The sequence below is a fragment of the Pinus tabuliformis genome, chromosome 8, assembly GCF_031772625.1.
Source record: "Pinus tabuliformis cultivar Carrire ecotype Pingquan chromosome 8, CPIR1, whole genome shotgun sequence".
NCBI lineage: Eukaryota > Viridiplantae > Streptophyta > Pinopsida > Pinales > Pinaceae > Pinus > Pinus tabuliformis.
In genome coordinates this window covers 390,929,286-391,001,374 of record NC_142294.1, presented here as the reverse complement: position 1 = coordinate 391,001,374, position 72,089 = coordinate 390,929,286, and the positions used below count along the sequence as shown (strand labels likewise).

General features: G+C 37.8%; 1 non-coding gene and 1 pseudogene across 1 annotated transcript; both read right to left on the bottom strand.

Moving 5' to 3' along the window:
* Positions 1 to 14,463: 14,463 nt before the first annotated feature.
* Positions 14,464 to 60,459, bottom strand: LOC149235734 (leucine--tRNA ligase, cytoplasmic-like; annotated as a pseudogene).
* On the bottom strand, positions 23,947 to 24,048 carry LOC149235735 (U6 spliceosomal RNA). The gene has a single exon (XR_016246823.1). It is a non-coding gene; the product is annotated as a U6 spliceosomal RNA (small nuclear RNA).
* Positions 60,460 to 72,089: the final 11,630 nt, after the last annotated feature.

Genomic DNA, 72,089 nt, shown 5'->3' with positions numbered 1-72,089 from the left:
TTCACAATTATGTCAAACTTGGAGGAATCTATTTTCAACTCACCACCTCCAACAATATGACCCAAGTATACTAAAGAAGTCTTTCCAAACTCGCACTTTGACATTTTTAGATACAACTGTTCTTTTTTCAAGACATCAAGTACTTTTATTACATGCATGACATGTTCAACACAAGATTTACTAAAAATTAAGATGTCATCTAAGTAGTCTATGACAAATTCATCAAGAAATGGCCTCAACACATCATTCATCACACACATGAATGTAGCAGGAGCATTACATAAATCAAACAACATAACCAAACATTCAAACAAACCTTGTTTTGTTTTGAACGTTGTTTTCCAAATGTCTCCTTCAGCTATTCTAATATGATGGTAGCCAATTCTTACGTCCAGCTTAGTAAAATACATTGCATCTTTCAATCGATCCAGTAAATCATCTATTCTGGGTAGTGGGTAACGTTTCTTTGTCGTAATTTTGTTCAATGCATGGAAGTCCACACAAATGTGCCATGTTCCATCCTTCTTTGGCACCAAGACAATAGGTGAAACACAAGGCGAGGAAGATGGTCTAATGATCCCTTTATTAAACAACTCTTGGATTTGAGTCTTAATTTCCATGCATTCCATCATTGACATCCTATACATGCCAACGTTAGGAAGAGGACAATATTGATATAACTGTATCTCGTGTTGGATTCCTCTCTTGGGAGGTAATCCCTTTGGTTCCTGAAACATTTCATTATATTTGTTAACTACGTCAACCAATTTAGATTTCAAATTCAAATAAAAACCTTTAAAAGCTTCATTATCAACATCATTTTTGGCTTTGATCATGAGAAGCACGAAATTATTGCTCGAATTCACCAGTCTTTTCATCTGCCCTGTATTAACAAGCGAAAGATTTATTTTCTTGCTATGAGCTCTCACAATATATTCTACTCCATTTTTGAATAAATGATATTTATTTTCATGTTGATGGAAGATAGCTTTTTTGTCATAAAGGTACGAGTTGCCAAAAACCATGCCACAGATATCTAACGGCACAACGTCAAGCTCCACTTCATCTATGAAATTTGCAGTAATAGTGAATCTCAATTTACACTTTCTAGTAACCTCCTATTGCACATTATCACATACCCATCCAAGTGTATACGATTTATGATGTGGAACATTTTCCAAATTTAAACTCTTGACAATGCTTTCGGAGATAAGATTGGCTTGAGAGCCACTATCGAACAACATATCAATCTTGTTATGTTTTGAGATCACCCTTATGTGAAACAATTCTATTCTCCTCTTTTCATTTGGAGTTTCATTTTGCGAGTCTGAAGAACTAGTGCTGGCAATGGATTCTTTTCCTTTTAACCCCATGGCTGTGATTTTAGTTTCATCACCCCAATCAGATCCCAAATCCTGTTGAGTGGTTGCAGTTGTCTTTTGTTTTCCTTTGTTGTTGTTTCTTTTTGGTTTCATTTCGAGATGAAGCTTCCAAAAGTGAGATTCATCGTGACCCTGTCTGGAATAGTGTTTGCATGTAATTTTCTCTCCCTTTTTAATATATGCATTTTTCTTTTCCTTCCATTTGAAAGCCTTTTCTTTTACCTTACTCTTAAATGGATTTTTACTACCTTCTTTTGGGCTGTTTTTCCCTCTTGCCTCAAGATGAGTGGCTTTCACACACACATCATCTAGAAGATTATTGGGATTAAACATTAAGATAGTATGCCTAAGGTAACTGTGTAAACCCCATATGTACTTCAACAAAGTGTCCTATGACTGCAAATCTACAGCTCACATCAGAGACATTTTTCTAAATTCTTGGGTGTAATCTTGCACATTTTGACCTTTAAGCTGTCTAAAGTTCTTCCAATTCATGATGGATTTCTGCATATAAGCTAGAGGGTAGAATTGTCTTTTAATTGTGGCAATGAAAGCATTCCAAGAAATTAAGATCTTACTGTGTTTTCTAATCTCCTCTTGGGTCTTTGATTCCCACCATACTAGTGCTGCACCCTCCATTCTCAAGGAATCTAACTGAATATTTATGTCATCCTCTTGAAGGTTTTGAATCTTGCAATAGACCTCCAATTGATGAATGCAATTATCAAGCTTCTCTACATGCACTTCACCATTATACATGGGCAACTCAGATTTAACATCAAGTTTTAAAAAAGGTGATTTACCAGTTCCTTTTGAAGAATGATGATGAGTATGAGTAAGGGTTGTATTAGTGGAAGAGTGTGAAGATGCTTGTGAAGAAGAAGATGAAGAAGATGGTGGAGAGGGTGGAGGTTTGTCTCCATTCCCATTACCTCCTTTTTCGTTACCTCCTCCTGAAGAGCCTTCTCCATTAGGAGGTTTGGAACTTTCTCCTTGCAACCTGCTATTCTTCTCTTCATGGATGACCTTCACCATCTTTGTCATATCAAAGAAAGCCTTTCTGAATTTCTTCTCATATTTTGTCAAGTTTGTAGGTTCTCCTTCATGAGACATGATCTTTGGAGTCTCAATTGCAACTTTAGGTTGAACTAGTGTTGGAGAATGTGGCAACCTTGCTCTTCTCCCTCTTGAACCAACTTCAGGGCTTCCAACCAACTTTCCTTCACCTCTTTTGAGTTTTAACCTTGTAAGCATGACATAAACTTGCAAAGAATTAAATCCTTCTTTCACAAAGAAAACCTAGTGCTCTGATACCAAATTGATCTAATTTAGAATATTAGTTTGCAGTGATAAGATATTCCTCAGATTATAAACAAAATTCTTTCATTGTGCTTAAGGATTCATCAATTTTTGCAAGTGAAATGAAGAGTTTTTATGTTAATTTTATGAGCAATTTAACATAAATCAGAAACTGAACAACATCATAAACATGTAAAGAACATCATCAAAAACACATTACAACAAGCACATGATAAAGGAGTTCACCCTCCTGGGCTACATCTCCTTGGTCCAACTTCCAATGGCTTAGGCCTCTCTATTATGCTCAAAAGTGTAAAAATCTATGTTTACAATGCTCAAATTCTTCTGAAACCTGCTCCAATCAGTCCAGAATACTAAAAAATGGCTATCTAGCCTCTTTTTGCATCCAATTTGGTGGAAAACTAAAGAATTTATGACTTTTCCTAGTTCTCCCATTATTCGTTCCACAAATTGCTCCATATCTGACAGGAACCCACAATTTCGATCCAAAAATATGCTAACCGAGTGAGAATTTTGCTGTGCAGCAGGCCATAATCTGTCAGTACCAACTGTCCATCACAAATTGTAATTGGCGAAGTCCTTTGGGCTTATGGTCTGTGAATAAGGCGAGCGATTGTACGATTGTGATGTGGCAGACTTGATGGGAGTATTAACCGGAACCTAAAGTCACTTCGCATCCGGGATCCTTTCGCATTTCACAATCGGCAGATAACCTAGGGTCTTAGATATGCAGGATTTTGCAGCGTGTTGCGATTTGCGATTGTGAGATCACATCACAACTTGGTACCTGCTGATGGCCGATTCTGTAATGCCAACCCTTCGTCGATCTGCGATTGCAATCCATTACATCGCGCCTCCAAACATTTCTTGAAAACCTTCTCGCCTATTTTATCGCGTCACACCCTTCCCTTCTCGGGGGTCGATTTCTAAAGCTGACCTACCTGTGATTGCGATTTGTGACATGCAGGGGCCAATGGCGGATTTCCACTTGGCGCCTCCTCATTCGCTCAAGGACCTTGCCACATCATCCAATCCTTCAATGTGAGCAAGTCAAACCTGAACTTTGACTTGCTCTAACTTCTGTATACGAGCTCAGATTTGAATGTCATTTGCACCATTGGAATCAGAATTATGAGCTCTTCAATCTGAAGCTAATTTTAACAAGGTTCTAACACTTTGATTTTTGAGCCTAATTTTGAGCACCTAATCACCCGTCGTAGATGTTGATGTGCGAAACACAGTGACCCAATCCTAACCATTTTTGGGTCTTTAGTGACGAATATCTTCCATCGCAACACCTTCAAAGTTTTATCCAACGTTGGCTCTTCAGCTTCAGAGATGAATGTGGGCCTAAAATTTTGTGCCATTTCATCCCAATCTCGTGTTCCTCTGTGCAAATCCAAATCAATATATTAGTTAGCTAGAATGATTTCCAAGGTGTGTAGAAATCAGTGCATCCATTCTTGCTATTGCACTCGTCCCTTGGTCCATGGTGCAACACACTACTTTAGGTGAGTCCTAGGGAATTCCATGTCTAAATATTTCTCTCCAGAGACTCTAGAATTAGTCCCAAACCTAACCTTCATCATGTGCTTACATCACTGCCATCCTGTGACTTTCTCTTTGTGTTCATCCCACCACCTGGCTGGAGTGGCATGCAATGCTTCATCGTAAGAATCCTATGATGGTCCAGTATCTGGAACCATTGTTGAGGCAAATCATGAGTCAAAAACAATATATAATTATGGTCGGAGGTAGGCTCATTACTTCCGTCGCAATACTGATTCCACTGCGTTGGGCTTGACCCCGACCTCATATGCATGTGAACTCCTAGGTCAGAGGCTGGACCTGACTCCGACATAACTTTTATTCTACCTTTCTGGTCCCAACACTGACTATTGCTTACTAGTAAGTTGCAAGGTCATCCCTGATCCAAAATCACTTAACAGAGCCATAAGATTTTCCCTGGCCCCAACCTTGTCAACGAGGACTCGGTCATGCCTCTGGTCATGAGGGCTAAAGGAAAAAGGGGCTAATTAATGACCACCTCGTATAAAGTTACATCCCATGCTTCATTTCCCATTGTGATATTATGCATCGTGCCTACCAATGAGATAAGGAAACCCTATTGTGTACATAGCGACTTCTGCTTGTCGCGATAACAACAATTTCAACCTAATATGGGCCTCATAAGCCACAAAGGGCCATACATGAAAGTCTAGACCATGACTCAACCTTGGTGATTCTATAACCATTTTGACTTGTGGCTGATTTCGACCCTTAACCTTGGGGTTCTGTGAAGCATATATGTGCTATCCCTCCTGATCTTAAAATCAAGTTTCCCCTTCTTGGTCTGTAGACAACATATGGTGCGAAAAGGCCACAAAGTGTTTGACACACACCAAATCACTAGGAATCCCTCATTTGCAATTCAATCATAGGCATAAACCATGGATTTGATTACATATATGTCTATACTGAGATCCCGTGAGTATTTTGCAACCACGCTAATAAGTCTAAGCCAAAGGTCGCAACCACACTGCTCATAACAGAAATTCAGCATGGCCTAAACTCAGGAGGCTTTTTCCACAGCTTGATCAACATGCTCGGTCTTGAATTCAGTGGTTTTCCATAAGGTTTTCCTCCCTTTCAGCACTATATGCCATTCACGTAGGAGTCCCATATTGGCCTATCTGTAATGTTTCTACCAACATCTAGGCTTTCACCAGCATTTTGCCATGGGAATTAGAGCTTGCTAAGGCACCCACCGGTGTTATCCCTCCAAATATTACCATAGGTTTCTTCTTTTGAGATCCATGGGTTTCATAAGGAACTAAAAAGGCTACTAGGAGATTAGTTCTCCTTAAAAATCGCAAACCAAGCGACTTAGCTAGTAGTGTTTCTTTGCTCGTTAAGAATCTCCACAATATTTAGCTATTAGTAGGGACCAAAGGTTTATTTCCCCACATGAAGTAATATTCCCTGGAACACCTTGGCTTTCACCAACTAGTCAAGAAAGAAGATGACACAACACGAGGAAATTCAACAATAAAGCAAATAGAATGAGGATGCATTTTTTTGAGAAAGAAAGGATGGAAAAATTAGGGAAAATCATCCTATAAGGTCGCACCCTACTCACGAGAGCTCATAGATCCCGTGAACCAATTCGTGGTTCTAATAAATGTGCATACCCATCACCAAGGCACACATTACAATAGGCTATAGATTCCCCTCATGTAAACCATAGGTTAATATGAATAAGGGAGGTGGAAATCCTCAACATTATCACTTTGTAACATTGACCATGCCAATGCATACTATCATCAAGGTAACATCATATTGTAATAATAAGAATTCATCTTCTAAATATTTTTATAATGAAATCAAGCATCTTATGGCTCATTCCAATGCCTTTATATTTTGCACTGTCCAGTAGTTACTTTGTAATAGTAGCATTACAATCATGTATTTTTCTTGTGCATAAAAATACCATTTCAACTAGAAATGAAACATACAATCATGTATTTTCCTTGTGCATAAGACCATTTCAACCATAAATGCAACATACAATCATTATCATGTAAAGGATACATAAGAGGTCTTATCTTGTGTGCTTTCAATAAACTGAGTCAGAGACTATAGCTCTCCACCCAACCTTAGATAGTTGTAGCTAGTCATCACTTGCAACTATTACCCTCGAGATGGATTCCAAAGAGTGAGATGGCTTGCCCAAGGGATTGTGTACCAACTGCTGGTTGAAACAGGGACTCGAGAGGGTCTTCTGTCTCCACCCACCAACCATAATGTAGTCCACAATTTAAAAGGGAATCCATAGGTCTACTGTCTCCACCCTTTAGTTGTTCAACAACTAGAAAACTCTTGGGAATCCAAAGGCTTCACCTCCACCCTGAAACATAGTGGTTTCACCCATTGAGGGAATCAAGAACCCACTGTCAACCAGTCAACAAGAAAAGGAGACCCCAAAACTTCCTACCGAGAATCCAAGAGCTAAACCTCCACCTAGGGTGTCAAGGGATTCTAGAGAAAATCCATCTCCTCCCTCGAACCCCTTGGGTGTCCTGATGTTTACCCTAACTTGGAGATGCTCATCCTGCCCCCTATTTCTCAACCAAAAAGTAAGATAGCTCCTGTGGAAGCCCTAAAACAACCAAAAGTGCCTCCCTATGTGCACTTCTCCACAATGAACTCTGCGCATTCTCATCTACGAAGGTTCTCTCTATTCTCCTTTGCTGAACCTCGATCTCTCCTCCCCTGTTCTCTATTATGTGCCCTATGGGTTCTATCTTCCCTTTTTCTATGTCTTCTTGTCCGCGGTGGTTTTTTCTTGTTAGTTCTTTTCCCAATTTGTGATTGCATAACCTCTGACAGATGATGCTTCCCAACATGAAATCCATTGTAATCAAAATTTAATTTATAAATAGTATAGGTAGACATTGTCAACTTGGGTAGTTGCGGGTGAAACATAGTTTTTTTCCTTCCCAACATTATACCATCTTTCCCACGACGGGAAACCATTTTTGCTCATTAGGTTCCCCAAACCTCATGATGGGAAGGAGTGTTGGAAAGATTGACTTGTAATATCCCTTTTTTACTTTAATTATAACATTTACAAACAAAAGTGCAGATCAAGAAAGAATGGAGGCATGGTTTTTTGTGAATGTTAAGGCAATAATTACTGTTAGTGCTAGTGTGTCCACTCTTCAAATTGCAGGTGAGGAAACAAAGAAGATGATCCTTCCACTTCAGTAAAGACGATCAACCGTGTAATCAACAATATCATTATTAGAGGAGCCTTCAAATTCTCTAAAGTCTGTTCAATCAACAAGATCAATCAGTAGACGTACCTTCCACTTCAATAAAGTTGATTCAATCAACAAACACCGCGGGTGGTGGTAACATCAAAAATATCTCGAGCTTCGAGCTTTTAAAATATTTATTGTAATTAAATAACTAGGATACTAAATATTGTAGTAGGTTCACAATGTCGCAACCACACCTTAGGAGCGTAAATGGAATTTCCAAATGGGTATCAACGAATATGAAAGGTCCCTTCAAAATTGAAACGTGAAATCGACCAGTTGGAAATTTTAATGATTTGGAAACAATCATCTAGCCTATTGCATGACAATTAATGCACAATGGATGTATATAAACAAGGTTGGATCCCCTACAACAAATGTACTTGCTTAGATCCAACGATGTGCATATACAAATCCTGTGCATTAACTGTCGTGCAACAAGTTGGATAATTATTACCGATTTTAATACCGTCATTTATGATGTGTAATATTTTATTACACATGTCAAATATGGGCAATCACACTATAATAATTCAATAGATGATGAGTTCATATCAACTCCGTATTATGAGAGTCAAATATCAGTTCTATGTGTGTTTGAATAATACCACATAACTGATTTTTAAAAATTAATCATTCAATTAATTATAGTTAATAAATGGTTACAAAAATTATCTACTTTAAAAACACAAATTAACTTAAAATATATTAAAAGTTTATTTATCATTTTATTTTTGCAAAAATTGATATGTATTTTTCTTAGAGTTACATTATTGTTAGAGTAAATTTGGATATCTAATGAATCTTATATAAAAATAAGATCTATTAGTTGGAATTTCAGAATTAATAAAATTTTAAAATATTAAATTAATTACAATGTTAATTTGGAAATGTATAAATAAAAGATTATCATGTATACATATTCTTATTTTGCAATAACAACTTACATATAAATCTTTCTTTGAACAAGATTTTGGTAGAGATCATTTGATCAATAGTTTTTTAATACTAAATATAAAGTGCTTTTTAAAATAAATGTCAAATTAATTTAGGTCATAATGATATTACAAATATTTCACATTCTGAGTTAACAAAAATTATATATTACAATTAGTTATATAAAAAATTCCTCGTAAAATGTCGCATGCTCAAATCCATAGGGGGTGAAGTATGTACATGCATGTAGAATTCACAGTCAAATTCCTACTCGCAGTGGGTCCCTTGTCCCACAAACAAAGGAGTTTCATACACCAATTTGGTGTCTATTTGGCTGAGACCTTAAAAATATAATATTATTATTATTTTCATCATCATCATCATCATATGGATATAACATAATGGAGTCACAAATATTTTATATGATTAATGATATAAAAAATGATATACAATAACTAATTCTATAATAGTGTAGTCTAACTAATAGATTTTATTTTTCTCTTTTACGGTAAATTTTGCCCAAAATTTGGCAAAAATATTTTATAATTGTAAGTTTGAGTTGTATAACCTACTAAATCTAAATTCTCCAAGGTTTTCTAGGTTGCTGAATCCAGTTATAGATCCAAAACACATTTTAAGTAACAAGAAATCACATTCTTGCCCAAAATCCCCCACCCCTCCCCTTAAGAGCTTCCACCTTCACAAAATTGATATATTATAACTAATTCTATAATAGTGTAGTCTAACTAATAGATGGTTTTTTTTCTCTTTTATGGTAAATTTTTCCCAAATTTTGGTAAAGATCTTTTAGAATCATAAGTTTGAGTTGTATAACCTACTAAATCTGAATGCCCCAAGGTTTTCTATGTTGTTGAATCCAGTTATAGATTCAAAACACATTTTTAGTAACAAGAAATCACATTCTTTCCAAAAAGTGGCCCAAAACCCCCCACCCCCATAAGACCTTCCACCTTCACAAAATTCATATATAATAACTAATTCTATAATAGTGTAGTCTAACTAATAGATGTTTTTTTCTTTTACAATAAATTTTACCCAAATTTTGATAAAGATATTTTAGAATCGTAAGTTTGAGTTGTATAACCTACTAAATCTAGATTCCCCAAGGTTTTCTAGGTTGTTGAATCCATTTGTAGATTCAAAACACATTTTTAGTAACAAGAAATCACATTCTTTCCCAAAAGTGGCCCAAAATTCTCCCCCCTACCTCCCCCAAATAAGAGCTTCCACCTTTACAAAATTAATATATAATAATTAATTCTATAATAGTGTAGTCTAACTAATAAATAGGTTTTCTCTTTTACTGTCAATTTTGCCCAAAATTTGGCAAAGATATTTTAGAATAGTAACCTTGAGTTGTATAACCTACTAAATTTGAATGTGCCAAGGTTTTCTAGGTTCTTGAATCCAATTATAGATTCAAAACACATTTTTTCTAACTAGAAATCAAAATCTTGCCCAAAATCCCCCCCCCAACCACCCCATAAGAGCTTCCACCTTTACATGGTTGGCCATATTTAGTATAATAAATTAGAATTTAAATGACCTTGGGACAAACCTCCTTCGATCCAACAGAGAAAAAACGAAGTCGATGTTGACTTCTTTGTTGCTTCATCGAATCAAGGGAGGTTTGCTCCAAGATTAGACTACTCGAAGAAATTATTCTAAAAAAAAATAGGAGCTAATTCAGATACTCATGTGTTGAAAATGCAACAAGATGATGGAGCTTAGTGGAAAGGAGTCACCTTCACTAAGTGGACCCACAGGGTATTTTTGGTGCAAAGTCTATTTTTGAACATATGGATCATGGTCTATGAGTTGCAGGATGCTGTTTATGGATGATTGGTCATGTTCGGAAAAATAGATGGACTTCTATTTTTGGTTCACAGCGGAGTGATTAGAGTCTATTTTTAGACTGCCAGGATAAAAATAGAAACAGTCAAATATTATTAGCCCTTAGTAATATTTGGACTCTAAACATTATCTTATTCTCTTGGAGCACTTCAGTTCGAGCTACGGATGTGGCACATGCAGCTGACAGAAGGAATCATGTGGTTTCTTATGTGTTAGTTGAGCTATTTCATGGAGGACTTCAGTTAGAACTCATGCATGTGAGTTCTGTGGAGTTGGATGTGGAGTTGATGGAGTTGTGTTTAGTTTGACTTAGTTGAACTAGTTGTATTTAGTCTAACTGAAGAATACACTAGTGATGAGTTGTGTGAACTAAATATTAATTAATTCACTAATTATTAACTCATAAAGAAACTAAAGAATACATCAGTTAAATCAGTGCATGGACAGTTCAACAGAGACAGGTGTTAGAGCTAAGTGAAAGGGTGAGTTGTGACTATCAGTTGTGCATGAGATTTTTCACATGCATGGATTGAGTAATGCCAATGAGGATTGCGCAGTGTGGGCCAATATCAAGGCAATTGTAGCTTGTGCTCACGTGATTCTCTTGCAAGATTGTGCAGTGGAGGCGGGCAAAGAAGCGGAGGAGATTTGAACCCGTGACTTGTTCGGATCTGAGCTAGTTTTGTGTGTAACAGGTGGAGATAGTACTGAGTACTTGTGAGGAGTATTGTACTATGTATTGTTACATGTTCTCAATCATTATAATATACAGATAGTTGGGGGTTTTCATCTATATGCTTTCCCCGGGTTACATACTGTGTTAATGTGCGCATGCAATTGATGTTTCATTGTTTTTAATGCTGCTAAATTGATGATCAACGTAGAGGAGGTTATGTATTATGCATGTATTCAACAATAGTGTATAATCAGGATAATCTCTGTGAATAAGTGTCATATTATTAAAAATTTCTACATGGTATTAGAGCTGGTTGATTTGTAGAAAAAGTTCTACAGGATATCAAAGCGAGGATTGATCATCAGATCTATTATTCAGAAAGTGTTTACATTTTATTTCTTCAGGCAGAGTCTGTAATCGGGCTAGGTAGCCTCTGGATTCATCCTTCTTTTGGAAGGTGAGATATCCGGTGAATGCCCATACAGTCGATCTCTGTACAAGAAATATTTTGTTCTCACGAATTTTAGATCAGAAGCAGTTGAGTTTTGAGCTGGTGGAATGGCGCTCAAGGATAAACTCAGAAACATCTAAGTGTGAGAATGGAGATAGTATGCCCCAGTATCTCACGAAGTTCACCCAATGCCGAGATGAGCTGGGAAGTGTGGGGGTGACTGTCGATGATGAGGACTTGGTGAGCTTGGCTCCCCTTGGTCTTCTGAAGAGTTGGCATTCCTATCAGGACTCTGTCAATGGTCGGGAGAAATTTCCAGGATGGGAGAGACTTTGGTCGGATCTTGTGCAAGGAGGAGATCAAATGGAGCACCAGAGATAGTTCTTCATTTATGCATGATGAGGAGAATGGTGCCTTAGCGAATAAGGCAAAGAAGGGGAAGGAGAAGGGTTCTCTTTCTGAATCCAGTTCTTCCAATGATGGGAAGAAGGTTGACAAGTCGAAGGTGAGATGCTTTCGTTGTCATGAGTTGGGCCATTATGCTGTAAATTGTCCACGGAGGAAATCCAAGAAGGGATCCGGGGAAGGATATGAAGGTGAGGCACTTGCTTCACAGTTCGAGTTGGATTTCACACTCTTCGCATGCATGGTTTCATCCATGGTGGGAAGTGGTTGGTTTCTTGACAGTGGAGCTTCTTTCCACATGAACGGTGACAAAAGTTTGTTCAGTACTTTGGAGGAGAAAGATCTCCAGATACTCATAGCGATGGGTAATGATGAGAAGTATAGTGTCTCAGGTGTAGGCACATTTATTTTTCAGGGGGAGGATGGAGCTCGCCTTACCTTGCCCGATGTTAAGTATGTACCAGGACTGAAGAGAAACTTGGTGTCGATTGCGATGCTGGAAGACGGAGGCTATGATGTAGTCTTCAGTAAGGGAAGGTTTTCCTTAGACACATCATCACTAGACAGGTGAAGCAGATTGGTTCATGGGTCAAGAACCTGTATGCTATTGAGGTTCAAGATGCATGCAAAGCCTTGAGCAGCGAGGCAACTGATGGAGACTTAGTGGTTGAGAGGGAGGGTATATTACCTCTCAACATGCAGATCCAGAAGAAGTCTCAGACGATTATGGAGGAGCCACGATTGGTGCAGCAGCTTCAAGAGGTTGTGGAGTAGCCACAACAAGGGAAGCCGAGAGGAGATCGAGTAGAGACATCTACTCATGCAGAGACCTCCAGTAGGGGGAAACTTTGAGCCAGGTGGGCTGAGGGATCACATGCAGCCATACCTCCAGGTAGGAGGTGGGGTGATGTGGATTGATCATCCCAAGGAGGAGGGGCAGGATCCTTGAGGTACCCAACCTCTTCGATGAGGCCTTGCTATGGGAGCCCTGATGTGGAGTAGCAAGAACTGACTGATTGGGTAGAGACAGATGTGGAAGGAGTGGCAGAGAGAGCGACAGTGTAGGGAATCCCAGGATAGCACATAGCTAGCAGGCTGTAGCAATGCGAGAGGCACAAGTGTTTTGCACAGTGCTAGGTGGCACAGAGAAGTGTGCAATGGTGCGAGATGATGGAGATGTTGTAGTAGCACAGATGTCAGAGAAGGAGCACTTGTCAGTAGCAGGTAGAGCTTCAACATCAGAGTATGTTCCTAGTCCAACAGAGTGGTCAGTTGGGAGTGTTTTTGTTCCAAGTGTTGTTGGAGCAAGTGGACCAGGCAAATGCATTGCATGCAGAACATTCTAGAGTTGCAGGATAGGGGTTGCAGATAATCCATATCTTGTTGAGAGGGAGTTTTGAAAATGCAACAAGATGATGGAGCTTAGTGGAAAGGAGTCGCCTTCACTAAGTGGGCCCGCAGGGTATTTTTGGCGCAAAGTCTATTTTTAGACTATGTCTATTTTTGAACATATGGATCATGGTTTATGAGTTGCAGGATGCTGTTTATGGATGATTGGTCATGTTGGGAAAAATATATGGACTTCTATTTTTGGTTCACAGCGTAGTGATCAGAGTCTATTTTTAGACTGCCAGGCTAAAAATAGAAATAGTCAAATATTATTAGCCCTTAGTAATATTTGGACTCTAAACATTATCTTATTCTCTTGGAGCACTTCAGTTCGAGCTACGGATGTGGCACATGCAGCTGACAGAAGGAATCACGTGGTTTCTTATGTGTTAGTTGATCTATTTCATGGAGGACTTCAGTTAGAACTCATGCATGTGAGTTTTGTGGAGTTGATGGAGTTGTGTTCAGTTTGAATTAGTTGAACTATTTGTATTTAGTCTAACTAAAGAATACACTAGTGATGAGTTATGTGAATTAAATATTAATTAATTCACTAATTATTAACTCATAAAGAAACTAAAGAATACATCAGTTAACTCAATGCATGGACATTTCAACAGAGACAAGTGTTAGAGGTAAGTGAAAGGGTGAGTTGTGACTATCAGTTGTGCATGATATTTTGCACATGCATGGATTGAGTAATGCCAATGAGGATTGCGTAGTGTGGGCCAATATAAAGGCAATTGTAGCTTGTGCTCACGTGATTCTCTTGCAGAATTGTGCAGTGGAGGCAGGCAAAGCAGCGGAGGAGATTTGAACCTGTGACTTGTTCAGATCTGAGCTAGTTTTGTGTGTAACAGGTGGAGATAGTACTGACTACTTGTGAGGAGTATTGTACTATGTATTGTTACATGTTCTCAATCATTATAATATACAGATAGTTGGGGGTTTTCAGCTGTATGCTTTCCTCGGGTTACATATTGTGTTAATGTGCGCATGCGATTGATGTTTCATTGTTTTTAATGCTGCTAAATTGATGATCAACGTAGAGGAGGTTATGTATTATGCATGTATTCCGCAATAGTGTATAATCAAGATAATCTCTGTGAATAAGTGTCATATTATTCAAAATTTCTACATCATGCACTAAAGCATTTTTAATTATTATTTAGTCATACAAATGTTTATGAATTTATTTTATTGTTTTTTTTATTCTTTGATTATATCCAACTTTTTATGTCCTATTTACCTTTTGATTAAGTCAACATTTTCTTGCAGCACTTGCATCTCATCAAAAGGTGGATTTACATCTAGGCCTTAAGGCCCAACAACAAGTGTTTCATTGTTTTCAACCTAAAAAATATCATGCATTATTTAAGAATTATTCTACAATCAACAAGTTGTCCAATAGGATTTTCCTTCAAAGCAACCAATATGCCTTGGTCAAAGAAACTGCCCTTATCATACTTTGCTTAGAGAATGTTCAAGCATTCTTCTTTACAAACTTCATACTTTTTAGCAACATAGAGTAATGCTATAGTTGGATTTTACTCTTCAACTATTGTTGCAATGTTTGTTCAGCCTTTCTTGGACTTCTTTGGAGCAATTTCCTACTTCTAAAGAAACTTCCTCATGGAAATAATTGTATCTTATAGGTATTTATTGGCTCACTGAATAGTAAGATCAAGGAGATTTGATGTTAGCCACCCTGATTTGAATAAAAATCCATCCTTCTTCAAAACCTCTTTTCAAACATGTTCTGCATAATTAGGGCATATGGGAGTGATTAACCTTATGAGAATATTTTTCGGTGTAAATCACATTATGATATATTTGTCAACGCGTTTCGAACCAACGAGTGTGGTTCATCGTCAGGACAAGTTGAAGAATAATATCGTGGCTTTATATTAAATAGGGAGAGCAGATCTTTCAACAACTAAGTTTGACTAGGAAACGACTATATGGGACTGGACTAACGGCTATATTTGACCATGTAACGACTAACTTTGACCAGCCAATCAGACTCGACTGGATTAAGGGATAAGGACATGGACCAAAATTCTATTTAATACTATTTTAATTATAATAATTTTATTAGATAAATTTATTCAATGAATTAATACCTATTATTATAATATATTTTGGGTTCTTGAATGTTAAAATAATAATTTTATGAATATTATAATGCTTAACTAAACTTGTAGTATTAATAATTAAGAAAAAAGTAACTATATTTATGTTAAAATGTTTAATAGTGATTAATATTAATAATATTATGTATTTATTACCTTTAATATCCCTATAACTATAATATTAATATTATATATTTAATTATTACTTTAAAATTATATTATTATATTATTATTACCTAATAATTAATAATCCTAAGTTATTAATGGCTTGTATATCTTATAAGTAGAGCCCAATAATTAAATATGTATATTTAAACTATCTAATAAATTCTAGATTAGTTATATAAGGGATCATCTAGTAAATTTAAGGGAAAGAATATGATGGAAAATTCCTAAAAAAGACTAAAAAGACAAAAAACCAAAAAGTATGGACTTATTACTCTTAATATTCCTATAACTCTAATATTGATATTATAAATTTAATTATTATAGTATTCTTATAGTAGTATTATTCTTATTGATATTAATTTTAATGGATTGTATAACTTATTAATAGGGCTTATTAATTAAATATAAACTTAAAGCTATCTAATGCATACATAATCATTCTAATAATTTTAGAATACGGATCAGAAGACAAGGTGGAAAAAAATGACTAGGAAGAGAGGGCAGGGATCCAGCAACTGCTGATCTTCCATCCATCATCTCTATTGAGATTGCTTGGCCTTTTTTCAATCTCAATGGCTTCTCTAAATTTCCGGTGGTGAAACTGCAAAACCTTAGCAATAACTCAGGCCTCCTCAATACTAGAGAAGCCATTGATATGGATCACAGAAGCCTCAATTCAAAAAGTGATTAACCTTGTTTGGACATCCATGAATCTCTATAGTAACTCTATATTTATGCACCCTAAAGCACAAGACAATATGTACTCGTCTCGAGATGCCTGAAGATCATAGAAACCTACCTTCAAGGCCTCTATGAACATCATTGAATAGTAGTTGTGTTAGTCAACTTGACTATAATGTATTATTTCATTAGAAAATACCTTATCTATAAAAGTTGAAGCATGACCTTGCCTTAAGGATGACTCTGCAGCCAAAATATCCTCCACCCATGCAATCCCTTTTGTCAAATATAGAATCACAACATTAGTAGTCTCATAAAGAAAATTGGCATCATCGATGCCATCTGCTGCATCAACCAAAGAAAACTGAGTGACATCTGAAGAGAAGTGTTCTATTACCTCATGTAATGTTTTGAAATTTCCCATAGACTTCGATATTTGTTTTTCGAATTTGGCATCAAGTGCCCATTGCATCTAAATGAACAGGGCCATTTATCCTTAGGGAATGCGGAAATGTGATTATAACTCAAAATATCAGATGGTTCTCAATTAAATCTTTTCTAGATACTTGCAAATTAAAAGTATTCTAGTATTCAAACTCTTTCTTCATGTGTTTCAAGAGATACGAAAAATTTTATGATTGTGGGTCACTCAAGGAATATATAATACCAAATCTAAGCTATCATTTGCTATGGATTAATTAAAGCAACTTTTCTACAATAATGTCCCCCTTCTTCAAAATGTGGGAAGTTGTGTAACATGCCATATCTATTTTGGAATTTGATAATGACTCAATTAGAATTTGTCTATCCCATTGAATTCTTGTTCCAAGGCCAAATGATAAAGAATGAACTGACTGAGCAAGCCAACTTAATGTATGGTTAGATCCATGCCCAACCTCAATATAATACAAATCCATCTTGGTCAAAAAATCTGCCTCCTTTTCTTTCCACTCAACTTCACCATAAGTTATGCACCATTGGTCGATAAGAGTCACAACACATTCATCACCCTACCTTGAGATTACCTTTATTTGCAGGATCCCTATACATGACTGCCTCCCCTATCTCCAAAAGTTTTTTCCTGATTAGAGGTCTCACTTCTTGAAATTTTGTACTCTTGAACTCCCCCACTATCATTGTTCCATATATGAAATCTATATGATATGCTAATCTCTTTGTCTTTTTCATTTGAGCTCTTGATCTTGAAATCAACACACACCTTTTTAGATGACCTGTCCTCAAAAACTGGAGTGCTAATTATAGGGATTACATAAAATGGTAAAACCCATTCATCCTTCACAAGGAATTGGGCCCTTAGGGAAGGTTTTAACTTTAGATTTTACAAGGCCATATAATCATTCGCTGAATCATTGGGGACACTTGTTACTATTCTAGTGCCTTTATCTATTATAACTGTGTGCATGGAAAGGGCATACATAACCACATTGATTACCTGAGGCGCCTTAAATGATAAACCAATAAAATCATGACTATATAGCTCTAACAACCATGGGGGCTTCTCAGGGATCTTATACATATGTTGATATGCAAGATTAAGGGAATCCCTCTTAGTGTTAATAAAAAAAATCAATATCATTGATTTCAAATACACCATAATCACCAATCCAAAATAAATGAAAAAATAGCACTGCATATAGAATGGAGTCATAATTGGAAAATTTTAAGGTGGTTGCATATATTCTAGCATTCGACAATAGGACATACTAGGATGGGAATTGTAACTCGTACACACAACCACCACCACAAGATAACTGGTCATAAAATCAAAGGGATCACAAAGAGAGAGAGAGAGGGTGTAAACACATTAATATTAATAACTTGTGTCCCAAAGCTATATCTGACTTCTGGGTTGGTATGACTTTGTCATATGAATAGTTTAAGTATATGTTCTGATTTAAAACATACTCATACAAATTACCGAGAAGTAGGATAGTGACTTCAATGATTTCATACATATTTTACCAGTACTAGTCCTTTGTTACTACTCACTAGTGACATATATTAAAAAGAAAAATATTTCACACCTTACCCAAAACCATGCCATACACTAGATTGTGGTTGTGCTCATGTCAACAAGCATGATTTATTAATTCTGGTGCTTATTTAGGGTATGTTACGTTTTTGAGAAATCACTCAGGTTCCACCCTATATGAATAGCCCCAAAGCACTTTACCCAAGACTTTAAAAATTCAATAGCATTCAAAGTAATGGTATACATTGGCAAGTATTTAAAAGTGTATTTAATAGGAGATAGTTTATATTATAGGGTTTATTGTTTATTCCTTTTATGATTGAGGACCTTGATTTCTTTTCCATCATTTTTTATGACGTTTCCTCCATATATACAATGGATCTATTATCCTTCCAAGGTATCTTCTACAATAATAGTCTCATGAATTGCCATTTCCTCCACATATAGAATGGCATCCTTTCTAGGTATTATCAGCAATAATGATTACCAAAACTGAACTTGAACCTGAATCATATGACATTGGTTCAAGTATGAAAGTACAAACTGTCCACCTTTTTGAACATTATATTGAGTCATCAACTGTCTTCAATCTATGTTTATTTTTTTGGGGTTCATATAATATAAGTATCTTGTTGTTGGCATTTGCATACCCTTGGTTTGTAGTCTTAGTTTGTGAAGGCTACATTGTGTTTAGAAGTACTTCATTCAAGATCTCAACCAAACAAACACCAAATTGGTATATGAGACTCCTTTGTTTGTGGGGCAAGGGACCCACTTCGAGTAGGAATTTGACTGTGAATTCTACATGTGTGTACATACTCTACCCCTTATTAATTTGAACATGTGACCTTTTACGAGGAATGTGTTATATAATTAGTTGTAATATATTAATTTTGTTAATTGATAATGTGAAATGTTTGTAATATCATTATGACCTAGATTAATTTGACATTTATTTTCAAAAGTATTGTATATTTAGTATTTAAAAAATGTTTATCAAATGATCTTTACGAAACTCTTGTTCAAAGAAAGATTTATATGTAATTTGTTATTGTAAAATAAAAATATGTATACATGACAATTTTTTATTTATACATTTCCAAATTAACATTATAATTAATTTAATAATATGAAATTCCAACTAATAGATCATATTTTTTTATATAAGATTCATTAGATATCCAAATTTACTCTAACAATAATGTAACTCAAATAAAAATACATATGAAATTTTGCAAAAATAAAATGATAAATAAATTTTATGAATTTTAATTTATTTTGCGTTTTTAATGTAGATAATTTATGTAACCATTTATTAAATATAATGAATGTGAATGATTTAGGTCGACATGTTATATTGTTTTTGTTTTTGGTCAATTTTTTTGACTTTCAATTACTTTTGAAAAATTTAAACAAATTCTATCAAGCTTATTAAGTTTTGAAATAAATAAATATTCAACTAAATATTTTGAAAATAAAAAAATAATTTTTAAATTTTTAAATTTAAATTTCTATTTTTCAATTGGTTCATTTGCACAAAATGACTAATTTTATGTGATTTAAAATTGAATTTTCAAAAAAAAAAAAATTATTTCAAAAAAAAAAATCTCCATCCCACCATATGTCATAACAATTAATTAATAATACACATGTCAAATCTCAATATCTATGAAAAATTGATTCTCTAAACCTTGTCAAATTTATTGTTTAATAGGACCTGGAATAAATTAACTTCAAATATCTATAACATCATTACACCTCTTTTTTTAATACTCATATCAAATTGGAAAATGGCACACGTGATGATAATGGAATTATTAAAAAAAATGTTTTGTGGTTGACTCAAAAGAAATTAATCAAAATTATTGTATAAATGGAGCGTAATTATGCCTTTTATCAATTTGATATATAGTTAATTTTTTTTTTCTTATAATTGTTATTTTTAATAAAAAATAAATTAATTTTCATGTGAGAAAATATTCATAATTGGAAAGAAAATTAAATATTTTACATTTGTTATTATTAAAATGGGGTAAAGTAATTCTTGTTAAAATTGAAATTTTGGATAGTTGAAATTATTGTTTTTAGTATAAAAAATTTATTCAACACTATCAAATATTCTATTGTAATCACTAATACATTTGGAATTTGTACAATGAATGTTAACAATTGATATTTATAATTTCATCAAATCAAAATGATATCTATATAATTTTGTGGTAAGGTTGTTTGGTGTCCCCTCATGTTATTATACTTATTGGAGGCATGTTATATTGTTTTTCATTATGGTCAAAAAAGCTTTGATCTTCATTTAGTTTTGAAATTTTTAAATATATTCCATGAAGTTCATTAAAGTTATATATATTCTAATTGATTGATGGCTATTTTTATGTGGTTTTAAATTGAATTATGAGTTATAAAAATTATATTAAAAAAAATAAATCTAAAAAATGTTTTTATTTGTCAAGTGTCATAATAAGATTGTTATTACAATCTTAAATTATGTTGAACAATTATCCACATGGCATTCTATTGTACAAAAACTGCAATAACAATCATTATTAAAGTTTATTAAAGTCTATTTGAGTACTTTTATGTCATTCCATTTTGTCCTTTATTTCTTTTTTATTCAAAAATAAATTTCTAACCGTAAATTATATAGACTTCATCAACTATGTAGAAACCGTATTTTGATATTAATTTACTTTCAAAATATACTTCATAAAAATAAACACATCCAAAATAATTATAACATATTATTTTTATATATACATCCAATAATATATAACGAACATCCTATTTTTTTTTCAATACTTATATAAAAATAAAAAATAAGTTTAAAGAGTATATCAATTATATTTATATACAAATAACATGAAATTTAAATACGTACACTTATCGAGGGTTGTTACTTCCCACCATTATTTATGCTTTCTTCAACACTTCAATAAGTAAGAGTAAAAATGTATATGTGCAGACTAAATTATATAATTTTACTTAATATCAATAAGAAAGCACTAAAAAAATATTAATAATAAATTAAAATAGTTATCAATTCAAAGAACAAATAACTATGTAAATAAAGCAACTCCATTTTTAATAGTTATATTTTTCATTTTTAATTGTCTATCTGCAATTTCCTCGCGATGGGGGTAGACATACAACATGCCAGCGAGCCTTGGGGTTTTTGTCTCAAGGAACGTGATGAGCTTGCTCCTCGATAAGATAGTATTAATGGGATGGGACGATAATCGTTTGAACTCTCCAAAAGAAGCAATAACTGTTATAATGGATTGCAGACATTGTGGCTTGGTTAATGAGAATAGAGAAATGAGAAGTGGGTGTAGGGTGGTGAGGTTGAACACAGGTGGCCATGCGTGCTCACCCTGGAAGCTGAGTAATTGAGAAAGTGCAGAGGTAAACCATTATGCAATAGTTTGTTTCATGGATTACTCTTCGGCTTACGTCTGGGACCTTGGAGCGGGCTTTATTTGTGTCCCAAACCTTTGTTGCGGGTTTGGAAGTGAGAGTGAGAGATGTGACTCCTATACATGGTGCAGAGACCCTTCCAACCTAGCTCTCAATGAATTATAGGTAACCCTTTCTCTTTGGTTGTGGTCTTCCTATGTGGTTCTCACTCTAGTGGTGTTAGGATTATGGTTGCAGGTGTGTATTCTTATGGGCTTGTGGAATTGGGCTCACAAAAGTGTCTGTATGAAAGGTTATGCACGCGGTAGAACCTCCTAGTGGTATTTTGTGTCTATGGTGGAGGGGGTGCATCCAATGGCTCTTTGGTTAAGAATTCTTTGTGTCTTAGGGGTATGTTCCCTCTCTGCTATCTGTAAGTCTTAGATTTTTTTTGTCCTACCTCTCCTCAGACCTAACTATTAGTGTTTTCAGTGTTTTCTATCTCAGGGCTTCAATCATTATATATTAGTCATGGTTGGATAACTATATGTCGTGTGTAATGTCTGGATGGGTGGGGTGATCAAAGGTTAAGAATTCTTTGTGTCTTAGGGGTATTTTCCCTCTCTGCTATCTGTAATTCTTAGATTTTTTTTGTCCTACCTCTCCTCAGACCTAACTATTAGTGTTTTCAGTGTTTTCTGTCTCAGGACTTCAATCATTATATATTATTCATGGTTGGATAACTATATGTCGTGTGTAATGTCTGGATGGGTGGGGTGATAAAATTATTCACAACTTGCCATTTTCTTTGCTAGCGGTAAAAGCCACCTGGGGTTGCTGAGATATGTGGGTTTTGTCGTGGCATAGTGTATGTTCCCATCCTCTGTGTTTGGGATCCGGTGGGTAGTGCCTTTGTGGAAGTCATTTCACTTTCCGAGCATCTGGTTTGACAATTTGGTAAGAAGATAGTAATGCATCAACAGAGAGGTCAACCTCGCCGAGGCAGAGTTCAACAAGGGCCAGTAGTGCACTGGGCCTTCAACCACAACTTGTCAACTGCAGACTCGCCAAGTGTGGAGTGCAAGAGGGAGGTAGCCCATGACTAGGGCTGCTCCCTAGGAAATGTGGATGCACCGTCAACTCTGGAATCAATAGTTGAGAAAATACGAGGAGTTCAGGACAACCTGGATATCCTCAGGGAACATAGATATAAGGATAGTAATCAACTTGTGGCTAATAGAACGATATTCAGTTTAGCCAAAATGAAATTTTGGAGCAGTTAGACAACATTCGTCACAGCCAACGTCATACCAATGATCACCTGCATGATTTGGAGGCCAAAGTAGAGCATATTGATTTCCACATGCATGAGAGATCTAACCTATTTGCAACACCTTTTATGCTCCCTCCTCAACAACCTCCGTGATATGATGCTTACAATTTCTCTGCTCTTTTTGTCTCCTTTTTGGTTTGTATGGCTAATCAGCCTGTCATAAATAAAGGTTAAATGGAAACATCTTGTGCATACTCCGACTCTCTTAGCTGAGAAATCTAGTCAGAGTAAATCTGAGGGAGTTGTTAAGGCACATTTTGTACTATGTATTTTCATGATAATATAATAGAAGGCCTTTGACTAACAATTTTGTTTTTGTCTATATGCAATTTTAGTTCTTTATTATTTTTAATTTAATTTAGCTATCAATTACCTTTTGCATAAGAGGCAGATACTAAGTAGCAAAGTTGCATATTACACTTGTTAAAAATGATTTATGTGGAGCTGATATGAACTCATCATCTATTGAATTATTATAGTTTTGTTGCCCATATTTGATAAGTATAATAAAAAATTACACTAAAATATCCAAACTGTCTATTTGATGTTTCAATTTTTAAGTGACATTTTATAATTGCTCATACCCATTTACAGTTGTATTTACATTCCTACGAATCACGATGCAGTTGCATTTAAGATCCTATGATTTAGATGTGGTATTTTGGATCTCCTATATTTAGTTATTTGGGCTATTTAATTACAATAAAGAGGTCAAAGGCTCGAAATCTTGTTGATGTTCCCACCCAGGGATGGAATTTGATGGGAAAATTTCCCATCACCAGGTGATTTTCTCGTCAAATACAGGCTAAAAATTTACAAAACCATCAACATACTTCCTTGAAAATGGAAAGATGTGTCGAAGAGAGGTGAAAACCATCAAATTTGATGGGTGATTTTGTTTTGAAATTTCAACCCTATTCCTGCCACCTACATTTGTTTTATTTATTTATTATTATTATTATTATTTTAATTCTAGTAAAAAATTAGACCATTTCTTGATTTGTGTGTCATCCTTGTGCATGAGCCATGCTAATATTCTATTTATATTTTTAATTTTATTGGATGAATTTGTATTGTTCCTTGCTGAACCAACTTTATTGAAGTCGAAGGTCATCTACTAATTAATCTTATTGATTGTATTGCCTTTAGTGAAGTCCAAGGTGCATCTAATAATGATGTTGTTGATTGAAAAATGAAATTTTTTTACTGAAGAGGCTCATTTTCTTTGTTTCTTCGCCTACAATTTGTAGAGGGGACGCACTAGCACTACAAATAAATACCACGTCAACGTTCAAAAAAACCCTGCCTCCATTCTTTTATTGTTCTGTACTCTTTGTTTTCAAATGTTGTGATTAAATCAAAAAATGATATTACAAGCCAATCTTTCCAACATTCCCCATTATGAGGTTTGGGGAACCTAATGAGCAAAAATGGCTTCCCATAGCGGGGAAGATGGTGCAATGGTGGGCCAACAAAAACTATGTTTCACCCTACAACTACCTAAGTTAACCATGCCTAGTTGTAGTATTTATAAATTAAAGTGCGATTACAATGAATTTCATGTTGGGCAGTTGATGAATAGCTTCAACCTGCTATTATAAGCATCGATTGGTTCAATTAGTTTTATTTATATATTCAATCTAAATACTTAATGAGATTAGAAACCGTGTAGAGGGATATTTTATAGTTAAACATTAACACATATAGGAATTGTACAAAAGGAAAAAAATATACAAATCACAAAGTAAATGAAACAAAAAGATTTATTATTTAATTAAACCAATATTGAACATAACTTTTCCAGGCAATGTTAGGGAGGCTAATCCTCAACCAAGCCTTTCCCAATTATCTATACAATTGTAAATGTATTGAAGAAAAAGATAAGGAAAAACTAGAAGCACTCACATGTGAAATAATGCCGCTATAAGATGAAAACAAAAATCCTTGATTAACTTTGAAATATATAGGTATTACAGAAATATTCAAATTTTTGGTCCAGGAATCAATCCTTTTCCAATCAAAATGTACAATATATATAGATTTTGTACAAAATCTTATTTCTACAGATTACAATGAAAAAAAATGATATCCAAAATAACAACTTAGATGCTTTGAACAAAAACTTCTATCAATACAAAAAATATCCAACCTGATTATCTGTAACCAATCTTGATTTATGGATTGTGTTCCATGCCATCTGAATCTGCTCTGATTTTTCTCCTCTGAACCTAGATCTACCTTGATAATCTACTGAAAATAGCCTTCCTTTGAGATACTATTGTTGAATTCAAGATATAAGCTCAACGAGATGTTCCCATTATTCTCCCATTGGATAAGTTAAAAGTAACCATCTTTCTATAGGTTTCATTCACTTCAATGCATTTATGAAAGGTTGGTTTAACTGTGAATAAATATTTGATCTCATAACATATAAATAAATCATTAGATAATTTCTCAAGAAGACTTTGTCCACTCAAGGCCTGTTTTAGTCCAGAAAAATTTGACTTATCCTGTGCAACCCTATTAAGTAATCTTCAAAATTATCCATAGAAATCATTTTCCCTTGTGAATTTTTGAAAGAAGGTAAACCTCTTTACTGTAGAACATATAACTTCTTGTTAAATATGTTAACTTGAACCTGCATGTATTTACATTTTTCTTTCATTTGCACCATTAGGTTCTTTTTAGTTAGAACCTTTTTTGTTTTTATAATTGAATGAGTCCTGGAAATAATATCCATTTCTTCTAATTCCTCCTTTGTTTTATAATTCAAAAACATTACAGTCTTACCAACCTGATTGGGTTTGTTTCCAATATCATTATTGAATTTATCTATTTCCCTTTCTGCTCATTCTAACAATTCCTCTTGTTCAACCATAATTCCAATTTATGTCCAAACATCAGATATTGAAGACATGATCTCCACCCATGTTCTTTCTTTAGCTTGACTTAAGAATTCAACACTATTAGCTTGATCCATATGCCATTCTAGCTCTTGTTGTAATTTGGAATTCTTTAGAAGTTCAAAAACTAAGGAATTATATGACTTTAGTTTCTCTTGTTTAGATTTCTCTAAATCTCTCTTCAAATTATCAATTTCTTGATTCTTTATGCTCAAAGATGACAATGCCTTCGTTAATTCCTCTATTGAATAATTTCCTTCCAAAGTTGTTTGAGATGAGGAACCAACTACATCTTTTACCTATTCTCTTTCCTTCAACAAAAATTCCACTTGTGATTCCAGGATGTGAATTTTCTTATTCTCTTCAATCATTACTTATAAGAGAAATTCTTTCTCTTTCTCCATCTCTCCAATTTCTTATGTTTGTGGATGCTCAGTAGCTAACAAATTTACCATTTTGGAATATCTTGAATGTCCACATTTCTATTTTTTATGATTTCCTTGGTAACATTGATGTTATTAAGATTTAATCCCAGTTTAATAACTATGCCCTCTAATGATTTGATCCTGGTATTCTTAGCAAGAGAGTAGATTTTCTCCATCTTAATTAACTCAGAAATTGTGTTATTCAATGTATTCTACAATTTAAACAAATTAATTGTTGAACTAGTTAAAGTGGAGTAGATCATTTCCCCTATCTATTTATGGAGATTAATCTTGTCAATTAGATGAATTTTCTTTGTATTAAAATAAAATATGGAAGTTTTATAATATTCTACTACTCTAGCCCCTTGGAATTTAGGTTCTAAGAAGGCTAATTGAAGTTGCCCCTTCTCATCATCCAAGGCTGAGAGTAACCTATTTTTTGTAGAAGAACCTTGTTTCCAAAATTAACTATAGGTGACTAATTTCAAAGCTTCATTCTTCCTTTGAATTTCCATATATTAAGAAAAACACTCTGATTGGCAGAATAAGAAGTTGAAGAAAATTGGCTTGCTACGATTTCCGCTTATTGTAGGCTATATACAGGCTTGCTTGACAAAACAATTGTAGAAGGTGATGATACATCAGGTGACATAGTTTCTAACATTACTTCTTATGTTTCCATTACTTTTTGCCTTTTTCACACTCTGAGTGATGTTCCTTATGAATCTGAAGTGGAATGTGGAACATCCTCAATAACCCTCTTTAGTTATTTTTCTTTCTGCTGAGGAGTAAATACAACATTAAGTTTTAGAGGGTGCTCTATTTCTTGCTCTCCTGGTAATTCTTCTACGGTACCCTTTTCCAATATTTCTCTATTTGCATATATTTCAATGTTTGGTCTTGGTGAATGAATATATGGGGTAGAACCATGTTGAACTCTAATAGATGAAATCTTAGAAATTAGATCATAAGGCCAACTCTATCCCTTTGTAAACTTCATTTGTTGCAACAAAAAATCAAATTCTCTATCAATATACCTAGTGTTCACAACAAAAGGTCCTACCTCTTCCTTGAGCTTGAAAATATCCTCTTTCTTTCTTGGAAGAAAGTGCATTTGATCTATGATCAATCTTTTCTAATGAATTCAAGTGAAAAAAATATGATTGGGAGAAAGACTGGTAAACGATATGGAGGAAGTTCACATCCATACATCCTATCTCAATAAATCTTTTATAAAAATACCAATCTCCTAATTGTTTTGTTCACTAAGATGTAAAGTGTGATTGACCTTAGGTGAAATCCTCCAGACTTCACTACTAGTCAAGAGACTGTAACATACTAATAGAAATTGATCCACAAAGTTTGAAAAAGAAAACTCCTTAGAATGTTTCCTAACCAAATATGCCCCATGGAAGAATGACCATAAATTCCCATGTATATCCTACTTTTGAAGTTGTAACTAATAGAACTTACTTCACTTATGAAAAAATAATGAATACACCAAAAATGATTGATGGTTAAAGGATTTCTCAATTTCAAAGTTCATAAATTGTTCATGAATGGTGTCTGAGAGAAACTGACTGAAATTGAAGTACATAGAAGGCTTATTTCTTGGAGATAAAGTGGACAGAAAACCTAATACCAATTCATCTACAACCTCATCATTCTCATATCCTAATAAAAATAACAACATTGATATTATTTTCCTAGAAATCTTTGGGAAGATATTTGAAGGGTAAGGAGGGTTGTGTTGTGGAAGGTTGGATCCCTTTGGTAAAAAGGATTCAAAGATGAGATTTATTTGCTAAGGTCTAATTTTTGATAAGTTTCTAACAAACTTTCACTAGAAAATGGATGAAGTGAATTAGGAACAACAACTTGTAGGGCTTGTAAAATTGACTCGGAAGTGATATAAAACAAGGGATTTTAATTTTTGGTAACGATGGCTCTCTTATTAGGTAAATATCTATTTAAACACATGTTGATGGTGTTGTAAATTTTCCAACAAAGGGAGTATCCCCGGTATGAAGTCGCAACTAGACCTCACATCGTTTTGAGTAAGAGCCCCATCCAAATAATAGGCCCGACCACTATTATTCTTATAGATGTTCCTTGGTTACAATTATCAACATGAGTGATTATACAAAGAAAATTTTAAATAAGAAAGTAAGTTGATACTGTGAGGCATACAATTGCAATGCATATAAGGTACTTTCACGGAAAGGAAAAGACACAGTGAGCCTCTAGAAGAAAATTAATAGTACTATCCTAAAAGAGACACACAAGAGAATGGAAAGAATAATTAATTAACCCGCAAAGTATTTCATAATATAACAACGATGATAAAATCAAGTACCAATGAAATTCAATGAGATTCATACCAAAGCCAACGAAATAGTTCAATTTCATTAGTATGTGTTAACATAAACATACACTACAAACAATGAAAGAATAGTCTTACAATCATTCATGTCATATGCATGAAATTTTGTTGGCTTTAAGAGCTTCATATATTGAGTGAAAGTTCGAAGATACATGATTACAATGATGCATCACTAGTCCCAATAGTGGAACATTAAGTCACCACTCTCTCCTCCAAAGGAAGATCTTCTCTCCTATGCCAAGCTAGAGAACCCAATTTGAAAAGTCCAAAGTCCCGTCTCTTTAGCTATGAGGGTGTATTTATAAAAAATGACATGACCCTCCACCTCCCATGAGACTATTGACCTCCCTCATGACTCTTGAGCTTCTAGTACGACTTTTCAAATTATTATGTGACCTTTGATCTTCTACATGAATACAAAACTTTCTAGTGACTTTTCACATTTTATGTGAAACCCTTGGGCTTCCACACATTTTACATCTTCTTATTTTTGGAAATTACATAATTACATTCCACACATGATGTGGCAAAATACATTGACACATATGAATTTTGTGGTGGCACTTTGAGAAGTCATGACTTGGCAATGGTAACATAAAACTTCATTTCATCAATGCCAAGCTCTTCTCCTTGCTACTACGACTTCAACTTCTTCATTATGGGTCTTTTCTTGTACTTCATCTTCACCATCCAAAGGGTCTAGATAAGTGTTGAAACCTTCAAGGTCAACATAAGTTTCCATTTCTTTATGTTGGTCCAAGATTACCTCATGTCTGACATAGTAACATCTTTGTGTCTTGTCTCCATGATTCTCCTTCTTGTAACCTCTCCTTGATAACCTCCTTTGAGAATCACCTTGCCATGTTCAAATTATAATACCTGCAAATGAATTCCACTAATGAAATGCCAACATTAGTCCAAAAACCACCTATTCTACCTTTGCTTGCTCATCGAAGGTGCTGACTGATGGGACAATGGGTAAGGATTTTAATAGAGAGAGACTAAGAATTGCGCAATTTGGCTCAAAAATGGTCAAGGGTGATTTGAAAATTGATCATCCTTTGACACTTTGAAAGTTTTGAAAATTTTGGGTCTTCAAAAGTTAACTTAGTTTGTAACTTTTTCAAATGTGAACAATTAATTTTTAAACAAACTTAAATATGAAACAAAATATTATGCAATCTAACATGGTCAAAATGAAGAAGAGAATACCCAATTGGTAATGGATTTCACCCCTCTTGGGCTACGTCTCTAGGCCTTGCTCCAATGGCTAGGTCGCTTTATTGATCTCAACAACAAAATGAGTGCATTACAAATCTTTGACTCATAGAGTAAACCTCCTTCTAGAGTGGCATTGTTTCTCCTTCAAATAAATGTTCTCCTTCAGGGAACTCTCACTCACAATTTGACTCCCTTTTACAAAGAAATGATGGCACCAAAAGAAAATGACTCTATCATTGAATGTGACAATAGGTCCTCATACTCATTTTGAGATCAAGAAGCACAAATTCAACAACTTCATAATGAAGTGTTGAAATGGTATTTCCCACAATCATAGTGAGAATAGACTAAATTTGGTTGCTCTATTAAATAAACAGGTGTTGTAGATGCATTTGGAAGGCTCGGCAACCCCTGTCTAGGCTCTTTCTGTGCTTAAAAAGTCTCTATATGGCCTCAAAGAAGCCAAAAATAGTCTTTGTCTGCAACACAACAAGATTTGTCTTTGAAAATTTTCCAAATTGCAATGCTCAAATAAAAAAAATTAATGCTGCCATTGTGTCGAGAATACCTAAAAACCCCTGTGTAGGCTATTCTTGGGCTCAAAAAGGCTGAAAAATGGCCAAGTACGGCCTCTCAATTCCTTTCTTTGCTATTTGTCTTGCAAAATGACAAAACTATCTAGCCAAGCAATGAAACTCCTATTTTGGCATATTGCCAGGAAATAATTTCACATGGGAGAAAGGGAAATTCGACCAAAATTGGTGTAAAATGTCGAATAATTAATCACGCCAGTAAGCCTTAAGTGTTGATTTTTTAGCTCTAGTGTTGGTCATATGGCAGTCCATGTGGCTAGGGGAATGAGCCAGAGGACATGTGCCTACCGACACTCCTCCCCTAGTCATGTCATATGCCATGTGGCACAGGGCTAGGCCATGCACCCACCTCGACCTTCAATCCCTCCACCTACGGTTTTGGTACTATGATTATGACCTGGGGTCAGCGCTTAGTGCCCAACCCTCCCGCCTTTGCACCCATTGTTGGTTACGTGCTCAATTATGGGTGTTAATCTGACCTGAGGGCTAGGTTAATTGCCCATCCCCACCTCATTTTTGCTAGGTTGTATAGTGTGCCATTTAACCAAGGGCTGGGGTGATGTGGCCTGCCCTCTTATCCAATGCCAAAACCATTAAACTTTAAATATTAATTCACCCCATTGATATAATAAGTCATATGCATGGTTCGACAATGGAATGATTAGTTTTTTCAATGGAGGTCATGGGGTCGAATCCCCTACCAGTTTGGTCAACCGACCCAACAAAATTTTACAGAAAAACAAAGGGCCACATGGCACCTTCCCATTGGATCACGTGGTGCCTCGTGAGTGGGCCACATAAAACCAACCAACCAATAAAAATGTACCAGAACTGCTTGTATGACCTGCCACGTGTCAACACATGATTCGTTAAACTGTCCATTGTACATGCACAGTCACTTGCTGATGTTAGTGCCATGTCACCTATATGGCTTGCCTAGTCAGTAGCCTAGTCAACCATGCGAGTTGACTCTTTAGCTATTTTCTAAAAACTCTAGAATGAGATAAATTTTTCATATGATGTCAGATTGAGGCGATTCAAGCATCGTTGGAACTAGAACGATGAGATCTACGATTTGGCACTGTTTTCAAGTGATTTCGAGAAATTTAATTTTTGAGCATATTTTTGATCCCCTAGATCAAAGGGGTGACCGTGTTTTCCACTAGAACTACACAATGCATAATAAGGAGGAGCTCCTTCAAAGTTATATGTAGTGGGGAAGTCCAAGAGATAGGGGTGATGAGTTTGTTGATTGAGGATGGACAATGCACAATGCTCAGGGAAGAGGAGGCAAGGATTGCACAATTGAGCTTCACAAGGATTGAGGAATGACCCCACTATCCATTGGAGCTAGAAAATGCATAGTAGGAGGAAAGACATGATAAGGTACTATGCAGTGAGGCATTTCAATTAGCAAGAGAGATATGACTAACCACCATAACTTTGCAATGCACATTGATTGAGGAGAAGACTCTAGGATTGTGTAGTTAAGTGCTGCAATGACTTAGATATGGACCTACTGTCTACTAGAAATGTGAAATGCACAGTAAGAGGCTCACTTGGTGAAGGGATTACACAGTTGACTAGTGTAAGAAACATAAGGTTAGGTCACTATACCTTGAGGATGCTTACTTCACCATGAAGGAGAGAGAGCCTTTGTATTACAAAATTCTCTTCAGTAGTGATCGGGAGGAGGTTCTACTATCCATTAGATCTATTCCATGTGTAATGGAGTCAAGCAGGAGTCAATTTTTGGTTTATTTTTCAAGGGTAAGCAGGAAGAGACTAAGGGACTGTAGCTCAAGATTGTGCAGGGTGTTTGTGAAAGAGGCTTCCTGTAGGATGGCACAATGCAAAGTCGTAAGAGGTAAGGGATGCATCCTTGCTGGCTAAGAATGTGTAATTTTCTCATCTAGTAGCTTAGAGTTTAGGTATTTAAAGTGTGAAGACAAGGGAAAGCCCAAAAATGGTTAAGTGTTGGATCAATGGAATAAGAGAGAACACATGATATAAACAAGTTCCAAAATAGATTCACACACAAGTATATCATAAAAGACAAGCAAAGAGAATCAGGGAAAATTTTAGGGGCTAATATTCCAAGATTTTTCCAAAAAAAATATTCGCCAACGTCCATTTTTCTAAAATGAATTCGCCCAAATTTGATAGTATAAAATTATTTTACCTTAAAAATCACCAATATTATATATCATATAATATAAAGTAATTAGAAATCTAAACATTTTTCACAAAATTATCATCAAACATTTTTAAATTCGGATATTAGGGACTAGTAAGATTTGCCAAGGTTGTTAAAATTTAAGATAAACTTCCATGCTTAAAATTTTCCTTGAAGAGAATGCACATTACTCAAGATCCACATGCATACTTTGAAACGAAATCAAAGCAACACTTATTTCTTAGTGCAACACTTAGAATATAATTTACGATATAAGTGTCGTCTACAACCAAAAGTGCGCTAAGTTGTGGGAGAGTGTCTAATGCATATTATTATGATATAAAATATTAGCTAATGCATAAGAGAGTGCTAGAGGTGCCTCTAGTTGTGTGCCAAAGTGCAACACATGCAGGAGTGCAAACGCTAAAAAATGACACTTGCGGCAATAAGAATAGTTAAAGACAACACTTGAAAAAGCTAAATAAAGTGAAAGAAACACATGCGAAAGCAAAATAAAGAAAAGGTGACACTTGCGAAAGTGAAAGAAATAAAAAATGACAGTCGCCAAAATGAAAGTGACACTTACAAAGGTAAAAGTGTGAAAGAGTGATAGTTGAGAAACTCACCAAATGATAGTACAACTGCAACTAAGAGTGAGAGAATGTTCCTTATGCTAAAAAATGCACAAAGCTTGAAAGCGAAAGAAAAATATGATAAGATTTATGAGTTAGTCTCTTCATAAAATGAGAGAAAACATGCTACTAAAGATTAGGGTTCATGAGTGCATGTCAGGAAATAAGGAGTCAAGGGTGAGATGGCTTCTACTAAGAAGTGTAATAACATTGACTTGAGGAACCGCATACTCACTATCATCTTGAATTGCATGCTGAATGTCAGCAAAGGCTGTACAAGCATTATATTTATGAAATAGACAGTCACTACCAACAAATATTGCATAGTCTCTATCATCAAGAGTTGTGCAGTCACTTCCACTCGGAACTGCATAGTCACTGTCTCTAAGGACTGCGTAGACATTGCCTCTCAAGAGTACGCAAGCTTGTCTTCAAGGATAAACATGGAATGATAAGCTTGCTAGAATGGGGTATGCTTGTGAATGCATCAAAAGCTAAGAATGTTTATGCAAGTGACTTTGATAGTTATAATATCACAAGAAAAATTAAGGACTTGGAAAATCATCAACCAATCAGGAAGTGAACATGAACAAGTTGAGATGACAGATCATAGGATCACAAGGAGGCTCCAAAATTCAAGTGTAGGAAAATTTGTGGAGGGTGTTTGTTACAACAACAACACCACATGAAAAATCCAGGAAAGTGATGACTTTATGGAAACACATATTGGGGAAGGGACGATTCCCAAAAGGAAAAACCTTGACTATGGTATTGAAACCTTTGGAATGCCAAATTTTTCAATTCATAAAGGACAAATTCACATTGTGTTTCCACAATATTAGCATCTCGATCGATTAAAGGAATCTCATCAAGTTTTATTGAAGCATAGGGAGGTGGGGCTTGGGATTGGTTTTTACCCTTCTGACTCTTTATCATACTCATAGTTGCAGTAGATATGAACATGAATAAGAGGGTGATTAGTATAATTACTCAGTGATTGGTAAGTTTTTGAATATGTCATTTGATTGTTGTGATTTCATTTTGGAATAAGGAATTACTGGAGGGGGTGAATTAGTAATAGTGAGGTTCTTAAGATTTAAGCTCAGTTCTTAAATTTCCTTTTTCTTTTTCCAATTACTTGTGAGAACATTCATATATATATATATATATATATATATATTCACATGAATATACAATCCATCAATTGAGCAACACACACATATTGACATCTAGATATTTTTATATGCAAACCCAAAGGGAGAAAACCACCAATATGTTTTTTATTATGATGTAAATTAAGCACCCAATTAATTGCATCAAGTTGTTTGTGAGCACCCACTCACAAGAGGCCACAACCCCCTCAAGATAACAAACCACCACTTACAATGAGGCACCCACCTCGTATGAATGTAGGCCACTACCTACTTTAGCCATTGTTATGATTTTCATACAATTTTCAGACTAAAAACAAAGACCAATACAAATGCATAGAAATACGAACCTGATTATCTACTCCACACATATACATGTAGCTCCTCACTCTTTTCACACAACACTCCACACTCCCATTCACAACAACGCTGCATTCCCCACATTGCACAGTTGCTATCCATAGTTGTGTTCCAGTGATACACTAGGAACAATGTTGTCTCTGTTAGCCATTACTCTCCCTTTCATGCTTCCTGAGTGTACTCTTGTAAGGCTATTCATTTTTTTGTTGCATTTGGTTACTTTCTCATCACAACACAATTAATTCAGAGAATGAGTATGTAGAAATTTTCACTGTAGATCACCTGATAATGCAATGTACTAAATCAAAATACTTGATCTACTTCTACTATCAAACTTCACAGAAGCTTAATCAATCTGAGCAAGATCAATCGGAACACATATAACAGAGAAGAAGAAATCATACACATGAAACACAGAAGAATACTCTGGGGAAAGCCTTAGCTAAAAATCCTGCTATTTGTATTATCATACAAGTGGAAATATCTTAGGATTACACAAAGCTTTAGCTCACAAGCTATCCAACTCTTAGTACAATCCCTCACTGCTGCTCATAGATAGAAATACAACACACATGCCTTCCTTCAGTCCTCCAAGCCTCCTATTTCCTTGCGTAGTTTCTCCTGGGTCCTCCAGCTACAACTTGGGTGATTCTCACCTCACACAGAACACTGACCTCTGAAATAACTGCGCAATCATGAAGGAGATAATTCCTTCTGCATGGATGAGTTTCCTATATAGTAAAATTCATCCAAGTAATAGTACATTGTCCCTTCCTTTAATCTCAACTAGGTCTTTCTCTGAATTGACATGCATGAGTTGTTTATGAGAGAATATTCACTTATCTAGAGAACACTAGTTGCATGCATTAACTGAATGAACTCACAATTAGTCCCTCCAACTATTTGGAACTAATTTAACTGGACTTAACTCAGTTAATTGAGCTAACTAATTACAACTCAAATACAACTCATCCTTATCTCCTTAATTAAGGGATAACTTCCTCAATCAAAGGGATAACTGTTGCATGTCTTCACATAGACTTCATGTTTTATTTTCTCCAACTAATTAGCTCAAGATGAATTAATTAATTATTTTTCAAATAGCTAGTGAGACTAAATTCGAATTTTAATTCTCGATTTTAATTCAAGGACAAATTAAAATTGGAATATATCCCGAAATGCTATTTATAGCAATTCTATTTTTATTCTATTTTTTGCTATTTCCAACAGAGTTGGAATATATCCTGAAATTCTATTTATAGCAATGCTATTTTTAGCATTTCTATTTTTAACATTTCTTGTTGCTATTTTCAACACTCCCTCTCAATAATAAAGGGATTATCCGTCACCCCGATCCTGTCTCTGTGGAACATGAATTTACACTTTGATAATGTCTTAGTCAAAATGTCGGCATCTTGCTTCTTGGTCGAAAGATACTGCAACAACATGATCCTCCTTGCCACACAGTCTCTGAGATGATGATACCGAATGTCTATGTGCTTGGACCTGTCATGAAATATTGGATTCTCAAAGAGTTTGATACAACTATGATTATCACAATAGATCACAGTTGGATCCATCCTCTAATCAAACAAACCAACTAGAATTTTCCACATCCAAATGGCCTCACATACTGCCTGACTTGCAACCATGTATTCAACCTCTGTTGAGCTAAGTGCAACTGACCCCTGTTTCCTACTGTACCAAGAAATTTCAGCTGAACCAAGGTTGAAAATTCCTCCTGATGTGCTCTTCTGATCTGATGGACTCCTTGCCCAATCTACATCTGTGAAGCCCTGTAGCTTCACTCCCTCTAACCATCTGTACCATAGTTGAAACTGAGATGTGCCTCTGAGGTATCTCAAAACATGCTTCGCTACCTTCCAAAACAACTTGGTAGGCTGAACCATAGCTTGACTCAACTGGTTCACCGCAAAGCACAAATCTGGTTGTGTGTTCACTAAGTACATTAATGAACCCAAAAGCTGTCGTTACACAACAGCCTCTACTGCCTCACCTGAAGTAGCATCCTCCTTCCTCTAGTTACCTACTAGAGGAGTTTGCATGGGTTTGCACTTATCCATGTGGAATCTCCTGAGTATCTCATTGGCATACTTTCCTTGAGACACAAACACCTCCCCATCCTTCTGCCACACTTCCATGCCTAGAAATTAGTGCATGAGACCCATGTCTTTCATCTCAAACTCTTTTGCAAGGTACTCCTTGGAAGACTTGATCAACTGATCATCACATGCTAATATTAGATCATAATCATAAAGAACAATGATCAACTGCTTACCTTCCACCATGATGTGGTACAAGTTCGCATCCGCTTCACTCTTTGTGAAGCCCAACCCAATGAATTAGTTGTCGATCCTGGTGTACTAAGCACGAGGTGCTTGCTTCAACCTGTACAAATATTTCTTGAGTCGGAACACATGCGACTCATGATCGAAGGTCTCAGATCCTTCTGGTTGCTCTATGTACACCTCTTCCTCAATCTTGCCATTGAGGAACGTAGTCTTCACATCCATCTGATGGATCTTCCAACCCATCTGCGTTGATAGTGCCAACATTGATTTGATAGATGAGTACCTTGCTACAGGAGCAAAAGTCTCATCATAGTTGATCCCCTTGACTTGTGAGAAACCACGAGCAACAAACCTTGCCTTATGTTTCTCCACACTACCATTAGCAACATGCTTTACCTTGTAAAGCCAATAGGAACTCACAACTGACTTGTTCTCCAGTCTTGGAACCACATCCCAAACACTGTTCCGAACTATGGAGTCATACTCCTCCACCATAGCATCAACCCAAACTAGCTGGTGCACTGCTTCCTCAAAGGAAGATGGTCTGGTCTCCACACATTCCCCAACAAGCACCATGTATCTAGTGTACCTCTCAGGTGACCTCCTCTGTCTGCATTGAGAAGATGGTTCTCCCACATTATCTCTTGCATATGACAACAATCTATTAGCTTCCCTTGTGCGTTTCCACCCATCTTTGGAAGACTCTACATGAGTGGATGTATCCACTCCTGGAACCTCTGCATGTGGCTGCTTTGCATCAGTCTGAGGCTCCTCCTCCTTAGGAATCAAAAGTTCCTCCTCTGCATGAAACTTGAGCTCCCTCTCAAGGGAAACTTGCATGGCCTTCTGCTCATCAAACTTTATATCTCTATGTACCAATGTCCTCTGACCAGTATGCAAGAACACCCGATAGTTGTGGGGTGTATCAGTGTACCCCACAAGTATCCCCAACTCTGCTGTCAGCTCTAGCTTCTTCCGGGCATCCTTGGTCACATGGAAATAAACCAATGAGCCAAATATCCTGAAGTGACTCACAACTGGTCTCTTCCCGGAGAAAGCTTCCTCTGGTGTCTTCATCCCAAGTATGCGATGCAGGCTTCTATTATGCAAGTAAACCGCTATGTTGCATGCCTCAGCCCACAAATGAAGTGGTAAGCCTTGGTCATGCAGCATCGCCTGAGTTGCTCCCACAATCGTTCTGTTCTTCCTTTCAGCCACCCCATTCTACTGTGGGTTATGAGGTGTCTTCAACTCCTATTTAATTCCTTATGCAGCACAGAAGTCCTTAAACTCTTGAGAGACATACTCTCCACCATTATCGCTTCACAAGGCCCTGATATTCTTTCATGATTCTTTCTCGACCAAGGCTTTGAACTCACAAAACCTTGAGAAGGTTTGATCCTTATTCTGCATGAAATATATCCAACATCTATGAGAAAAATCATCAATGAAAATAACATAGTACCTTTGTTTAGTAGTGGAGGCTGTCGAGAATGGTCAACACACATCTGTATGAACTCGCTCCAAGATTTCCTTAGCTCGACTGTCTCGATCCTGAAAGGAATATTTTGCATACTTACCCAAGGTACAACCTTTGAATGTGTCCACTTGCTCAAGTTTATCTTTGGGAAGTCCGGTAGAAATTTGCTGCATTATCTTCAAGGCCCCATGATGCAAGTTGTCCAACCTTCTATTCCATAACTCGCCAATATCTTGGCTTTGCACCAATTTTGCTTTGGAATTCAATGCAACACATTCATCTACCTCTAGCTTGTAAATATTCTTCACTTGAATCCCAATCCTCTTGGTCTGACCCGTTGCTATGTGTCTCAAGAATGCCTTTCCTTTACTGAAGACAACATCGTAGCCTTTGTCCTCCAACATCACAACTGATACCAAGTTCTTTTTCAGTCCTGGCACATACTTCACATCAGTCAAGGTGAGAGGAGCTCCATGCTCCCTCTAAAACACAACCGTACCTTCACCTGAAACACAGTACTTTCCATCATCACCCATTTCTATGCGCATCTGGAGGTCCTTCTCCTCCAAGGTACTGAATAAACTTTTATCGCCGGTCATGTGGAATGAGGCTCCACTGTCAATATACCAAATACAACCCATCATCGATGACACCATGCATGTGAAGAGGGTAAATTCCATTTCGAACTGAGAGGCTAATGCCTCACCTTACGATCCTTTCGAGGATCCCTTCTTGGACTTCTTCGATGGGAAATTAGTTGCATAATATCCCATCTTGTGGATTTGGTTTTCACCTGTGTTAGTGTCAGTGTCTTCACACTACCATCAGTGATCAAAGTCTCCTCTTTTGCATTTTATAGTAGGAGTATCATTTTGATGAGGTTGTATTCCATTAGGTCATGGATCCACTAATGGTAGGGTTTTCCTTAGTTTTTCCCTCATGGTATGTAGTTGTTGATATACTTCCATACTTTTCAGTCATGATTCATGTTCATTTTGTAGTTCATTCCATCAATTACATAGGGTTTGGTCTCATTAGGTCTTAGGGTTTTCACCATGGTCAAAATTCAGTGATTATTGCTAATAATGGTTAGTAGAAACATGAGGATGAAAATAATGATTAGAAAGTTTTAATCTCATAATTTGTAAACTTAATAAAATTTTCACCTCAAAACCAGTTTTGAGGTGAAAATAGAGCATTGGTATATTATTTGTAAATTTCATGTAATTTTATTATTTCTCATATGTAATTAATAGTTTCATGGTACTCTTGGTTCCCTGCTGATATTTCCAAGTACATGCCACTGCAAAAATCCAAGAAATCAAGCATCAGTTCACCTATTCAAGCAAAAGATCAAGCATCCAAAAAACAGAGTTATTTGAAAAGAAAATAGACATTACAAAGTGGGTTTTGAAAATTAAAAAATAAAAGTTGAAGAGCTATATAAAGATCATCCCTCTCTTAAATCATTTCATTGTTTGAGTTGAAGTCCATGAGCTAAAAATGCAATTTTGAAGTGTTATTGGGCAAAGGGGTGCATTCACTGTGTTTTTGGAGAAGTTCTGACTGGCACTACGCACCAAAGGCAAGCGTTATGCACCAAAGGCAAGCGCTATTCATAGAACTGGTGCTACGCACCTAGGTGATTTCTACAGTGTAAAAATGAACGGGTGCTATGCACCAAACTGGTGCTACGCACCTAGTAGCTAAGCTACAGATCGTTCCAAATTGCCTCAATTCACCTCAAAACTTCCAAATTTCATCTTTGCAAGTAAGTAACACCATCATTCTTGCTGAAAAGGGTTGTTGCAATCAATCTTTGGTGATTTTACCACTCAAGAAGTCAAACCCTAGTTTTCACCAAACAATCTCATAAATTACAAAGCTCACTCATTCACTGCTGTCCTAATCTCATCTATTTGCTGTTCCCTACACCCCATTCCCTCATATAAAATTCCCAAACCCTATACTTACACCCCAACCATACATTATTCCCAAACCCAACTCACTCCCTAAATCCCATTCACACTCTTATTCACTCTCACCTATTTACCTATAAAATCTCTTCATACTCATCTTACATTCATTCACCCTATCTCTTCATTCACCACACTTCATTCACCACAAGAGGAAAAACTATAAAACAATGGATAGAGACAGTGAATATGAGCTGGAAGAAGAAACCCTTAGTGACAGTTCTAGGGAGAGAGACACACAGGGCAAGAAGCCTCATAAAGGAGGAAAACATATCAGAGAGGAGCCTACAAGTTTGAGGGAGCTGCAAGCCTACCCATTTGCCATTTCTTGTTTTAAACACCAGTCATGTTTTGATTTCTGTGAAATGGTGGAAAGGGTTAAATTTCATCATGAATTTGCAAGGTTGTTTGTGACACATTTGGACAACAATGAGGTAAACCTTGCTGGAGTTACATTCACTTTATCACCAACTATCATTTCAGAGGCTACATGTATTCCAAATGTGGGTGAAAAGTGGAACAAAGGTCAGGACATTGACATGGAGTACTATGAGCCTTACATCAAGGCTAGGTACCATGGCAAACTCAAGAGAGTATTCCCCTTTAAATTCTTGGAGGACATGTTTTCTCTATTGAGGAAGATCATCATCAAGTACTTTAATTGTGAAGGTGGGTTCTCCCGATTGTATGCCTACCATATTAGACTGCTGATGCATTTCACTAGGGTGAGAATGATGAATATCCCCTTCTTCATGTTTAGAAACATTGAAGAGATGGCACTTATTGTAAAGAAGAAATCATATCCCCAACAGTTAACTAGCATTTACCACTACTCTTTGATTAAAATCATGGTTTTACATCAACTGAACCTTCTTAACATGCCATGGGAGACTTTCATTTCTCATGAAATGTTCAAAGGCCCTCAAATATTTTCATCAGTTCCTCATGAAGAAGGTGGACCTTCAGGACATGAAAATGTCCAAGAGATTGAAACTGTTGGAGCGCCAGTATTTACAACATATGAGAGAGGCACTAGGAAACTTTTTGCAGCTGCCAGGCGAGTATTATCTCCACAAGGTGTGGGAGGGGTCTCACCTTCATCATTAGGGTATAGGAAAATGTTATCTCCACAAGGAGTGGAAGGGGTTTTGCCTTCTTCGTCAACTAAACAGGTACACGTTGAGCAGAAAAGCAAGGGTAAAGGTAAAGGCAAGAAAAATATGCATAAGAAGGATCTTGGAGATGGGCAAGAGAGAGATTTTGACCTTGTTGATCATGAGGAGACATAAGGAGTTGATGTGATTGACTTGGATACTCAAGATCCAAAGACTGTCAAAGACATGATCATAAAGGAACAAGAGGCTGAGATACAAGCCTTGTCATCAAATATCTAGAGCAAGAAAGCAAACAATTGACCGACAAGCAAATCCTCATGGAGCTGCAAATGATGAAGGAGAACCGACAAAAGACTAAGAAGGAAAAGGTCAAGTTGACTCCAATTGAACAAGAGATTGAGAATGACTGGGAAACTTGGCTTGAGAGGGTTAATATACACCTTGAGGGGCTGATTGAGAAGGCCAATAGAGACAAGAAGATGTTTCGCCACATGGCCTACCACTACATGACCTGGAATAAAATCTGCAACATAAGAATGAGGAAGCTTAAGGCTAGGTTGAGGAAGGCCTTAAGGAGAAAAAAGGAGCAAGAAAAATTGAAAATCTTGGCTGAAGCCTCACTAGCCCATCAAATCAATTAATGATAGTGCCTTGTGCCAAATCTGGGCAAGTTTTGACAAATTTTGGTCATTTTCAATTTTTGAAATTTTGTAACACATAAATTTGCCCTAGGTGCGTAGCACCACCGGTGCTATGCTTTTCACTAGAGGAATTTTTGAAGAAATGGCTTATATATCTGGATAGCATGATGAGAGCATCAAACCCAGAAAATCTCAACAATTTTGGAGCAAAAATCGGTCACCCAAAGGTCAAAAAACCATCAAAAAATGGCCTCTCTGCCTCTTTTTGAACACATAGAAGTAGCCTTGGGAGATTTCACTTTTGTGGGGGAAAATGACCTCCAAATGAAAAAATTGAAGACGTTCCAGAAACTAGACAGGAAGATATTTCCAATGGACTATATTTGGCTCAATTTTGTTAAGGGGAAGGCCTCCAAAAGTAGCTGTGAAGTGGCACTGTTATAGACAATTTTGTGCCTTACAGCAACAAGCATGAATTGTCAATAATCCAAGGAATCCAAAGTTCCCTAAACATGATGTTCCTACCCCTAGAGGAACAAGGTCAGCAAACCAACAGCTCTCAGATCAGTTCTCCACCTGAAAACACTCAAAAACAAGCAATCCTGAAATCAAAGCAGGTTCTCCACTGGGTTTCTGCGCTGAAACACAACTGCTCCATGGTGTACCTGCGTTGCAAAGCAGGCAGAACAAAGCCCACCTGCGTTGGGCGAGTTTGGACATGTGGCACAGTGAGTCATTGCTTTGGAATCTTCCAAAAATGACACTTGGGTCAGGTATTTCGCCTTGTGATGAGTCAGAGGCTTTGTTTCTCCAAGTGGAAGCAAGGTTCACCAAGTGGACTCAAGAACTGAAGATCAACTAAAGATTAACTGAAGAGAGAGAGGACACAAGGCAGCTACACATCAGTTGCAAGCTGACTCATCCTTTCTCAATTCATCTATATATTGAGCTCTCTCCTATGAGCTCAGGGGGCTGGAATTTTGTGCAAAGTAATGATATGCTATTGGTTTCATCATTGAGCTATTGGGTGATTGTTTGAGAGAGGTGAAGAAGAGCAATTCTTTCTGCTGGGAGGTGTTGCTGGGTTGGAGCCTGCAATGGTTTTAATCATCTCAGAACCTTTATTTCTTCATTAATAAAAGCTATTGAGGTTCTTCTATGTGCTCTTGTTTCAATTATGTATTGTGATGATTGCATGTTTGGTTTACACTAATCCATGAACCAGTTATGATTGCATGCCTCTTGTAGTTTCCTTCTTTGTCATTGTGCAGGATCTCATTGCAGCTGGGCGAGCAGAAGGACAAAGAGCTAGGAGCAAGCGGCCAAAGAGAAGAGTTTGGATTCGACATTAAGCGCAAGGCAACGGTTAGTGCTCTCTCCATCCTCTTTTGCTTTCATAAAGAAGTAAACCTTCAGTAGTTTGTTTTACAGTTGTTGCTAAGGAACTGTCACCCTTAGAGTGGGTTAGGGTCATCCGAGTCGGATACTTTTCCCTACAACAGGCACTACGCACCTGGCCAGTGGTGCTACGCATAGAGCTAGTTTGCCCAAAAATCCAGTTTTCGCCTAGTTTTTCTACAAGTTGACTTTTTCTCTCATCATTGATGAATTTATGATTTTAAATGATGCTAAGCTATGTAAATGTAATTTTAAAATGATCTTAGAGGGTAGATTCATCATTTTGAGGTGGTTTGGGGGTCAATGAATCAGTTTTCATGCTTATAGAGGCAAGCTGTTCCACTGCCTATATTCATGTTCCTTGTTGGGAAATGGTTGTAACAGTCCCTTATCTCTTGGATTAGATCCCTGATGGCTAGAATAGGTGGTTTTGATGTCTATATTATGTACTTTTTCATTCATTAGCAAAGGTTGGACTCTCTTGGATGCTCTGAGCTACATTGTGTTAGCTACCTATACCAATAGGTTTCATATTTCATGATTAGCAAAGAAAGTTCCAAATATGCTCTGCTTTGGTGATACAAAGATCCCATATTTCCAAAAGGAGACAAGGTGTGTATATAGCTTCATCTTGATTAAAGTTTTGATGGGTGGTCCAAAAGCCTAATCTGGATCATGCCATGTTTCAATTTTTCTGTTGTAGAATAGAGAAAGAAGTCTGTCCAAATTGTTTAATCTTGGCAGACCAGTAGCTTAGGTAGAGAAGTAAGGTTCCCAACTGCTTAATCTGGGACCTTGGAAGCAATAAGGGTAGTTTTAGATAGAAAATCAAAAGGAAAAAGCCAAAGAAAAGAAAAGGCACATAAGGGTCTGCAAGTCTAAGTGCACCCTCCATGAAGAAACAAAAAATGCTAGGTAAATAGATGGGTAGGCAGATGGGGTTGCAGAAATGTCATTCCTTAAAATTCAATATGTGCTAACCTATTCACAAAGGAATATCAATGGATTGAGAAGGTAGTCTTCTCCATCATGTTGCAGCAAAATAAAGAAGCATGACTAACTTCCTTTTCCCCTTTTTCACCTTCATTACTAACATCCCTTCATCAGTTGTGTTCATGAAAGAATTTGAGGTTTTATGCTGGTTCTTATTCCTTTGAAAGCCACATTTCTTGTCTAAAAATCTTTTTATTTTGATCTACTCCCTAAGCTAAGCTATCTTCACATAAACTTAGTGAGTTCACTCCTCATTCACCTTTTCCATCCATATTAACCCCTAACTTCTATTATCTAAATCCCCTATGTTACCCTATCCCTACTATTATAACACTATGGTGTATAAACCCCAAGCATTGTATAAATATCCCTCCCCTAGCATTATAGCCATATGTTCACTGTTAGGGATTAAATTGACATCTGGTCAGTTTGAGAACCCTAAGCCTTACCCCTCTTTCCCCTTCAGAAGTCATTTAACCCATTTAACCCTTCATTTGCTAAAAAACCTTGTAAAAAACCCCGTTTTCACCCTTAACCCGCTCAATTTGCAAAATGCACATGAAAACCCACTTTTTCCTATTTATCCAAAGTCTGGGCGTTGTGCGCGATTCTATAAAAAACATTGAAAAAACAATACAAATCCGCCAAAAGTCTAAAGTCCCCGCCGGGTGCAATTTTCAAAGAAAATATTATTTTAATCCCCGCTCGTATCCGTATCGACCTGGCAGCTTAACGATCCGTCGACCGTCGGATCGGGCCCTTTTCATCCGACGGCCCACATGAATATCGAAGCGGCTTCGACGTCCGAAGAATAGCTTCCGATATTTGTGAGAGGGTGACGTCAGGCCTCTGCCACGCGTCACCCCCACATCGTATCGGAGCCCCCTCTGACAATTCAGCCTCCGTATAATAAGCGGTGCGATATGATACCGCTTACTGTTTCCGGTTTCTGCCAACCCGCCCTGCCAACGTCACTACCACGTCACTGTTGCGTCATCGCCGTGTCAGCACCCCCGCTAGCCATTTGCTCCACCTGTCCGCCACCTCATCGTCCCCGTGGACCACTCTTAAGCCGCCACGTCACCTGATGACATCATGCTGACATCATCCGACCTTGATCCCACCTGATGATGTCATGCTGACGTCATCCAAAAAAGGCGCCAATGTTCCGAAAAATCCATATTTTGGCCAAAAAGCCGTGTTTTTGCACTTTTCACAAAAACAACTGTTGTTTCCTCTGCATGAAATTTACGTCCAAACTGTTGCCAACCTGCTGAATTCGACCTGGACACCATTGGCGCGCCAAATCCACCTGCATTTTCACCATTGCCAAGCAAATTTACCAGGTATTTATCGAATTCACCTCCCCTGTGCTCGGTTGTATCCAAAATTGTCTGAAACAAACCTTAAAAGAGTGAAAAACACATAATTTACTAGCAAATCCCCTGTACCTAGTCTCCATTTGCAACTGTAAGGTCGAAATTCACCTGCTAAGCCTTGTTTACCCAAGTTTTCATAGACCCTGTATTCTGTTCGCGCAATTGTGAACGGGAAATCCAAACTGCACCAATTTGCCGTGAAAAAGAGTTTAAGGCCAAGCATTCGTCTCATCAAAGCTTTGAGCAGTATTTCAATTGCTGCAATTGACCATTCCATCCTCTGTTCCTCAGTAATTCACCTTTCTTTTTCAAAGAATACTCTTTCGTATTGCTCTGCACAGTGACACCAGATTATACAGCAGAATCCTAAACTAAATATGGATACTCCAGTAGCACCTGTAGCCTTGAATGTTGCCCCTTTAAATGCTCCTCAGAGAGAACTGGATTGGCAGCCATTGGCAGACCTGGATTATCAGATAGCAGAAGAAATGCTAATGCACAGCAAGTACCACATTCACTTGCTGAATGAGTTGAATATTAAACATGAGGCTGGAACAGATGTATTGGGCATTTGGGATTCTTTCCTCCCTCTATTCAAACTCCCTCAAGTCAACCAGTTTCCTGACCTAATCCACAATGTGCTGAATCCTACGACGCCACTCAGAGGGCTGTGATTGACCCTTCAGGCTCAGTTGTTTTATATGTCACCCCTGAAGCCATTAGAGAGATGCTCCACTTCAAAACTGAGAAGAGATTAGTCCCTTTATTATTGGCTGATCTGATAAAGCAAGGGGCTAAATTGACAGAGGCTCAGATCACCAAGCTAAACCAGTTGTACATTGGGTCTGACACCGTGAAGTACCCTCCCATTTCTCATGTTTACCTCAACCAATTGGGCAGGGACCTTGTAGATATGATCAGTCCCATTCTGGTCTATAATTCTATTGAGTTTGTTGATGAGACTGTGCTGGTGATGATGCTCATGTTTGCCCCTGGCAATTCTCCAATCTGCTATGACTATGCCACCTACATATCTGACAAAATACATGAACAACTAATGAACTTATCAAGAGAAAGGGTGTTCAGATACACCTCTTACATATACCACCTGATTTTGTATTATCAACATGAGAAGTTTCACTTTGCTATGAAGAGAGTGGATGCACAAGGCAATCCAAGGTTAGTGGTTTATTGGTCCTTTGCCTTCCACTGCAGATCCAGCTCTCCATATACTTATTGTGAGTTTATAGACCTCTTCATTCACCTAGCCATGTCTCTGCTCATGAGCTCGCCTCCTCCTAGACTGACTGATGAGATGCAGAGGGTTCTTCAGCTGTCCAAGGCATACATCATCGGGGATTGGTACTATTACCAACACCACACAGTCATTAGAATCTATGGGTATGAGTTGCCCCCATACAGATTGCTCAGATATGTGCCCATGAGATTGTTTGCCCTGGAATACTTCACGAAATTTGGGAATGCTGATGTACTACACTTTTTAGGCAGAGGCAAGAAAGCACAGCTCAAGGTCAGGAACGAATTAGGCCACTTTATCTACAACAAAAGGGAGGAAGGTTGGAAAGAGGTGGATAGCATGTTAGAATCCCTTGGCTTGCAAACCAGTTTCTTTTGGAAACCTTATGACCCCAATCACTTCATAACTTTAAGGAGGGTCAAATATAGGCTGTCAAGTTATGACCATGTAAGGTTGCCTCACATAGAAAAGTATGAAAATCAAATTAAATGGAGGAGAGGAACCTTAGAGGAGGCTGCTACAAAAGAAGAATTAAATCAAAGAGCAGTTAGAAATATCCAAAAGATGGCTGACTTGGAGCTTTGTGCACAGGTGTTTGCTCTTCCAGGCACTCAAGTGGGAGCAACTGCATCTTCCTCCACAGCAAATCAGCAAACAACCAAATCTACTGAGCAAACCTCTACCAAAGGCAAGGAAAAGGAAATGGAACCAGAACAGCCACCTCATGAAGAGGTGCACCATGAAGAGATGCAGCATGAGCAAGCACAGTAGCAAGAAATGCAACAACAAGATGAGCAGCAAGAAAAGGAGAAATCAGGGCAGCAAGAAAATATATCACAGGCCCCAATTTCCACTGAGCAGCAGCCCCAACAAATTGTGCCTCCTAGGTAAGAGACAACAGTGGAGGCCTCAATCCTCCAAACCCCACAAAAAGAAGATATAAGCAGGAAGAGGGACAGAAAGACTCCCCTCACAACATCGACAACTCATGGGGAGAAAAGACATAGAATGAATCCCTTCTCAGAGGAAGAAATGCCTATAGGGCAATCTTTGGGCATGGGCCCACCTAGCAGGGAGGCATTTGGGAGTTTCTTCCAGCAGGAACAAGAGAGGATAGTGGGAGGAGAAGTCAGCTCCTCAAGTCAGCAGAGAGAAGGTGAACTGAACATCAAACAACAGTTCATTGACATAAAATGAGCTAATAAAAATACAACTATATAATAATTTGTTGAAAATGGCTCCCACTAACCAGCAAAGACTGATGTCTGCATATGATGTTAATGAAGGCAAAATGATCATGAGTCACTTCATGCCAACTGCATTGCAACCACAGTCCCCTTCAGACTACTTGAGGACCAATCTTGAGGTCCTTTCCAAGGACATCCACCCAATGGACAAAATCGAATTGCATAAGCAAACGGGTGAGATGGTGTATGCCTCCTTGGCAAACAAGACATTAGATAACTACAGGCTAGAAAATAGCCTAAATAATACAGCTGCCCAACTTGAGTTGGAGAGAGCATCCTCTCAAGCAAAGGACAACAGGATCAGAGCCTTAGAAGATATAATCATAGAGATTGGACATGACCCCAAGGACATCAAGGGCATACAAGAAATATTGAAATTAAGGGATGCAGACATGACAACTTTGAGGAAAAAGATCAAAATCCCAGCAACTATTCGCCCTCAAATGGAAGAAGTTGCCCAGCTGAGACATGATCAAGATGCGGCAGCTTTGCTAGTGTCTTTATATAAACATCTGATCCAGACTCAAGAAAAGTTGGGAGAATTAGAGGCTGCACAGGCAACATTGCAAGCAGCAATACAGCAAAACGAAGGAGGTCAAACATCTCAGCCTCCTCCAGAGATAATTAACCTTGAGGAAGCTCCTCCAACTATTGCTCCCCTCACTCAACAAACAGAATAGGCAGCACCTTCTACCTCAGCACCACCACCAACAACAGAGCAGGCCCCAAGCCTGGACATGCAAAAGCTGAGAAATGAGATTCAGGCCCTGGAAGCTCAAATGACATAATTAAATGAGGCCAGGGAGAATTTAGCCAAGGTAAATGAAAGATATGATAAATCCAAGCAGACTGTGGCAGAAAAGGGCAGGGAAATAAAGGCCCTCAAAGACAGGATAAAGGAGCTAGAAAAGGAGCTCAAACTGGATAAAGTGGTGGCTGAGCTCAAGACAGTGCTATGGGCCAATATTGGCCAATCAATCACTGATCAATGGCAGTATATTGAGACAATTCATGAACAGCTGGAGCTCATTGCAAAAGCACAGAGGGAAATTCAGGGATCAAGGGCCTCTCTAGGCAATATGCCTGAAGTTTCCAACAGGATGATCAATGTGCTTAATAATAGAACAAGTGCTCAGTTAGCAACTATGGGAATCTCCAACAAGACTGAGACTATTTTGTTAATAAAGAGTGTCCTAACACTAAGAATCCTGGTGCAGACACTAGAAAGAAGGACCCAGGACATGCAGACAGAGGTCAATAGATTCATGGACAAATATGTGGCATTGCAAAATAGAGGTCTCCCTAGCTTACTGAACAACGCAGGAAGGCTACTTACACATGAGCAGTATGCCAAGAGGGTCAACACATTCGCCACAAATCAGATCACTGAAAGGCCCAGCACCTCAGAGGAAACAGGGCCAGCTACAGGACAAAGTCTCTACAACAGGATAGAAAACTTATTTTTTATCATGGATGAGATCAAACATCTGTTTGAAGTGCCTCCAAACTTCTATAAATATACAGAGGCAGATGAGACTTTGGATGCAATTTTGAGACATCAATTTCCCACACAGGAATGGTGGACTAAGGCAATACAGATGATCTTATAGACCAGAAGCCATTCACTAAGTTTTTTCATCAAAAAACATCAGTGATCATGCACAGGAAAATTTGATGAAATCAGCATGCATGAAAAGGAAAAGGCTGGGCCAACTCAGCAGAACTAATCGGCCAATAAAGCAAGATTGACAGCTACAGGTGACAGGGCCAAAAAACTACAACACGACATGCATAAAGGCACATTTTTCCAGAGTTAAAGCAGAATGTTCAGACCGACTCAGTGGCCTCCAAAGGTCAAAATATCTTCTGACATACGTAAAGAGGACTTATTTGTATTCAATGATGTAATCAGTTTCTTATCTACTATCTTGAAAAGTGGGTGAACGTATTCATTTCTAGAAAGACTCAAGGCTCCAGATATTTTGTATGACCAATTGTATATATTCCCCACTCACATAATCTTGCAGGGGTTGTTGTTGATCTCTCTTCAAGAGTTTCTTATGCTGTAAATTTTCCAGACTATTAATACAAAAGCTGATGGAATTTCCAAGGCTCTGCGTTATCTGAGTCATTGTGGTGTTTTGCTGAATGTTACAGGATTCCTGCGTGTTTCATGAATCAATAAGTTTTCTTCAAACTCTTAGTTATGTGTTTTGTCATCTTCTCATAGCTCATTCATGTTCTGTGTTTTACAGCTAATGGCAAAGAAAAAGAATAGTTCTAGGATTTAATCACAGATTACCCTAGACTCAATCGATGCTATTATAAATGTTTTCTTCAGTTACAGTTATAAAGGTGTAATTCTTAATTGCTGCACTTTCAGACTATATACTTTCACAGTGATTGTTGTTTCAGGAATTCAAGTTTGCTCCTGTGCAACATATCTCTTTCTCATACCCAGCTTAGTGGAAAATTCTTAATTGCCTTTCACTGGTTGAACACACTTCACCATCACAATTTCAAATTTGTTTCATGAAGCATTTAAACGGCCCTGTAATTTCAGTAACTCAACTCAATATTCAGTCAACCTGTAGCCACAGACTCCATTGCCCAATGGACTAATACTGCCTGAAAACTTACACCTCAGATGCAGAAGACATCCCTCAACCAAAACATAAAACAAAACCCTGAACATTATAGCTAGCCTAAAATACTATCAAAACAGAGACAAATTATAAAGAGAGAGCCCTCTCTGATTACAGTTTGGCTAGAAACTGCAATCCAAAGATTGGTTAGTGGTTACCCCGGCCGTATTCCCTTGGGAGTCAAAGGGAACAACCTGGGTGCTAACATAATTGGCGACTCCGCTGGGGACATCTTATTTTTCAACTGTTGTCTGTCTATAGACAGTGGTTCTAAAAGTTTAAGCAGTCCCTTGAAACAGTTCTAAAAATATCCTAAAATATCAAAAGCAAGTTCAGAAGCTGGCTCCTAAAAGGGAAACTAGACACACTAGGTCAAACCCTGACCCCAATCCACCAGCTATTTTTGAAAATCCTAATACAATCCCCAAGATCATTAGGAAGCAGCGGGAACAGGAGACCCTTGCTGACTCAAGTCCTGAGACAGCTCATCCAAACCCTGTTCCAACTCCAATCAAGGTTCTATTTCGGTCTAGCCTTGATTCCCCCAGTTCACCATCCACATCTCATAGTCCTCCTTTTACACCTTCATCCACTGCACATATTCCCTTGACCAACACTCTAGTTTCCACCTTTCCCACCACCCCTGTTGTACCAGTCATTCATGCTGTCCCAGTTATCCCTGTCAACCCCATAAATCCTGCAAGTATGGCTAATAGATATGCACCCCTGTAGTTACCTTCCAATGCTCCAGCTCTACCTCAGGACTATCAATCCAAGATCTCATATTTTGACTCCACTGGCCCTTTCACAACATTTCAGCATGCCAGAAGGATGCAAGACCACTTTGAGAACTATGAAATAGATGATGACAGTGTGAGAATGAGAATCTTTGTTCAGAGCCTCACAGGGGATGTAAGAACTTGGTTTAGATCACTAGCTGCAAATACCATCACAACTCCTGATGACCTTTATCAAGCCTTTACTAATAGATGGGAGAAGAAGAAAGATCCCCTGCACATACTTGGTGAATATGACACAATCAAACGAGGTCCTCAAGAGACCGTTTTGGAGTATTGTGCAAGATTCAATAATGCATATAACACAATAACACAGAATTTAAGACCTCCCCCTGATTTAGCCTTGTACAAATTTCCTGATGGTTTTGACCCTGATATGGCATATTAATTAAAAGAAAGGGTGCCTGAAACCCTTGAAGAAGCCCAAAAGGTTGCTGTCACAGTGGAGGCTAACCTGATTGCCAAAAGAAACAGGGCAAGATTAGAAAAGAGAACCACCTTCAAAGAAGAACCCTCAGCCTTTGATCAAAAACTGGATGCAATACTCACTGGTATGAAGAGATTGGGGGATAGAGTAGAATCAGTTGAGAGAAAGTCATCATGGGATGCACCACAAAATAACCCTAACAGGAATCCAAACTTTAGGAGAAATCAAAACCCAAACATTGGCAAGACCGGTTCTGACCCAGACATAAGACCTCCTTTCCAGGAAAACTATACTGAGGCATCCACTTCGGATGAACAAACAGATGACACCCACATTAACCTGATGGGCCTGAATGATGAGCAGCAAGTTTTCCTAAGTCAAGAGGATCATAAGGATGATGACGTTCAACAATTCCAAACCAGGTCAGGTGAGTCGTTCGACTTTAAACAAGGATATGACACAACTGTTTATGAAGTTCATAAGCAATACAAGCTAAGAAGCAGAACTATAAATGTGACACAGCCTGACAAGACAAAGGACACTCCGCAGCCTAAGAAAGCCACTGTCACAGAACCAAGTGACAAAACTGGCCCAATCACAGATGAGGTAATAGTTGAGGAAGTAACTGAACAACAGCCTATGGCTACATCACCCTTGCAGCCCAATCCAAGTAACACTTCTCAAGAGGTCAGTAACAAGGACAAGCTTCAAGATCAAGATAAGAATCAAGAAGAAAACCTAGTGAACAAGGAAAAGGCTGCCACCCACAACACCAAGATCCAATCTGAAAGACCCTTTGACTTAGAAGCTGAAATTGGCAAATTGAAGGTAGCTGTTCCTCTTTCAGAACTAGCCAAGCATGACATTTATAGACAACAAATCAAGAAGTCCCTTCAGCTAACTCGTAATAAAGATAATGTAAATGTGTTAGATGACACCCCAGAATTGCTTTTCGGTCCAGAAGTTGATGGAAAAACAGCCGTTGCAGGTATCTTACCTTTTTATGTCAGTTTACATGTTCATGATAAGATACTACACAATGCTATGTTTGATTCAGGTGCCTCTCACAACTTGATGCCCAAATCAGTCATGGAAAGATTGAATCTAGATATTACAAGACCATATAAGGACCTATTCTCATTTGACTCCAGCCAAGTCAAGTGTCTAGGCTTAATAAAAGACTTATGTGTGTCCCTTGTTCAGTACCCAAATAAAACAATTCTCATGGATGTTGTGGTTGCTGATATCCCACCTAAATATGGGATGCTGTTATCAAGATCATGGGGGGCTAAACTCCAAGGTTCCCTACAACTAGACATGTCATATGCAACCATCTCTGTCTTTGGGCAACCAAAAAGACTATACAGAGAAACACTTATGAAATACATGGTCAGCAATGAAGAAAAACCTCAAAATTTTCCCATATATGCTGTTCATTCTGATATAGACTCATATATTCTTTTCAATGACAATACAGGTCTTACAAATAATGATGTTGAAACCAAAACATTTGAACAAGACCAGGACATTAATGAACAAGCTGCTGCTCTAGAAATCAAGCTAATTCAATCAAGTGATCAGACTGTCCTAGAAGACAAACCAGGTGAAAAACCAGAACTTCAACTTATGATCCCAGATCACAGAGAAGTTATTAAATCTCCCCTAGAAAAAGAGAACCTATGGTTTCTAGAATTTGATGGGTCAGTTAACAAATTAGGGGTAGGAGCTGGGGTTTGGATACATAACAAGCAGAACAATCATGCAGAAGGTCGAGCCTATAGACTAAATTTCAGATGCACTAATAACATGGCAGAATATGAAGCTCTCTTGCTAGGCCTTAAGCTAGTAAAATCCTTACAAGCCATAAAAGTTTCAATTATGGGAGATTCAGACTTAATTATCCAACAGGTAAAGGGAAATTTTGTTACTAATGATAAAAGACTAAGATCTTATAGATCTGCTGCTGCTGAACTACTACAGTCCTTCACTGAATTTCAAATTACCAAGATTCCCAGGACCCATAACCTGCATGCTCATAGCTTGGCCACATTTGCAAGCACCTGCAAGTTACCTTTTGAGCCCCATCATTGCTTTACAGCTCAGGTAAAACACAGACCTTCTGTCCCAAACAGTGTCAAAGACTGGCAAGTATTTGAAGATGATGCATAGATAAATAATTTCCTGACCCTGCAACAAGAATTTGCAGGACTCAATATTGACATTGAGGGAGCAAGTCAATCACAAATACTTGAAGGAGCAAGTCAATCACAAATACTTGAGGGAGCAAGTCAATCACAAATACTTGAAGGAGCAAGTCAATCACAAATACTTGAAAGAGCAAGTCAATCACAAATACAGAGTGAACAGAATAACAAGCCACTATCACCTAAGACAGCTCACCAAATCCTACATCCAACAATTTTCAACAAAGACAACATACAAGAAATTCAACAAATCAGTTGTGAAGAAGTGGCTGATGCTGAAGCTGAAGTGATACAATTGAAAGATAATTTTCTTCCAACAGGCCTAACTCCGCTAGAGGATATTTTTGATTCAAATGATGTCCCTAGAAAACCCAAAATGCAGCCCCTTAACTCTGCCATTGAAGAATGCAACATTGGAACCATGGAAAATCCCAAGATAATAAAATTGTCTGCATCCCTACCCCCTGATCAAAAGCCCAAATACATTGACCTTTTCAAAGAGTTTCAAGATGTCTTTGCATGGAGTTATGAGGACTTAAAATCCTATGACACCTCTGTTATCCAACACACAATCCCTCTCAAACCAAATCAAAAGCCATTCAAGCAAAAATTGAGAAGAATAAACCCTATGCTCCTCCCTGCAATTGAGAAAGAGGTACAAAAAATGTTTAAGGCTGGTATCATAGCACCAATCAGGTTTTCTGATTGGATTTCTAATTTGGTACCTACAAGAAAGAAAACTGGTGAGATAAGACTTTGTGTTGATCTTAGAAACCTAAACCAAGTGTCCCTCAAAGACAACTATCCTTTACCTAAGATGGACCACATTCTCCAAAGAGTGGTAGGAGCCTCAAGGATCTCATTACTTGATGGATTCTCAGGCTTTAATCAAATCCTAGTGCACCCTGATGATCAAGATAAAACTGCATTCACAACCCCATGGGGAACTTTCAAATATGTAAAAATGCCTTTTGGATTGAAGAATGCAGGGGCAACATTTCAAAGAGCAATGGATATTGCTTTTGCCAAAGAGATTCATGACTTCCTTGTCATTTATTTGGATGACCTCACACCTTTCTCAAAATCAGACCAAGAACATTTGAAACATTTGAGACAGATCTTCCTAACATGCAGGAAATATGGCATTTCCTTGAATCCCAAGAAGTCTCTATTTGGTCTGGAAGAAGGCAAGTTATTAGGGCATATTATTTCAAAGAATGGCATAAGAATTGACCCGGACAGAATACAAGCTATCTTACAAATGCCCCACCCAAGAAACATCAAAGAATTGCAAGCCTTCTTGGGTAAGATCAACTTCTTGAGAAGGTTTATCCCAAACTTAGCAGAATTGATCAGATTACTAAATAACATGCTAAAGAAGGACTCAAAAGTGAAATGGACAGTTGAAGCAAATCAAGCCTTTGAAGGCATAAAATTGGCCCTTACCCAAACTCCAGTCTTAACAAATCCTCAATTTGACAGGGAATTTATCATTTTCTCTTTTGCCTCCCAGCATACTATTGCTGTAGTTTTATTACAGAAAGATGACCAAGGAAATGAGAAACCCATTGCTTTCTTTAGTAGAGCTCTTAGAGATGCACCTATGAAATACCAAATCATGGAGAAACAAGCTTATGCTTTGGTCAAGGCCATTAAAGACTTTAGGATTTACATCCTTTATTCCCATGTTATAGCTTATGTGCCAAGTCCCATTGTAAAAGACATTCTCACTCAAGAAAACCTAGAGGGTAGAAGAGGAAAATGGATTGCCAACATCTTGGAATTTGATACTGAGATAAAACCTACAAAACTAATAAAAGGGCAAGGTTTGGCCAAACTAATGACATAAGCAAACTTCCAAGCCTTAGAGATAAACCAACTGGACAATGAACCGGAGCTGGCGACTCCAAAGATCAATGTAGCCTTTGAACAATCCCCTTGGTATTCTGATATATGTTATGTACTACAAAACCTGTGTGCTCCCCCAGGATTGTCCAGAACTAAATGTAGGTTCCTAAAAATGAAAGCTTCAAGATTTTGTGTCATGGATGGCAATTTGCTTTGGAAAAACCATGAAGGTATATTGCTAAACTGCTTAATTGAGAAAGAGACTAACAAAATAATGGAAGAATTTCATGCAGGTGACTGTGGTGGACACTTGTATTGGAAGTCCACTGTGGATAAGATACTGAGGGCTGGTTACTATTGGCCCACTGTTTTCTCTGATGTCAAGAAATTCACTACCTCATGTCATAAATGTCAAGTATTTGAAGGAAAGAGAAAGTTACTGCCACTTCCTCTGAGGCCTATTGCAACAGAGAGACCTTTTCAACAATGGGGCTTGGATTTCATTGGGGAAATTCACCCTTCATCTTCAGGCCAACATAGATGGATTCTAACAGCTACAGACTACTTTACTAAATGGATTGAAGCTGTTCCATGCAGACAAGCAAATGATTCCACTATCATTCAGTTCCTTGAGACCAATATTCTTTCTAGATTTGGTTGTCCTGATAAAATAATAACAGACAATGTTGCTGCCTTCAGATCTAAGAAGATGGTGAATTTCTGCCATAAATTTCACATTACCTTGGGCCATTCTACTGCATATTATCCCCAAGGAAATGGCCTTGCTGAATCATTAAACAAAAGCCTTGTGAACATCATAAAGAAGGTATTGGAAGAAAATAAGAAGAATTGGCATAAGAAGCTTGTGAATGCCTTATGGGCAGATAGACTAACAACCAAAAGATCAATTGGGATCAACCCATATGAGTTAGTTTATGGATTAGAAGCCAAATTTCCTTCATCACTGGGAATCCCTGTCATGAAATTACTTCAAGAGAGTCAAGCTGAGCCAAATGATATGCAAAGAAGGATAAATCAAATAATATGTTTGCAGCAAACTAGAGACCAAGTTTACAACAGAGTTCAAGTTTTACAAGAAAAGTTAAAGAAAGCCTTTAACAGAAGGACCAAGGCCGAAGATTTTAATGTTGGAGACAAAGTCCTCAAGTGGGACTCAAGAAGAGAAGATAAGGGAAAACATGGAAAATTTGATTCCCTTTGGAGAGGACCATTTGCTGTTCAAGCAATACAAGGAAACAATACTTATTTCCTTAAAAGTCTTAATGAAACTGATTTGGATGAAGGTCCTGTGAACGGTAGGATGTTGAAACACTATTTTGACTACTATCCATGAGTGCAGCATAATTTTACCTTGTACATATTCAGGTGTATATATTACTTTCTGTTAAAATGTAAAAATGCAGTTTCTCAAGTTTCATTAGTTATCAACAAAAGGCAAATGAGTTCAAAGATCTACCAAGATGGGAAGAGTACAATTTGGCATGTCAAAGCAGCATACTTCAAGTTTTAAAAACTATCAAGGGCCCAAGGAATTCTGACTTGCTGTTCTTGGCCTTTCAAATGGAAAAGCCATCCCCATGTGGAGCCACTGTTAGCTACCTATACCAATAGGTTTCATATTTCATGATTAGCAAAGAAAGTTCCAAATATGCTCTGCTTTGGTGATACAAAGATCCCATATTTCCAAAAGGAGACAAGGTGTGTATATAGCTTCATCTTGATTAAAGTTTTGATGGGTGGTCCAAAATCCTAATCTGGATCATGCCATGTTTCAATTTTTCTGTTGTAGAATAGAGAAAGAAGTCTGTCCAAACTGTTTAATCTTGGCAGACCAGTAGCTTAGGTAGAGAAGTAAGGTTCCCAACTGCTTAATCTGGGACCTTGGAAGCAATAAGGGTAGTTCTAGATAGAAAATCAAAAGGAAAAAGCCAAAGAAAAGAAAAGGCACATAAGGGTCTGCAAGTCTAAGTGCACCCTCCATGAAGAAACAAAAAATGCTAGGTAAATAGATGGGTAGGCAGATGGGGTTGCAGAAATGTCATTCCTTACAATTCCATATGTGCTAACCTATTCACAAAGGAATATCAATGGATTGAGAAGGTATTCTTCTCCATCATGTTGCAGCAAAATAAAGAAGCATGACTAACTTCCTTTTCCCCTTTTTCACCTTCATTACTAACATCCCTTCATCAGTTGTGTTCATGAAAGAATTTGAGGTTTTATGCTGGTTCTTATTCCTTTGAAAGCCACATTTCTTGTCTAAAAATCTTTTTATTTTGATCTACTCCCTAAGCTAAGCTATCTTCACATAAACTTAGTGAGTTCACTCCTCATTCACATTTTCCATCCATATTAACCCCTAACTTCTATTATCTAAATCCCCTATGTTACCCTATCCCTACTATTATAACACTATGGTGTATAAACCCCAAGCATTGTATAAATATCCCTCCCCTGGCATTATAGCCATATGTTCACTGTTAGGGATTAAATTGATATCTGGTCAGTTTGAGAACCCTAAGCCTTACCCCTCTTTCCCCTTCAGAAGTCATTTAACCCATTTAACCCTTCATTTGCTAAAAAACCTTGTAAAAAACCCCGTTTTCACCCTTAACCCGCTCAATTTGCAAAATGCACATGAAAACCCACTTTTTCTGATTTATCCAAAGTCTGGGCGCTGTGCGCGATTCTATAAAAAACATTGAAAAAACAATACAAATCCGCCAAAAGTCTAAAGTCCCCGCCGGGCGCAATTTTCAAAGAAAATATTATTTTAATCCCTGCCCGTATCCGTATCGACCTGGCAGCTTAACGATCCGTCGACCGTCGGATCGGGCCCTTTTCATCCGACGACCCACATGAATATCGGAGCGGCTCCGACGTCCAAAGAATAGCTTCCGATATTTGTTAGAGGGTGACGTCAGGCCTCTGCCATGCGTCACCCCCACATCGTATCGGAGCCCCCTCTGAAAATTCAGCCTCCGTATAATAAGCGGTGCGATATGATACCACTTACTGTTTTTGGTTTCTGCCAACCCACCCTGCCAACATCACTACCACGTCACTGTTGCGTCATCGCCGTGTCAGCACCCCCGCTAGCCATTTGCTCCACCTGTCCGCCACCTCATCGTCCCCATGGACCACTCTTAAGCCACCACGTCACTTGATGACGTCATGCTGACGTCATCCGACCTTGACCCCACCTGATGACATCATGCTGACGTCATCCAAAAAAGGCGCCAATGTTCTGAAAAATCCATATTTTGGCCAAAAATCCGTGTTTTTGCACTTTTCGCAAAAACAACTGCTGTTTCCTCTGCATGAAATTTACATCCAAAATGTCGCCAACCTGTTGAATTCGACCTGGACACCATTGGCGCGCCAAATCCACCTGCATTTTCACCATTGCCAAGCAAATTTACCAGGTATTTATCGAATTCACCTCCCCTGTGCTCGGTTGTATCCAAAATTGTCTGAAACAAAGCTTAAAAGAGTGAAAAACACATAATTTACCAGCAAATCCCCTGTACCTAGTCTCCATTTGCAACTGTAAGGTCGAAATTCACCTGCTAAGCCTTGTTTACCCAAGTTTTCATAGACCCTGTGTTCTGTTCGCGCAATTGTGAACGAGAAATCCAAACTGCACCAATTTGCCGTGAAAAAGAGTTTAAGGCCAAGCATTCGTCTCATCAAAGCTTTGAGCAGTATTTCAATTGCTGCAATTGACCATTCCATCCTCTGTTCCTCAGTAATTCACCTTTCTTTTTCAATTTCGTATTGCTCTGCACAGTGACACCAGATTATACAGCAGAATCCTAAACTAAATATGGATACTCCAGTAGCACCTGTAGCCTTGAATGTTGCCCCTTTAAATGCTCCTCAGAGACAACTGGATTGGCAGCCATTGGCAGACCTGGATTATCAGATAGCAGAAGAAATGCTAATGCACAAGTACCACATTCACTTGCTGAATGAGTTGAAGATTAAACATGAGGCTGGAACAGATGTATTGGGCATTTGGGATTCTTTCCTCCCTCTATTCAAACTCCCTCAGGTCAACCAGTTTCCTGACCTAATCCACCTATGTGCTGAATCCTACGACGCCACTCAGAGGGCTGTGATTGACCCTTCAGGCTCAGTTGTTTTCTATGTCACCCCTGAAGCCATTAGAGAGATGCTCCACTTCAAAACTGAGAAGAGATTAGTCCCTTTATCATTGGCTGATCTGATAAAGCAAGGGGCTAAATTGATAGAGGCTTAGATCACCAAGCTAAACCAGTTGTACATTGGGTCTGACACCGTGAAGTACCCTCCCATTTCTCATGTTTACCTCAACCAATTGGGCAGGGACCTTGTAGATATGATCAGTCCCATTCTGGGCTATAATTCTATTGAGTTTGTTGATGAGACTGTGCTGGTGATGATGCTCATGTTTGCCCCTGGCAAGTCTCCAATCTACTATGACTATGCCACCTACATATCTGACAAAATACATGAACAACTAATGAACTTATCAAGAGAAAGGGTGTTCAGATACACCTCTTACATATACCACCTAATTTTGTATTATCAACATGAGAAGTTTCACTTTGCTATGAAGAGAGTGGATGCACAAGGCAATCCAAGGTCAGTGGTTTATTGGTCCTCTGCCTTCCACTGCAAATCCAGCTCTCCATATACTTATTGTGAGTTTATAGACCTCTTCATTCACCCAGCCATGTCTCTGCTCATGAGCTCGCCTCCTCCTAGACTGACTGATGAGATGCAGAGGATTCTTCAGCTGTCCAAGGCATACAACATCGGGGATTGGTACTATTACCAACACCACACAGTCATTAGAATCTATGGGTATGAGTTGCCCCCATACAGATTGCCCAGGTATGTTCCCATGAGATTGTTTGCCCTAGAATACTTCAGGCAATTTGGGAATGCTGATGTGCTACACTTTTCAGGCAGAGGCAAGAAAGCATAGCTCAAGGTCATGAACCAATTAGGCCACTTTATCTACAACAAAAGGGAGGAAGGTTGGAAAGAGGCGGATAGCATGTTAGAATCCCTTGGCTTGCAAACCAGTTTCCTTTGGAAACCTTATGACCCCAATCACTTCATAACTTTAAGGAGGGTCAAATATAGGTTGTCAAGTTATGACCATGTAAGGTTGCCTCACATAGAAAAGTATGCAAATCAAATTAAATGGAGGAGAGGAACCTTAGAGGAGGCTGCTACACAAGAAGAATTAAATCAAAGAGCAGTTAGAAATATCCAAAAGATGGCTGACTTGGAGCTTTGTGCACAGGTGTTTGCTCTTCCAGGCACTCAAGTGGGAGCAGCTGCATCTTCCTCCACAGCAAATCAGCAAACAGCCAAAGCTACTGAGCAAACCTCTACCAAAGGCAAGGAAAAGGAAATGGAACCAGAACAGCCACCTCATGAAGAGGTGCACCATGAAGAGATGCAGCATGAGCAAGCACAGCAGCAGGAAATGCAGCAACAAGATGAGCAACAAGAAAAGGAGAAATTAGGGCAGCAAGAAAATATATCACAGGCCCCAATTTCTATTGAGCAGCAGCCCCAACAAATTGTGCCTCCTAGGCAAGAGACAATAGTGGAGGCCTCAGTCCTCCAAACCCCACAAAAAGAAGATATAAGCAGGAAGAGGGACAGAGAGACTCCCCTCACAACATCAACAACTCATGGGGAGAAAATACACAGAATGAATCCCTTCTCAGAGGAAGAAATGCCTATAGGGCAATCTTTGGGCATGGGCCCACCTAGCAGGGAGGCATCTGGGAGTTCCTTCCAGCAGGAACAAGAGAGGATAGTGGGAGGAGAAGTCAGCTCCTCAAGCCAGCAGAGAGAAGGTGAACTGAACATCAAACAACAGTTCATTGACATAAAGAGGAGGAATGAGCCAATAAAAATACAACTATATAATCATTTGTTGAAAATGGCTCCCACTAACCAGCAAAGACTGATGTCTGCATATGATGTTAATGAAGGTAAAATGATCATGAGTCACTTCATGCCAACTGCATTGCAACCACAGTCCCCTTCAGACTACTTGAGGACCAATCTTGAGGTCCTTTCCAAGGACATCCACCCAATGGACAAAATCGAATTGCATAAGCAAACGGGTGAGATGGTGTATGCCTCCTTGGCAAACAAGACATTGGATAACTACAGGCTAGAAAATAGCCTAAATAATACAGCTGCCCAACTTGAGTTGGATAGAGCATCCTCTCAAGCAAAGGACAACAGGATCAGAGCCTTAGAAGATATAATCATAGAGATTGGGGATGACCCCAAGGACATCAAGGGCATACAAGAAATATTGAAATTAAGGGATGCAGACATGGCAGCTTTGAGGAAAAAGATCAAAATCCAAACAACTATTCACCCTCAAACGGAAGATGTTGCCCAGCTGAGACATGATCAAGATGCGGCAGCTTTGCTGGTGTCTTTATATAAACAGCTGATCCAGACTCAAGAAAAGTTGGGAGAATCAGAGGCTGCACAGGCAACATTGCAAGCAGCAATACAGCAAAACGAAGGAGGTCAAACATCTCAGCCTCCTCCAGAGATAATTAACCTTGAGGAAGCTCCTCCAACTACTGCTCCCCTCACTCAACAAACAAAACAGGCAGCACCTTCTACCTCAGCACCACCACCAACAACAGAGTAGGCCCCAAGCCTGGACATGCAAAAGATGAGAAATGAGATTCAGGCCCTGGAAGCTCAAATGACAGAATTAAATGAGGCCAGGGAGAATTTAGCCAAGGTAAATGAAAGATATGATAAATCCAAGCAGACTGTGGCAGAAAAGGGCAGGGAAATAAAGGCCCTCAAAGACAGGATAAAGGAGCTAGAAAAGGAGCTCAAACTGGATAAAGTGGTGGCTGAGCTCAAGACAGTGCTATGGGCCAATATTGGCCAATCCATCACTGATCAATGGCAGTATATTGAGACAATTCATGAACAGCTGGAGCTCATTGCAAAAGCACAGAGGGAAATTCAGAGATCAAGGGCCTCTCTAGGCAATATGCCTGAAGTTGCCAACAGGATGATCAATGTGCTTAATAATAGAACAAGTGCTCAGTTAGCAACTATGGGAATCTCCAACAGGACTGAGACTATTTTGTTAATAAAGAGGGTCCTAACACTAAGAAGCCTAGTGCAGACACTAGAAAGAAGGACCCAGGACATGCAGACAAAGGTCAATAGATTCATGGACAAATATGTGGCATTGCAAAATAGAGGTCTCCCTGGCTTACTGAACAGCGTAGGAAGGCTACTTACACATGAGCAGTATGCCAAGAGGGTCAACACATTCGCCACAAATCAGATCACTGAAAGGCCTAGCACCTCAGAGGAAACAGGGCCAGCTACAGGACAAAGTCTCTACAACAGGATAGAAAACTTATTTTTTATCATGGATGAGATCAAACATCTGTTTGAAGTGCCTCCAAACTTCTATAAATATACAGAGGCAGATGAGACTTTGGATGCAATTTTGAGACATCAATTGCCCACACAGGAATGGTGGACTAAGGCAATACAGATGATCTTATAGACCAGAAGCCATTCACTAAGTTTTTTCATCAAAAAACATCAGTGATCATGCACAAGAAAATTTGATGAAATCAGCATGCATGAAAAGGAAAAGGCTGGGCCAACTCAGCAGAACTAATCGGCCAATCAAGATTGACAGCTACAGGTGACAAGGCCAAAAAACTACAGCACGACATGCATAAAGGCACATTTTTCCAGAGTTAAAGCAGAACGTTCAGACAGACTCAGTGGCCTCCAAAGGTCAAAATATCTTCTGACATACGTAAAGAGCACTTATTTGTATTCAATGATGTAATAAATTTCTTATCTACTATCTTGAAAAGTGGGTGAACGTATTCATTTCTAGAAAGACTCAAGGCTCCAGATATTTTGTATGACCGATTGTATATATTCCCCCCTCGCATAATCTTGCAGGGGTTGTTGTTGATCTCTCTTCAAGAGTTTCTTATGCTGTAAATTTTCCAGACTATTAATACAAAAGCTGATGGAAATTCCAAGGCTCTGCGTTATCTGAGTCATTGTGGTGTTTTGCTGAATGTTACAGGATTCCTGCATGTTTCATGAATCAATAAGTTTTCTTCAAACTCTTAGTTATGTGTTTTGTCATCTTCTCATAGCTCATTCATGTTTTGTGTTTTACAGCTAATGGCAAAGAAAAAGAATAGTTCTAGGATTTAATCACAGATTACCCTAGACTCGATCGATGCTATTATAAATGTTTTCTTCAGTTACAGTTATAAAGGTGTTATTCTTAATTGCTGCACTTTCAGACTATATACTTTCACAGTGATTGTTGTTTCAGGAATTCAAGTTTTCTCTTGTGCAACATATTTCTTTCTCATACCCAGCTTAGTGGAAAATTCTTAATTGCCTTTCTCTGGTTGAACACACTTCACCATCACAATTTCAAATTTGTTTCATGAAGCATTTAAACGGCCCTGTAATTTCAGTAACTCAACTCAATATTCAGTCAACCTGTAGCCACAGACTCCATTGCCCAATGGAATAATACTGCCTGAAAACTTACACCTCAGATACAGAAGACATCCCTCAACCAAAACATAAAACAAAACCCTGAACATTATAGCTAGCCTAAAATACTATCAAAACAGAGACAAATTATAAAGAGAGAGCCCTCTCTGATTACAGTTTGGCTAGAAACTGCAATCCAAATATTGGTTAGTGGTTACCTCGGCCATATTCCCTTGGGAGTCAAAGGGAACAACCTGGGTGTTAACAAATTGTACATCTCTACAACAGTTTGGCAAGGAAATAAACCAGGATTTGCAGCTATTTTTGTGGGATTCTTGTGGTAATGTGTTTTTTCATAGTTTCTCCTTCTGTTATTATTTTTTCTAATTAGCTATGTGTGCCAAAATCTAATTCATTCTTCTAAACTAAATGAAATCAAGGTAGATAGGTAGAATACATTGGTTACAGTTCTCTGCCTTGGGAATCCATTTAGTTTTTGATTTTTTCTATAGTTTGAAGAGGATACATGATCTCTGCATGCCCTCCTCAGCTCCTCATCAGTATTAGACCTGCCATCTCACTCGATTTCAAGTGCTAAAACATCTACCTACCTCACCCCATAGAACACCCTGCATTCCTGACTTGATTTCCCGAACCCAAAGCTGCCTGCTCCATTTGATGAAACAAAAACCCAAACAAAATCAATCAGAAACCCTAGAGATACTATACCTAGCCTAAAATCCAAATTTGATCTAGTCATCTCCATTGTTATTGACAAGGAGAGATCCCTCTCATGACCTGGTAGGGCTAGCTACCAGGTTAAGCTTGGTTTGTGGTTATCCTAGGATTGCCTCCCTTTAGCCTGAGGTCAATCTAGGCTCTAACATAGTGGCGACCATACTAGGGAACGTAGTTTTATGTTCCTCAATAAAATGTATCAAGTTTATATCTGATTGTTGATGGTGGACAACGATCAGACATCGGGAGGCTGAAATAATTCACCTGGTGACTCTAAATTAGTTTCGAGATTAGATCCAAGGACTCCACTGGATGATGAACCTGACTAGCAAAAACATGAAAGGAAAATATGGAAAGATCAGGTATTCAAGTTGGAATTTCATTCAAGATATTATGATCTTTTTTATAAATTATTTCTTCTCTTTTCCCAAGAAAGTCAAGCAGGTTTTACAAAGTATATTGTATTTGAGAAAAGATCCTAGACCTGCATTTGATTCTTCCCCTTTGAAGATTGTGAATACCGAATATTCACATGCCTTTGATATTGATCAAGACCCTTCTTCATAATCTTGTGATGACCATCATCAAACTCATGAGCCTTTGTATTTACTCCTATACCTTGCAAAATTCTAGATAGATACAAGCCTTTGATTTTACCTCTTATATCCCATGCTCTCCCTAAAAATCATTACCTATATCTACCAAGATTTGATGGCGAATGTGACAACATCACTGCTGAGAGACATGTACTGAATTTTGAGTCTTTTCTTGACCTTTTTGAAGTTGATGAAGAAGATGTCAGTATTATGCTTTTTTCTCTTTCTTTGCAAGGCAAAGTCAAGAGTTGGTTCAAAACCCTGCCCGATGTGAGCATCTCAGATTTCTAGCAATTTGTCAAAGTTTTCCTCAACAGGTGGGTGGTCAGACAGAACCCTTTCTTGATTCTAGAAGAGTACAACCAGCTGAAAACACTGCCAGGGGAGACAGTACAATAGTTTTCTGCCAGATTTCACCAAGTTTATTGTTCGATGCCTATTACTATAATACCTCCTCCTGGATCCACCCTCTTGCACTACCTGGAAGCCTTTGATCTGGAAATGGAGTTTCAGCTGAGAGAAAGGAACTTTGCAACACTTGAAGAGATGCAAAACAATGCAGTAGATGTAGAGGCTAATCTACTGATCAGAAGGGCAAAGTTGAAGGAAGAAGATATGAAGAACATAGATCCAAAGGAATCGAAATCTTTAAATGTAAAGCTCGACATTTTGGTAAGTGCAGTGGAAGATATGATGCAAAAGATCACCACAAGGAATGAGTATGATGTTCAAGACCATGGCTCGCAGATTGAAGAAGAACAAGTGGCTGATGCAAAACATTTTCTTTGTTATCCCAATTGTCATAGATCTGATAATGATTGTTTTATAGATCATCTTGTAGAAGAGAGATCTGTTTATATGACATGTATGCTTGATGATGTGTTTATACTGATGATTTGCCTCAGTTTGATTAGTATGATGATGATTATGTTCTCCAAACAGAAGCTAGTCTTGCAGACAAACCAACAGCTAGTTTGTGGAAGGAGGAAGTTCACTTTCAGCAGTTCGAGTATAGTGATCAGTTGTTACATATCAGCCATGGAAGTGAGGAGGAAAGTGCATCAAATTTTGAACTAAGTGAAGGATCTTTGCCTTTTTGTTTTACTTTGTTTCAGTTCATCAGAGACAACTTTCATGCAATCAGAAATAAACCGTCGATAAGTTTTGATCTTGACCATCTAAAGGGTAATGAAATCCTTGTTCAAGACTTCTCATACCCAGATTTGCAGCCACCAAATTCCATTGAATGTTAGGATGTAGTTGAAGACTTGGAAGCTGGAACATATGACCAAATGATGCAAGATGATTTCGTACCATTCTGTTTTGAATCTTTTCCATTTTTGAAGGGAAATTTTCATAGTACATCTTCAATAAAGGTTGAGCAGCCTGTAGAAAATCATGCAATCTCATTAGAACCAACAGAAAATGGGTTGCAATAGTCTTTTCAAGTTTTTCACGGTCCAATAGCTAATGTGTTGGATGATGTTTGCAGTCAAAGTCCTTCTTCATTAGCTAACTGTGAGCTTGAAAAAAGTATTGATACAAACATGATCTGGTAGCTAGTTTCTTTGTCATTATCAGCAGGAGTCTCATCACAAAGGTCAGATGAATTTTTGCATTCATGGTACGAGGAGAAGAAAAGTAATCCATTGGATGAGCTAAGTCCCAGTGTGCATGAATTTCAAGATCCTTAAGCAGTGTTTTTGGAGGCGGATAGAGAATCTATATTATTCAACAAATCTGTTTACAAGTTTTCACGGGAGTTTCCTTTTAGTAGTTCTTTCTTGTTGTTCATAAACAAGCACTTGCGGAGAATTAAAACAGCAGCCATAATGCTTACTTGGTTGCATTGGTTTTTTCATTTCACTTGATCAGGTGATGAATGGAACAGTTAGAGTAGGTTTTAATGAATAAGATCCATTATGAGCATCTTTTCCAGTTTGTTGGTTGTGTTTTAGTATTGAGTCAGTTTCAAGTCAGTTTGTGTCTTTGAGTCATCAGTATTCAATCATGCATTTCAGTTTGAGTCTTTCTTGACTCCGTTTCCCAATGGATGAGGCACTAATCTACATGTTCCTAGAGATATATGGTTCTTGGCACCTCCAAGGAGCTACCATACCCATTGGAGGCAATGTTAGTGTTAGTGTCTTCACACTGCCATCAGTGATCAAAGTCTGCTCTTTTGCATTTCATAGTAGGAGTCTCATTCTAATGAGGTTGTATTCCATTGGGTCATGAATCCACTGATGGTAGGGTTTGCCTCAATTTTTCCCTCATGGTATGTACTTGCTGATCTACTTCCATACTTTTCAGTCATGATTCATGTTCATTTTGCAGTTCATTCCATCAATTACATAGGGTTTGGTTTCATTAGGTCTTAAGGTTTTTACCATGGTTAAAATTAAGTGATTATTGCTAATAATGGTTAGAAAACACATGAGGATGAAAATAATGATCAGAAAGGTTTAATCTCTTAATTTGTAAACTTAATAAATTTTTCACCTCAAAACTAGTTTTGAGGTGAAAAAAAAGCATTGGTATATTATTTGTAAATTTCATGTAATTTTATTATTTCTCATATGTAATTAATAGTTTCATGCTACTCTTGGTTACCTGCTGATATTTCCAAGTACACGCCATTACAAAAGTCCAAGAAATCAAGCATCAGTTCACCTATTCAAGCAAAAGATCAAGCATCCAAAAAACAGAGTTATTTGAAAAGAAAATAGACATTACAAAGTGGGTTTTGAAAATTAAAAAATCAAAGTTGAAGAGCTATATAAATATCATCCCTCTCTTAAATCATTTCATTGTTTGAGTTGAAGTCCATGAGCTAAAAACACGATTTTGAAGTGTTATTGGGCAAAGGGGTGCATTCACTATGTTTTTGGAGAAGTTCTGATTGGCGCTACTGTTACATAGTAATTTGTCACTGTCCTCATCTCAGTCCCTTTACTGTGTCATACATCAAATAAACATGTCCATATCTTCCCACTCGTGCAAGAAGATTAAGCAAATGCTCTCTAATGCTGAAGATTGGCCCTTTTTGACTAAGTTCATGCATCGTCGCTAGTAAACCCTGAAAATGCGTGACTGTTCTCTATCATGCACTGTATCATTGCGACATCATCGCTAGTCCCCAGTTCATGACCTGTGACAATCCAGGTTTGGTGAATTTGTTCAAAAATTCGGCCTTCTGGATGTTTCTAGAGCTGGTTGTTGGGTCGGTTTGGGTCGCCTTTCTGCCTCTAGGATGGTGGTTCCGCCTCTTGTGCAACCTCCCTTGAGGATAGTCTCCCTCTCCCTCATTTCATGGAGACTCCTTCTCCTATAAAGTTATTCACCATTGCTATGATCTGCTAGTTATTCTAGTTGGGCAGTGCTGCTAGTTTTTTTGAGTTTGGTAGATAACTTTGGTGTGAGTGTGAAAATTGTGGGATTGCTAATAGTTTGATAAGAGGTTGTGGAATGCCTTAATCTTGTATTAGAGCTTGTGAGTGAGAGAGAGATATAGTCTATTTGGGAGACCCATTCTTGAGAGTGAATGCTTGAAGAAACATACTGGTTGGACCCTCTGAGAAGGCTTTCGACGTCAAGAATTGGTTGTAATCATTGCTCTTGATTTATCTTAATACAATCAATGATGATTTCCTATATCTTGAGTACAATTTACTTGATAGCTTATGATTTTTTGACTTTATAAGTAAATAGATCATTGTTGTTCTCAGTTACGTGCTTTGTCATTTTCTTGTGGTGTTTCAGGTTGATTGCTCATCAAGGAGAAAGAAACGGAAGCTGGAGCAGTGCAATGAAATGTCATCAACCACCGGTTTGAGGTAGGCCTCCAACAATGACTATTTAAGGGAATCGATTGTTGTTTTGTCTTTGCTATGACTAGACCCACTCTAGGGCTAGAGGGGTTGCCTCTGCCTGTAGAGGGAGCACTTTCCTACTTCACAGCTATGCACCAAAGGCTGGCACTATGCACCTGGATGATTGATGCAGTGTAAAAATGAATGGGCACTACACACGAAACTGGCACTACGCACCTGGGTGAGTGCGCTACGCACCTGCTAAGCTACAAATCGTTCCAAATCGCTTCAACTCACCTCAAAACTTCCAAATTTCATCTTTTCAAGTAAGTAACACCATCATTATTGCTGAAAAGAGTTGTTGCAATCAGTCTTTGTGTTTTTACCCCTCAAGAAGTCAAACCCTAGTTTTCACCAAATAGTCTCATAAATTACAAAGCTCACTCATTCACTGTTGTCCTAATCTCATCTATTTTTTGTTCCCTAAAACCCATTCCCTCATATAAAATTCCCAAACCCTATACATACACCCCAAACCCTACACTATTCCCAAACCCTACTCACTCCCTAAATCCCATTCACACTCTTATTCACTCTCACCTATTTACCTATAAATCTCTTCATACTCATCTTACATTCATTCACCTTATCTCTTCATTCAGCACACTTCATTCACCACAAGAGAAACAACTATAAAACAATGGAGAGGGACAATGAATATGAGCTAGAAGAAGAAACCCTTAGTGATAGTTCCAGGGAGAGAGACACACAGGGTAGGAAGCCTCATAAAGAAGGAAAACATATCAGAGAGGAGCCTACTAGTTTGAGGGAGCTGCAAGCCTACCCATTTGCCATTTCTTGTTTTAAACACCAGTCATGTTTTGATTTCTGTGAAATGGTGGAAAGGGTTAAATTTCATCATGAATTAGCAAGGTTGTTTGTGACACATTTGGACAACAATGAGGTAAACCTTGCTGGAGTTACATTCACTTTGTCACTAGCTGTCATTTCAGAGGCTACATGTATTCCAAATGTGGGTGAAAAGTGGAACAAAGGTCAGGACATTGTCAGGGAGTACTATGAGCCTTACATCAAGGCTAGGTACCATGGCAAACTCAAGACAGTATTCCCCTTTAAATTCTTGGAGGACATGTTTGCTCCATGGATGAAGATCATCATCAAGTACTTTACTTGTGAAGGTAGGTTCTCCTGATTGTATGCCTACCATATTAGACTGCTGATGCATTTCACTAGGGTGAGAATGATGGATATGCCCTACTTCATGTTTAGAAACATTGAAAAGATGGCACTTATTTTAAAGAAGAAATCATATCCGTAGCAGTTAACTAGCATTTACAACTACTCTTTGATTAAAATCATGGTTTTACGTCAGCTGAACCTTCTTAACATGCCATGGGAGACTTTCATTTCTCGTGAAATGTTCAAAGGCCCTAAAATATTTTCATCAATTCCTCATGGAGAAGGTGGACCTTTAGGACATGAAAAGGTCCAAGATATTGAAACTGTTGGAGTGCTAGTATTTTTAACATATGAGATAGACACTAGGAAACTTTTTGCAGCTACTAGACGAGTATTATCTCCACAAGGTGTGGAAGGGGTCTCGCCTAAATCATCAGGCTACAAGCAAACACTATCTCCACAAGGAGTGGAAAGGGCTTTGCCTTCTTCTTCAACTAAACATGTACATGTTGAGCAGCAAAGCAAGGGTAAAGGTAAAGGCAAGAAAAAGATGCATAAGAAGGATCTTGGAGATGGGCAAGAGAGAGATTTTGACCTTGTTGATCATGAGGAGACACAAGGAGTTGATGTCATTGACTTGGATACTCA